At 44.9% G+C, this 72,089-nt stretch overlaps 1 protein-coding gene across 1 annotated transcript; it reads right to left on the bottom strand.

Annotated features, from left to right (window-relative positions):
* Positions 1–56,587: 56,587 nt before the first annotated feature.
* On the bottom strand, positions 56,588–62,975 carry LOC125507949 (extra-large guanine nucleotide-binding protein 1-like). The gene is made up of 8 exons (XM_048672488.1): positions 61,784–62,975; positions 59,760–59,897; positions 59,578–59,682; positions 59,318–59,488; positions 58,921–59,098; positions 58,112–58,362; positions 57,798–57,964; positions 56,588–57,462 (listed from the first exon to the last, which is right to left on the bottom strand). The coding sequence occupies exons 1-8, from the start codon at positions 62,816–62,818 to the stop codon at positions 56,862–56,864; spliced, it is 2,646 nt and encodes an 881-aa protein (XP_048528445.1). The 5' UTR covers positions 62,819–62,975; the 3' UTR covers positions 56,588–56,861.
* Positions 62,976–72,089: the final 9,114 nt, after the last annotated feature.

Genomic DNA, 72,089 nt, shown 5'->3' with positions numbered 1-72,089 from the left:
TTGAGAGCATTTGAGACAAGTTGTCTGATCAAGTGATAGATTCACTCCTTCTCCTTCTTTGCACCAAAGGAATTCGTGATTTGAGCAAGTCTTGAACTTTTCCCCATCGTTCTTGTTACTCTTGGAGGTTGGACACTCCTAGGCGGTAGGAGTCTTCCAGAGAGGAATCGACCTTTGTGATTACACCCGGAAAAGTTTGTGAGGGTTTGGAGACCACCCCAAGGTCTACCACTAGTGGTTGAGAAACGCCTTCGTGGTGTTGTCTCAAAGGGAGAATAGGCTAAGCCTTCGTGGCGTTGGTGTGCCTTCGTGGTAACATCCACCTCTCTAACGGTGACGTAGATTCCCTCCAAGGAAGTGAACATTAGCATACATCCTCGTCTCCCGGAGTTGCGGTTATTCCTAACAGTAACTCTCAACTTGTGGTTACTTGTCTCTTAGCACTTACTTATATCATATTGTGCTTGCTTACTTACATACTTGTGTTACTTGCTTAGCACTTAGTACTACACTTGCAATTGTTAGGCTCACCTTCATATTCCGCATTATTGCCTAAAATTGCTAAGTAATAATTAAAATTTGTAATTGTACCTATTCACCCCCCCCCCTCTAGGTCCATCTCGATCCTTTCAGCATCACGTCCATGACAAGTAGATAGAAACGATTCTGCATCTACTACTATTACTCCACACATCGACTGCTATCCATCATGCATCTAGAGTATTAAGTTCATAAGAACAGAGTAATGCATTAGGCAAGATGACATGATGTAGAGGGATAAACTCAAGCAATATGTTATAAACCCAATCTTTTTATCCTCAATGGCAACAATACAATACGTGCCTTGCTGCCCCTACTATCACTGGGAAAGGACACTGCAAGATTGAACCCAAAGCTAAGCACTTCTCCCATTGCAAGAAAGATCAATCTAGTAGGCCAAACCAAACTGATAATTCGAAGAGACTTGCAAAGATATTAAATCATGCATAAAAGACTTCAGAGAAGAATCAAATATTGTTCATAGATAATCTTGATCATAAGCCCACAATTCATCGGATCTCGACAAATACACCGCAAAAATAATTACATCGAATAGATCTCCAAGAGAATCAAGGAGAACCTTGTATTGAGATCCAAAGAGAGAGAAGAAGCCATCTAGCTAATAACTATGGACCCGAAGGTCTGTGGTAAACTACTCATACATCATCGGAGGGGCTATGGTGTTGATGTAGAAGCCCTCTGTGATCGATTCCCCCTCCAGTGGAGCGCCGGAAAAGGCCCCAAGATGGGATGTCATGGGTATAGAAGGTTGCAGCAGTGGAAATAGGGCTTCGTGGTGCTCCTGGATGTTTTCGAGGTATATGGGTATATATAGAAGGAAGAAGTATGTCGGCGGAGCTGCGAGGGGCCCACGAGGGTGGGGGCGCGCCCTCCTGCCTCATGGCCTCCTCGCTTCTTTCTTGACGTCCACTTCAAGTCTCCTAGATCACGTATGTTCCAAAAATAACTCTCCCGAAGGTTTCATTCCGTTTGGATTCTGTTTGGTATTCCTTTTCTGTGAAACACTGAAATAGAAAAAACAATTTACACTGGGCCTTTGGTTAGTAGGTTAGTCCCAAAAATAATAAAAAAGGTATATTAAATCCCATTAAACATCCAAAACAGATAATATAATAGCATGGAACAATAAAAAATTATAGATACGTTGGAGACGCATCAAGCATCCCCAACCTAAATTCCTGCTCGTCCTAGAGTAGGTAAATGATAAAAACAGAATTTTTGATGTGGAATGCTACATAGCATAATTCTCAATGTAATTTTCTTTATTCTGGCATGAATGTTTAGATCCGAAAGATTCAAGACAAAATTTTAATATTGACATAAAAATAATAATACTTCAAGCATACTAACAAAGCAATCATGTCTTCTCAAAATAACATGGCCAAAGAAAGTTATCCCTACAAAATCATATAGTCTGGCTATGCTCTATCTTCATCACACAAAGTATTTAATCATGCACAACCACGATGACAAGCCAAGCAATTGTTTCATACTTTTGATGTTCTCAAACTTTTTCAATCTTCACGCAATATATGAGCGTGAGCCATGGACATAGCACTATATGTGTAATGGAATGGTGGTTGTGGAGAAGACAAAAAGGAGAAGATAGTCTCACATCAACTAGGCGTATCAACGGGCTAAGAAGATGCCCATCCATAGATATCAATGTGAGTGAGTAGGGATTACCATGCAACGGGTGCACTAGAACTATAAGTGTATGAAAGCTCAACAAAAGAAACTAAGTGGGTGTGCATCCAACTTGCTTGCTCACAAGGACCTAGGGTATTTTGAGGAAGCCCATCATTGGAATATACAAGCCAAGTCCTATAATGTAAAATTCCCACTAGTATATGGAAGTGACAACATAGGAGACTCTCTATCATAAAGATCATGGTGCTACTTTGAAGCACAAGTGTGGTAAGAGGATAGTAACATTGTCCCTTCAGCGGGGATCCCTCATGCTTGCGCAACACGGAGAGCACCATAGGACAGCACCAATAATAAAACATGCAACTCAAACCAATCTTGATCATCAAATAGCCCATAGGACAAAACAGATCTACTCAAACATCATAAGATAGCCATACATCATTGGGAAACAATATATAGCATTGAGCACCATGTTTAAGTAGAGATTACAGCGGGTAAGAGAGATGTTACACTGCTGCATAGAGGGGGGAAGAGTTGGTGATGATGGCGGTGAAGTTGTTGGTGAAGATTGCGGTGATGATGATGGCCCCCGGTGGCACTCCAGTGCCACCGGAAGTGAGGGGGAGAGCCCCCCTCCTTCTTCTTCTTCTTCTTCCTTGACCTTCTCCCTAGCTGGGAGAAGGGTTTCCCCTCTGGTCCTTGGCCTCCATGGCATGGGAGGGGCGAGAGCCCCTCCGAGTTTGGATCTGTCTCTCTGTCTCTCTCTGTTTCTGCGTTCTCAGATTCTACCCCTTCACCGTTTCTTATATTCCCGGAAATCCGTAACTCCGATTGGGATGAAATTTTAACACGGTCTCTATCCGGATATTAGCTTTCTTGCGGCGAAAGAAGGGCATCAACCGCCTCAAGGGGTGGCCACGAGGTTCAGGGGCGTGCCCCCTGCCTCGTGGCCCCCTCGGGCATCGTCTCGCGTCGATTTTTCTTCCCAAAAATCATATATATTTTAAAAAAAATCTCTGTCAATTTTTATCCCGTTTGGACTCCGTTTGATATGGATATTTTGTGAAACAAAAAACATGCAACAAACAGGAACTGGCACTAGGCACTGGATCAATATGTTAGTCCCAAAAATAGTGTAAAAGTTGCCAAAAGTATATGGAAGTTGAAGAATATTGGCATGGAACAATAAAAAAATTATAGATATGACGGAGATGTATCAAATATTGACATAAAAATAGTAATACTTCAAGCATACTAACAAAGCAATTATGCCTTCTCAAAATAACATGGCCAAAGAAAGTTATCCCTACAAAATCATATAGTCTGGCTATGCTCTATCTTCATCACAAAAAGTATTTAATCATGCACAACCCCGATGACAAGCCAAGCAATTGTTTCATAGTTTTGGCGTTCTCAAACTTTTTCAATCTTCACGCAATACATGAGCGTGAGCCATGGACATAGCACTATAGGTGGAATAGAATGGTGGTTGTGGAGAAGACAAAAAGGAGAAGATAGTCTCACATCAACTAGACGTATCCATGGGCTATGGAGATGCCCATCAATAGATATCAATGTGAGTGAGTAGGGATTGCCATGCAATGGATGCACTAGAGCTATAAGTGTATGAAAGCTCAACAAAAGAAACTAAGTGGGTGTGCATCCAACTCGCTTGCTCACGAAGACCTAGGGCATTTTGAGGAAGCCCATCATTGGAATATACAAGCCAAGGTCTATAATGTAAAATTCCCACTAGTATATGAAGGTGACAACATAGGAGACTCTCTATCATGAAGATCATGGTGCTACTTTGAAGCACAAGTGTGGAAAAAGGATAGTAACATTGTCCCTTCTCTCTTTTTCTCTCATTTTTTAGTTGGGACTTTTTTATGGCCTCTTTTCTTTCTCTTTTTTTTCTTTTCTTCCGGAGTCTCATCCCGACTTGTGGGGGAATCATAGTCTCCATCATCCTTTCCTCACTTGGGACAATGCTCTAATAATGATGATCATCACACTTTTATTTACTTACAACTCATAAATTACAACTCGATATTAGAACAAAAATATGACTCTATGTGAATGCCTCCGGCGGTGTATAGGGATATGCAATGAATCAAGAGTGAAATGTATGAAAGAATTATAAAGGTGGCTTTGCCACAAATACGATGTCAACTGCATGATCATGCAAAGTAATATGACAATGATGAATCATGTCATAACAAACGGAACGGTGGTAAGTTGCATGGAAATATATCTCAGAATGGCTATGGAAATGCCATAATAGGTAGGTATGGTGGCCGTGTTGAGGAAGGTATATGGTGGGTGTATGATACCTGCGAAAGTTGCACGGTATTAGAGAGGTTAGCAATGGTGGAAGGGTGAGAGTGTGTATAATCCATGGACTCGGCATTAGTCATAAAGAAATCACATACTTATTGCAAAAATCTATTAGTTATCGAAACAAAGTACTGCGCGCATGCTCCTAGGGGGGTAGATTGGTAGGAAAAGAACATCGCTCGTCCCCGACCGCCACTCATAAGGAAGACAATCAATAAATAAATCATGCTCCGACCTCATCACATAACGGTTCACCATATGTGCATGCTACGGGAATCACAAATTTTAGAACAAGTATTTCTCAAATTCACAACTACTCAACTAGAATGACTCTAATATCACCATCTTCATATCACAAAACAATCATCAAGTATCAAACTTCTCATAGTATTCAATGCACTTTTATGATAGTTTTTATTATACCCATCTTGGATGCCTATCATATTAGGACTAATTTTATAGCCAAAGAAAATTACCATGTTGTTCTAAAAGACTCTCAAAATAATATAAGAGAAGCATGAGATATCAATAATTTCTACAAAATAAAACCACCACCGTGCTCTTAAAGATATAAGTGAAGCACTAGAGCAAAATTATCTAGCTCAAAAGATACAAGTGAAGCACATAGAGTATTCTAATAAATTCTGATTCATGTGTGTCTCCCCAAAAGGTGTGTACAGCAAGGATGATTGTGGTAAACTAAAAAGCAAAGACTCAAATCATACAAGACGCTCCAAGCAAAACACATATCATGTGGTGAATAAAAATATAGCCTCAAGTAAAGTTACCGATGGAAGAAGACGAAAGAGGGGATGCCTTCCGGGGCATCCCCAAGCTTAGGCTTTTGGTTGTCCTTGAATTTTACCTTGGGGTGCCTTGGGCATCCCCAAGCTTAGGCTCTTGCCACTCCTTATTCCAAAATCCATCAATTCTTTACCCAAAACTTGAAAACTTCAAAACACAAAACTCAACAAAAAATCTCATGAGCTCTGTTAGTATAAGAAAACAAACCACCACTTCAAGTTACTGTAATGAACTCATTCTTTATTTACATTGGTGTTAAAACTACTGTATTCTAATTTCTCTATGGTTCATACCCCCCGATACTAGCCATAGATTCATCAAGATAAGCAAACAACACACGAAAAACAGAATCTGTCAAAAACAGAACATTCTGTAGTAATATGTAGGTTTCGAATACTTCTGTAACCCCAAAACTTCTGATATAAATATTTGGACGTGAGGAATTTGTCTATTAATCATCTTCAAAAAGAATCAACCTAATCGCACTCTCCAGTAAAAAAATGGCAGCAAATCTCGTGAGAGCTAAAGTTTCTGTGTTTTACAGCAAGATCGCAAAGACTTCCCCCAAGTCTTCCCAAAGGTTCTACTTGGCACAAACACTAATTAAAAACATAAAACCACATATAAACAGAAGCTAGATGAATTATTTATTACTAAACAGGAACAAGAAACAAGAAACAAAAATAAAATTGGATTGCCTCCCAACAAGCGCTATCGTTTAACGCCCCTAGCTAGGCATAAAAACAAGAATAGATCTGGGTATTGTCATCTTTGGTATGCAATCCATAAGTGGCTCTCATAACAGATTCATAAGGTAATTTCATTTTCTTTCTAGGGAAGTGTTCCATGCCCTTTCTTAATGGAAATTGAAATCTAATATTTCCTTCTTTCATATCAATAATTGCACCAATCGTTCTAAGGAAAGGTCTATCAAGAATAATAGGACATGTAGGATTGCAATCTATATCAAGAACAATGAAATCTATGGGGCACATAATTCCTATTTGCAACAATAAGAACATCATTAATCCTTCCCATAGGTTTCTTAATGGTGGAATCCGCAAGGTGCAAATTTAAAGAACAATCATCAAATTCACGAAAACCTAACACATCACACAAAGTTTTTGGAATCATGGAAACACTAGCACCCAAATCACATAAAGCATAGCATTCATGATTTTTAATTTTAATTTTAATAGTAGGTTCCCAATCATCATAAAGTTTTCTAGGGATAGAAACTTCTAATTCAAGCTTTTCTTCATAGGATTGCATTAAGGCATCAATGATATGTTTGGTAAAAGCTTTATTTTGATTATAAGCATGAGGAGAATTTAGCACGGATTGCAACAAGGAAATACTATCTATCAAAGAGAAATTATCATAATTAACTTCCTTGAAATCCAAAATAGTGGGTTCATTGCTATGTAAAGTTTTGACCTCTTCAATCCCACTTTTACCAATTTTTGCATCAAGATCTAAAAACTCTGAATCATGGGGACGCCTTTTAACTAAAGTTGACTCATGTCCCACTACTAGGCAAAACCTTATACACGGAATCTTAGCAGGAGCGCGGTCTAAAAACAGACGCTACTGCTAATTAGCAGTAGCGAGCTTCAGAAAACCGCGCTACTAATAGCACGGTAGCAGTAGCGGTTTAGGTGAAACAAGCGCTACTGCTATAATTGCCACGGCGTTGCCCCCATGCTAGATATAGTAGTAGCACCCTTACGAGGATGCGCTACTGCTAAAGTACTTAGTAGCAACGTTTTTCTTCAAAACACGCTACTGCTAAGTATTGCACCTAATTAAGTTTAGTCCCATACTGCTAAGCGAACAAGGTGTTTACCACCTTAAATATGTTACTTCTCAAACTATCTCGAGCACTTGGTCTTCATTGAACTATATGTGTAGGATTTGTGGCTGCAATATGAATCTTCACTTGTGCCTATATAGGTACTGTGAGGATTCATGTTGACTATTTAGATTCTACACAAAAAGATCAATGATGACCAATGTATATTTTTGAAGTTTTTACATGCTTAGACTTAGCAGTAGCGAGTTTTCAGGGCAAAGCGCTACTGATATTATAAAACGGAAAGGAATAGCTGTAGCGCATTTCGCTTGACACGCTATAGCTAACTTAGCTATAGCGCATTCCGGCAAAACGCGTTGCTGCTAGTTTGACTTAACCCCCGGCCGCGTGGGCTCAAAAGTTTGCTAAGTCCTTCCCTCCACTTCCCCCTCTCCCCCAACTGCTCCATCGCCGCCGTCGCCCTGCCCCTCTCGACCTCACCACCGCTGCCCTCCGCCACCCTCAACCTCACCGCCGCCGCCGCCCGCCACACACCCTCGACGCCACCCCCGACCCCGACCTCGACGCCGCCCCCGACCCCGACATCGACGCCGACCTCCGCCGCGCGCCCAAGCCCCGACCCCGTCCTCGACGTCGCCTGCCAGGCCCTCGCCGCAGTCACCGTAAGCCTCTGCATCTCCTCTCCCCTACCCTCTTCTCTCTCTCTGCTAGGGCAATTCATATATTTGTTGATGCTGTGTTGATGTTCATATGAACCCTAGGTGTTCATATGAACCCTAGATTTGCTTAGGACAGTGGGCATTTTTTAGCATTTAGGAAAAATGATTAGCAACTTTTTTAGGAAATTAGCTAGGGAAATTTTTTATGAAAATGCCTAAACAGTAATTTCATTCAAAAAAACAAAAAACAGAATTGTTTTTCTTTCAAAAACTTGGTTAAACTAATTGTTGCTATGTAAACAAAAAACAAGATTGTTGTTATATGATATATGTCATTGATGTTCATTTTCATATTCCATTATTGAAGTGGTTCGATTGTGCCCAAGTGGCTTTATTGTTTCCAGGGAATGAAGTCGAGTGGCCTATGTATTGCCGGAATGTTGATTCATTTCCGTTCCAGCAAATTTCAAGTTCTCGATTTTTCCACTTTTTAGTAAAAGTCATGCCGAAATTTTCCGTGAATTTCGGCATGACTTGTGCTACAAACTAGGACATATTGAGTGCCCGGGATTTGCCGCACCGCGAAGGAGTCAACATTCCTGCAAAGCATAGGCCTTTTTATGTCATTATTCATTTTATTAGGTGTAGAATTAATTGACTAGATTTAATCGTAAGAACTAGTTGAATTAATAGAACTAGTTGAACATGTCACATTTGTTGTTATTTTTTTAGCTAAAGCAAAATTTTTCCGCATCGACGTCGAGCATGCCTATCCCGCATCCTCGTCGTCGAGTTGGCGGAGGACACCTGCGTCACCTGATGGGCCATGTCCGGGACTGGGCTCCGCCGGGATGGTACCGGGAGGCGCTACCTACCGGGGGTGCAGGTTGGTGAGTTGCCAGCCTGTCATTGACCCAAACCTTCTTTGGTGGAGGTCGCGTGGGCCAGTGACGGTCCAGAGGCTCGAGGACCCCGCGGAGATGGTGCGTCACCGCGTCAGTGAGGAGGACGCGCACGTCCGTCGCTACTTGTTTGCGTTGGAGCACGGGTTCTCCAATACCTGGCAGGTTCTCCAGGGATCTCACTGGAGCTATGATCATGTGATGGTTCCTTCTCTTTGGGTGTCCACCGCCGGCGCCGATATCCGTCGTGCGCTAGGGTTTTAGTTGTATTAGTGATGTTATATGCATGATACTATTCGGGATGTATTAGTGATAATATTCGACGATGTACAGACGCATGAGATGATTTACTTTTGCTTATTGAATGCATGCTAATTTGAATACTTATTTATTTTACGATTTGGTTTTGCTTATTGAATGCTCATGTCAATATGAGTCCTGTAAGATATTTTGAGTATCCTGGTAGTTGTCTTTGATCGATTTTCAATTAATGTTTCAACTATGAACATAGGAAATGTCTGACAACGAAAAGGATTTCGGTATTTGCAAATACTGCGAAGATGAGCGCGGCTTGTGCGACGGAATCTTCCTAGATGATGATAGGCGCTTCAGCATCAAGCTGGATGTGAACTTCGAAATGGATACAGTAAGTCACAACGACAAGCCTTTTTCGTAATTAAGCATGACATATGCTTCATTTGCTTCAACTTATGATTTACTTATTTTACTATTCTACTAGCGTATTCCCTGCCATGCAAGAGTTTTTATCTTGGATAAGATAGGTTTCAGTCGTACTATGGAGGTAAAGAAAGTTTACTTGAAGACCGAGCACGGTTTTATTTTCCACGCAAAATTGTACAATGCACATGACTACACCTATTTTGGATGCAAAACTTGGCGAGCACTATGCAAGACTTATGCATTTGAGCCTGATATGGTTATCACCTTTGATATTCGTTCGGATGATGATATTGAAGGTAATATCGACATCTGGGTCGATGTGCAGACGCCTCCAATTATACCATTATGTGAGTTTCTCAACCATATTTATGTCTTTGATATTGTTTATTCAAAAATAGTTGACAACTAATTTCTATTGCCAGCTTATTTCCGTTCAAGCAAACATGTCCAGCACTTGGTAGACAGGACCTACTACTGTCCCGGGGCTGAACTAAACTGCAAGGAGCTAAGTCATTATGTTTCATGGCTTGAGGATCTTGATACTGTCAAGACAAATTTTCTTCCTACACTTAGAAATGTTAGTACCGAAAACGTGCGACCAATAGTGTTCGTAATGAACTATGGTCACATCTATTTAGGAAAGATGGTAAGATTTTTACTATTTGTCCTTAGTGCATCTTTTGCATACATTATTTTTTAAGCTAAACTTCATTTCTAAGTATGTTACTATACGATGTTCTTCAACAGGGACCCTCGATGAATGTTGTGCCTCATGGGATCGAGACTAAAGGTACCATGAGTATTGTTAGCTTACGGCCAAGATATCCTAAAATGCACTTTAGTGCATTCAGGATTTCTAATAGCGAGCAATGCTTAATAGTGAAAGACTGGACCAAATTTGTGATGGAGGAGCGCAGAGAAGTACTAGGGGGCAGCAATCAGAAGCGCAACCCACGATTAGGAGACAGGTTCATCTGCATGCTCCAACTTGATGAAGGAGGAGAGCTACACATGTTTTATGTTATTTTACCTGAGAGAGAGTAGCAGGAGTGATTAGCTAGCTAGAAATGAGTTTGAAGATGACGATGTGCTACACTATGACTATGATGATTAAATAGCTAGTGTTGGTGGTAATGACTATGATGATTATTATTAGCTAGTGTTGGTGGAGATTAGATAGCTACCTCATCTAGTGTGGGTGGTGATTAGCTAGCTATAATGAGTTTGATCGGATGATAATGTGCTACACTATGACTATGGTGATTAAATAAATATTGTTGGTGGTAATGACTATGATGATGATTAAATAGCTTGCGCTGGCGGATTAGATTCAAGTGGAGACAACATGTGGTGCACATCGAAAGTACTACTAGTCCAAACTAGATCAAGTTTGGATTAGTAGTATACTTTTGACATGCACCACATATTGCCTCCACTTGAACCTAATCCACCTTCATTTGACACACTGTTATGGACATAATGATATAAACCTCATAATTGGTATTGTACCAAAATTTGTATAACAGCGTATAAATACACTAAAAATGAAAAATGAAAAAAAAATACTAGTAGCGATGGATAGTAAACACACTGCAACTAGCTAGATTAGCAGCAGTGCGGGAGAGAACAAGCACTGCCGCTATGTGCCTTAGCAGTAGTGCGTGTTGCACGTGCTACTGCTAAGTAATAGCTGTAGCGCCTTATTAGTAGCACGGCAGCCCGTGCTACTAGTGGGCATTAAACCCGCGCTACTACTAGGGTTTTCCCTAGTAGTGTCCAGTCCCATCATTATCAAGATTCATATTGCAAAACAAAGATTTAATAGGGGACACATCAATCACTTTTAGATCTTCATCATTATTATCATGAAAACTAGAAGAACACGCTTTCACAAAGCAATCTTTCTTAGCACGCATCCTAGCGGTTCTTTCTTTGCACTCATCAATGGAAATTCTCATGGCTTTGAGAGACTCGTTGATATCAGGCTTAGGTGGAATAGATCTAAGTTTCAGGGAATCAACATCAAGAGAAATTCTATCCACGTTCCTAGCCAACTCATCAATCTTAGGCAATTTTTCTTCGAGCAAAGCATTGAAATTCTTTTGCGAAATCATAAATTCTTTAACACTAGTCTTAAAATCAGAGGGCAACTTATTAAAATTTCCATAAGAGTTATTGTAGGAATTACCATAATTATTAGAGGAATAACTAGGAAACGGCCTAGGATTAAAGTTTCCTCTATACGCGTTGTTGCCAAAATTGTTCCTACCAACAAAATTCACATCCATAGATTCATTATTATTCTCAATCAAAGTGCACAAAGGCATATCATTAGGATCAGAAGAAACACTCTTATTAGCAAACAAATTCATAATTTCATCCATCTTTCCACTCAAAACATTAATTTCTTCTATCGCATGAACCTTTTTACTAGTAGATCTTTCGGTGTGCCATTGAGAATAATTAACCATAATATTATCTAGGAGTTTAGTAGCTTCTCCTAAAGTGATTTCCATAAAAGTGCCTCCCGCGGAAAAATCTAAAAGATTTCTAGAAGCAAAATTCAATCCGGCATAAAAAATTTGTATGATCATCCATAAATTTAATCCATGTGTAAGGCAATTACGTATCATTAATTTCATCCTCTCCCAAGCCTGTGCAACATGCTCATGATCAAGTTGCTTAAAATTCATAATATCATTTCTAAGAGAGATGATATTAGCGGGAGGAAAATACTTAGAGATAAAAGCATCTTTGCCCTTATTCTACGAATCAATACTATTTTTAGGCAAAGACGAAAACCAATTTTTAGCATGATCTCTAAGCGAAAACGGAAATAGCTTCAATTTAACAATATCATTATCGACATCTTTCTTCTTTTGCATATCACATAAATCAACAAAGTTGTTTAGATGGGTAGTGGCATCTTCACTAGGAAGGCCAGAAAACGGATCTTTCATAACAAGGTTCAGCAAAGCAGTATTAATTTCACAAGATTCAGCATCGGTAAGAGGAGCAATCAGAGTACTAAGAAAACCATTATTGTTGGTATTGGAAAAGTTACACAATTTAGTATTATCTTGAGCCATCGTGACAAACAATCCAACACACAAGCAAACAAGAGGCAAGCAAAGAGAGACGAACGGCAAAGAGGCGAGCGGAAAAGATGGCGAATAAAACGGCAAGGGTGAAGTGGGGGAGAGGAAAACGAGAGGAAAATGGCAAATAATGTAATGCGAGGGATAAGAGTTTGTGATGGGTACTTGCTATGTCTTGACTTGTGCGTAGACGGAGCCAGAGATGGCTAGTTGCTAGGAGATCAAATCTTGACTTGACTTGGTGCAACCTCCCCGACAACGGCGCCAGAAATCCTTCTTGCTACCGCTTGAGCATGCGTTGGTTTTCCCTTAAAGAGGAAAGGGTGATGCAGCAAACTAGCGCAAGTATTTCCCCTCAGTTTTTGAAAACCAAGGTATCAATCCAGTAGGAGGTAGCACACAGGTCGCCTAGTACCTGCACAAACAAACAAGAACCTCGCAACCAACATGATAAAGGGGTTGTCAATCCCTTCACGGTCACTTACGAAAGTGAGATCTGGTAGAGTTAGTAAGATAAATATTTTTTGGTAATTTTGTGGTATAGATTGGAAAATAAAGATTGCAAAATAAACAACGATAAAAATAGCAAGTAGGTATGAAAATAATATGGTGGAAGATAGACCCGGGGGCCATATGTTTCACTAGTGGCTTCCCTCGAGATAGTAAATTCTACGGTGGGCGAACAAATTACTGTCGAGCAATTGATAGAAAAGTGCATAGTTATGAGAATATCCAGGCATGATCATGTATATAGGCATCACGTCCACGACAAGTAGACCGAAACGATTCTGCATCTACTACTATTACTCCACACATCGACCGATATCCAGCATGCATCTAGAGTATTAAGTTCATAAGAACAGAGTAACGCATTAGGCAAGATGACATGATGTAGAGGGATAAACTCAAGCAATATGATATAAACCCCATCTTTTTATCCTCAATGGCAATAATACAATATGTGCCTTGATGCTCCTGCTGTCACTAGGAAATGACACCGCAAGATTGAACCCAAAGCTAAACACTTCTCCCATTGCAAGAAAGATCAATCTAGTAGGGCAAACCAAACTGATAATTTCAAGAGACTTGAAAAGATATTAAATCATGCATAAAATATTTCAAAGAAGAATCAAATATTGTTCATATATAATCTTGATCATAAACCCACAATTCATCGGATCTCGGCAAACACACCGCAAAAAGAATTACATCGAACAGATCTCTAAGAGAATCGAGGAGAACTTTGTATTGAGATCCAAAGAGAGAGAGAAGAAGCCATCTAGCTAATAACTATGGACCTGAAGGTCTGTGGTAAACTACTCACACATCATTGGAGAGGCTATGGTGTTGATGTAGAAGCCCTCCGTGATCCATTCCCCCTCCGGTAGAGCACCGGAAAAGGCCCCAAGATGGGATCTCACGGGTATAAAAGGTTGCGGCGGTGGAAATAGGGTTTCATGGTGCTCCTGGATGTTTTCGGGGTATATGGGTATATATAGGAGGAAGAAGTATGTCGGTGGAGCTACGAGGGGCCCACGAGGGTGGGTGGCGCGCCCACCCCCCTAGGGCGTGCCCTCCTGCCTCGTGGCCTCCTCGCTTCTTTCTTGACGTCCACTCCAAGTCTCCTAGATCATGTTTGTTCCAAAAATAACTCTCTTGAAGGTTTCATTCCGTTTGGATTCTATTTGGTATTCCTTTTCTGCGAAACACTAAAATAGGCAAAAAACAGCAATTTGCACTGGGCCTTTGGTTACTAGGTTAGTCCCAAAAATAATATAAAAAGGTATATTAAAGCCCATTAAACATCCAAGACAGATAATATAATAGCATGGAACAATAAAAAATTATAGATACGTTGGAGACGTATCAGTGACCTCAATGGTCATTGGGGCACCACCTGCTTGACGTTGAGGAAGGCCGACATCTGCGCTCCCCCGGATGGCCGAGAACACGGTGGCACGCCATAGCGCTTCGTTCCCTATCGTAAGCTTCTCTGTTGCGGTGTGTGCAAACGGAGATGAGGGGAAGGAGTTCGCCGAAAGCTTGCCATGGATGAAGTCGAGGTAGGCTCTGATTACCATGAAAGAAGAAAGGGTTTAAGCGTGTGCACCTTTGGCAGGGACTCGTGTGTGTTAATATAGAGGAAAGATTACTGGATCGGCAGGTTGTTTCTAGTCTTGACCTCTACTCCAAGCTATACAAGAGATAAGATCAACTAGCCTAACAACCTGCCCGGTATATACAACTATACGCATGCAACACACCCATCGTGACAAGTGTCACGTTACATACAAGCCTATTCTTTAACAGTCCAGGACTAAACCCTATTGAGATGGACGGAGATTAGAGTACATGTATATATATGAATACATACGTCGCTCAACCCCCCCCCCCCGACAGTCAAAATGTCGGCACTGATGCAAAGACTGGACCGAAACTCGTCAAAAACCAACATCGACAACCCCTTCGTCATGATATTCTCAAACTGCTGAGAGGTAGGCATGTGAAGAACTCGAACGTGGCCAAGAGCCACCTACTCGGGAACAAAGTGGATATCTAGCTCAATATGTTTGGTACGACAATGATGAACGTGGTTGGCTTAGAGGTAGACGACAGAGATGTTGTCGCAATACACAACGGTGGCCTTGCCGACAAGACAAGAGAGCTCGTAGAGAAGTTGTTGAAGCCAGGAGCACTCAGCAACGATGTTAGCTATGGCAGGATACTCAGCCTTGGCACTAGACCGAGAGACCGTGGGCCGCCGCTTGGACGACCAGGAGATAAGTGATGGTCCAAGCTTGATGATACGTATCCAACGTATCTATAATATTTGATTGTTCCATGCTATTATATTATCTGTTTTGGATGTTAATGGGCTTATTTATACACTTTTATATTATCTGCTTTGGGTTCAATCTTGCGGTGTCCTTTCCCAGTGACAGCAGGGGCACCAAGGCACGTATTGTATTGTTGCCATCGAGGATAAAAAGGTGGGGTTTATATCATATTGCTTGAGTTTATCCCTCTACATCATGTCATCTTGCTTAATGTGTTACTCTGTTCTTATGAACTTAATACTCTAGATGCATGCTGGATAGCGGTCGATGTGTGGAGTAATAGTAGTAGATGCAGAATCGTTTCGGTCTACTTGTCACGAATGTGATGCCTATATACATGATCATGCCTAGATATTCTCATAATTATTCACTTTTCTATCAACTGCTCGACAGTAATTTGTTCACCCACTGTAATACTTATGCTATCTTGAGAGAAGCCACTAGTGAAACCTATGGCCCCCGGGTCTATCTTTCATTATATTATTCTCCCTCAACAAGCTATTTCTATCGCCATTTATTTTTCAATCTTTATTTCAATATATGTCATAAAAAATACCAAAAATATTTATCTTATTATTATTATCTCTATCAATCTCACTCTCGTAAGTGGCCGTGAAGGGATTGACAACCCCTTTACCACGTTGGTTGCGAGGTTCTTATTTGTTTGTGTAGGTACGAGGGACTTGCGTGTAGTCTCCTACTGGATTGATACCTTGGTTCTCAAAAACTGAGGGAAATACTTATGCTACTTTGCTGCACACCCTTTCCTCTTCAAGGGAAAACCAACGCGGTGCTCAAGAGGTAGCAAGAAGGATTTCTGACGCCGTTGCCGGGGAGATCTACATCAAGTCAAGATATACCAAGTACCCATCATAAACTTGTATCCCTCGCATTACATTATTTGCTATTTTCCTCTCGTTTTCATCTCCCCCACTTCAACTTTATCCTTTTATTCGCCTCTCTTCTGTTCGATCTTTTGTTTGCTCGTGTTACCATGTGCCTTCTATTTTCTTGCATCTTCGCTTGCTAAAAATCTATTGTTATGGATCCTCATCCTCTTGCTAATGTTTCTAAAAGATCCAATTATGATGAACCAATTGTAGTGATTTTTGTGCACTAGATTATCTTTATGAGGTTTTGCTTGAAATTCGGGAATCTAAAAAAGAAACTTATGAAGTGATTCACGATAGCTCCTTGAATGAAAAGCATGATTGCAATGATATTATTATAAATTCTATTAATGTCAATTGTGTTAACCCTAAGCTTGGGGATGCTAGTTTTACTATGTCCACTACTTGTTGCAATGATCATGATTGGGGTGATTCTTCTTACAATCTTGAAAATTTATTTAAGCCCCATGATGAATCTGAGATTGGTAATAATGTTTGACATAATACTGAAGGTGTGTTTAGAAGAGTGTCAACTTTAGATCTCACATATTTGGATAATGTTCAATCTTATGATTTTTTTTATAAAAGTGGGTTTGGAGAGGTCATGACTTTAGTTAATATTAATCCCACTATTTTGGAAGAGTGTCAACTTTGCATGCATGTGGATCATGTTGAAAATATTTTTTTGTGATAGCTATTTTGTTGAATTTTCTTATGATCCCACATGTAATTATTATGAGAGAGGAAAATATGATTGTAGAAATTTTCATGTTACTAAATTACCTCTCATTATGTTGAGATTCCTATTGTTTCTTTCGCTTCCTTGCATATGCTAGTTTTTGCTTGCTATGATAATTTGTTTGCCTATAAGATGCCTATGCATAGGAAGTATGTTAGACTTAGATGTGATTGTCACGTGTTTCATGATGCTCTCTTTGTGCTTCTATTCTTATCTTTCATGTGAGCATCATTGAAATTATCAATGCCTAGCTAGGGGCGTTAAACGATAGCGCTTGTTGGGAGGCAACCCAATTTTATTTTTGTTTGTTGCTTTTTGGTTATGTTTAGTAGTAAATAATTCATATAGCCTCTGTTTACATGTGGTTTTATACTTTTAATTAGTGTTTGTGCCAAGTAGAACCTTTGGGAAGACTTGGGGGAAGTCTTTGCGATCTTGCTGTAAAAAACAGAAACTTTAGCACTCACAAGATTTGCTGCCATTTTTTTACTGGAGAGTGCGACTAGAATGATTCTTTTTGAAGGTGATTAATATAAAAAAACCTCACGTCCAGAAATTTATTTTAGAATTTTTGGGGTTACAGAAGTATTCCAAACCTACAGATTACTACAGACTGTTCTGTTTTTAACAGATTCTATTTTTCGCGTGTTGTTTGCTTATTTTGATGAATCTATGGCTAGTATCGGAGGTTATGAACCATAGAGAAGTTGCAATACAGTAGGTTTAACACCAAAATAAATAAATAATGAGTTCACTACAGTACCTTAAGTGGTGGTTTGTTTTCTTATACTAACGGAGCTCGTGAGATTTTCTATTTAAGTTTTGTGTTGTGAAGTTTTCAAGTTTTGGATAAAGATTTGATGGATTATGGAATAAGGAGTGGCAAGAGCCTAAGATTGGGGATGCCCAAGGCACCCCAAGGTAAAATTAAAGGACAACCAAAAGCCTAATCTTGGGGATGCCCCGGAAGGCATCCCCTCTTTCGTCTTCTTCTATCGGTAACTTTACTTGAGGCTATATTTTTATTCACCACATGATATGTGTTTTGCTTGGAGCGTCTTGTATGATTTGAGTCTTTGCTTTTTATTTTACCACAATCATCCTTTTTGTACACACCATTTGGGAGAGACACGCATGAATTGGAATTTATTAGAATACTCTATGTGCTTCACTTATATCTTTTGAGCTAGATAATTTTCCTCTAGTGCTTCACTTATATCTTTTAGAGCATGGTGGTGGTTTTATTTTATAAAAATTATTGATCTCTCATGCTTCACTTATATTATTTTGAGAGTCCTTTATAACAGCATGGTAATTTGCTTTGGTTAAGAATTAGTCCTAATATGATAGGCATCCAAGATGGGTATAATAAAAACTATCATAAAAGTGCATTGAATACTATGAGAAGTTTGATACTTGATGATTGTTTTGAGATATGAAGATGGTGATATTAGAGTAATGCTAGTTGATTAGTTGTGAATTTGAGAAATACTTGTTCTAAAGTTTGTGATTCCCGTAGCATGCACGTGTGGTGAACCGTTATGTGATGAAGTCGGAGCATGATTTATTTATTCATTGTCTTCCTTATGAGTGGCGGTCGGGGACGAGCGATGGTCTTTTCCTACCAACCTATCCCCCTAGGAGCATGCGCGTAGTACTTTGTTTCGATAACCAATAATTTTTTGCAATAATTATGTGAGTTCTTTATGACTAATGTTGAGTCCATGGATTATATGCACTCTCACCCTTCCACCATTGCTAGCCTCTCTAGTACCGCGCAACTTTCGCCGGCACCTTAAACCCACCATATACCTTCCTCAAAAGAGCCACCATACCTAATATTATGGCATTTCCAAAGCCATTCCGAGATATATTGCCATGCAACTTTCCACCGTTCCGTTATTATGACACGCTTCATCATTGTCATATTTCTTTGCATGGTCATGTAGTTGACATCGTATTTGTGGCAAAGCCACCATTCATAATTCATTCATACATGTCACTCTTGATTCATTGCATATCCCGGTACACTGCTGGAGGCATTCACATAGAGTCATATTTTGTTCTAAGTATTGAGTTGTAATCTTTGAGTTGTAAGTAAATAAAAGTGTGATGATCATCATTATTAGAGCATTGTCCCAAGTGAGGAAAGGATGATGGAGACTATGATTCCCCCACAAGTCGGGATGAGACTCCGGAAGAAAAGAAAAAAAGAGAAAGAAAAGAGGCCATAAAAAAGGCCCAACTAAAAAATGAGAGAGAAAAGAGAGAAGGGACAATGTTACTATCCTTTTTCCACACTTGTGCTTCAAAGTAGCACCATGATATTCATGATAGAGAGTCTCCTATGTTGTCACCTTCATATACTAGTGGGAATTTTACATTATAGACCTTGGCTTGTATATTCCAATGATGGGCTTCCTCAAAATGCCCTAGGTCTTCGTGAGCAAGCGAGTTGGATGCACACCCACTTAGTTTCTTTTGTTGAGCTTTCATACACTTATAGCTCTAGTGCATCCATTGCATGGCAATCCCTACTCACTCACATTGATATCTATTGATGGGCATCTCCATAGCCCATGGATACGTCTAGTTGATGTGAGACTATCTTCTCCTTTTTGTCTTCTCCACAACCACCATTCTATTCCACCTATAGTGCTATGTCCATGGCTCACGCTCATGTATTGCGTGAAGATTGAAAAAGTTTGAGAACGCCAAAACTATGAAACAATTGCTTGGCTTGTCATCGGGGTTGTGCATGATTAAATACTTTTTGTGATGAAGATAGAGCATAGCCAGACTATATGATTTTGTAGGGATAACTTTCTTTGGCCATGTTATTTTGAGAAGGCATAATTGCTTTGTTAGTATGCTTGAAGTATTACTATTTTTATGTCAATATTTGATGCGTCTCCGTCGTATCTATAATTTGTTTATTGTTCCATGCCAATATTCTACAACTTCCATATACTTTTGGCAACTTTTTATACTATTTTTGGGACTAACATATTGATCTAGTGCCTAGTGCCAGTTCCTGTTTGTTGCATGTTTTTTGTTTCGCAGAATATCCATATCAAACGGAGTCCAAACGGGATAAAAATTGACAGAGATTTTTTTAAAATATATATGATTATTGGGAAGAAAAATCCACGCGAGACGATGCCCGAGAGGGCCACGAGGCAGGGGCGCGCCCCTGACCCTCGTGGCCACCCCGTGAGGCGGTTGATGCCCTTCTTTCGCCGCAAGAAAACTAATATCCGGATAGAGACCGTGTTAAAATTTCATCCCAATCAGAGTTGCGGATCTCCAGGAATATAAGAAACGGTGAAGGAGTAGAGTCTGAGAACGCAGAAACAGAAAGAGACAGAGAGACAGATCCAAACTCGGAGGGTCTCTTGCCCCTCCCATGCCATGGAGGCCAAGGACCAGAGGGGAAACCCTTCTCCCATCTAGGGAGAAGGTCAAGGAAGAAGAAGAAGAAGGAGGAGGAGGGGGTCTCTCTCCCCCTCGCTTCCGGTGGCACCGGAGTGCCACCGGGGGCCATCATCATCACCGCAATCTTCACCAACAACTTCACCGCCATCATCACCAACTCTTCCCCCCTCTATGCAGCAGTGTAACATCTCTCTTACCCGCTGTAATCTCTACTTAAACATGGTGCTCAACGCTATATATTGTTTCCCAATGATGTATGGCTATCTTATGATGTTTGAGTAGATCTGTTTTGTCCTATGGGCTATTTGATGATCAAGATTGGTTTGAGTTGCATGTTTTATTATGGGTGCTGTCCTATGGTGCTATCCGTGTCGCGCAAGCATGAGGGATCCCCGCTGTAGGGTGTTGCAATACGTTCATGATTCTCTTATAGTGGGTTGCGTGAGTGACTGAAACACAAACCCGAGTAAGGGGGTTGTTGCGTATGGGATAAAGAGGACTTGATGCTTTAATGCTATGGTTGGGTTTTACCTTAATGATCTTTAGTAGTTGCGGATGCTTGCTAGAGTTCCAATCATAAGTGCATATGATCCAAGTAGAGAAAGTATGTTAGCTTATGCCTCTCCCTCAAATAAAATTGCAATAATGATTACCGGTCTAGTTATCGATTGCCTAGGGACAAATAAATTTCTCGTAACAAAAAGCTATTTACTAAAATTAACTTAGTTGTGTCTTTATCTAAATAGCCCCTACTTTTTATTTACGTAATCTTTATTATCTTGCAAACCTACCCAACAACACCTAGAAAGTACTTCTAGTTTCATACTTGTTCTAGGTAAAGCGAATGTCAAGCGTGCGTAGACTTGTATCGGTGGTCGATAGAACTTGAGGGAATATTTGTTCTGCCTTTAGCTCCTCGTTGGGTTCGACACTCTTACTTATCGAAAACTATTGCGATCCCCTATACTTGTGGGTTATCAAGAATATTAAACTTTTGTCTTGAATCTTTCGAATCTGAACATTCATGCCACAATAAAGAAAATTACATTGAGAAATATGCTAGGTAGCATTCCACATCAAAAATTCTGTTTTTATCATTTACCTACTCGAGGATGAGCAGGAACTAAGCTTGGGGATGCTTGATACGTCTGCAATGTATCTATAATTTTTGATTGTTCCATGCTATTATATTATCTATTTTGGATGTTAATGGGCTTATTTATACACTTTTATATTATTTTTGGGACTAACCTACTAACCCAAGGCCCAGTTGTCGGTGGAAAATGACACCTATGGGGTCACTGGGATCCCTTCTACGGTTGGGAGGCGCGGTGTTGTGCGAAGAGCGGGTCTGGCGGTCAGCACACAAATCGTTTACCCAAGTTCGAGCCGCAGAGATGCATAAAACCCTAGTCATGCTTGTATCTGTATTGAGGTGTTCTTGTGTTCTTGAAGTAGCTATCATGGCTTTCTAGTCCAAAAGATCCGACATCCCCCTCCAGTATGCCTCGGTCCTCCTTTTATAGACGAAAAGGGGTTGCCACAGTGGCACACAGGAGGTGGAAAGGTGTACAGGGGCTGAGTCTATCCCCTGGCATTGTCGGACAAACACATTTAATGTGCTACCGACATGCCCCTCGCTTTATTGGGGACGGCAAAGAAGCTCGTCCCAGCTATCGTCGCCTCGCCTGGCTCCGACGTGCGTCCAAGCTGACGACGCATTGCAACGCCATGTTGGCTGGCTGCTGGGCTGGCGCGATGGTGGAGCCTTCACGAAGATCTTCATGCCACCACATAGGTGCTTGCTGAGCTGGTGTAGAGGCCGCGTGCTACCACGCAGATGCCTGCTCAGCTGGTCGATCTGGCAGCTGTATGGGAGCAGTGGTGGAGTCTTGGCGGACGCGGGCATGGTTGCGGCCCCACGGGCGTCCTCGACAAGGGTCTTGCCAAGGGCCCGACAAGGGTCTCACCGCGACACCGCGGTCGTCCCCGGCAAGGGTCTTGCCGGGGGTCTTGTGGACCTCCTCGGCAAGGATCTCGCCAAGGGTCGTCGTCTTCTGGTTTCCGTTTGATCTTGTGTGTCTATGATCTCTACAAAGATTTGCATGCCACCACGGAGGTGCCTCCCGAGCCTTGGTTCCAATACGGCGTGGGGACCCCTTGGGCTCTAGGGTGGTACGCTCTGTTGGCGTCGGGTAAGTTGCCCTGGCAAGGATCCTGCCGAGGCTCTGGAAGCCACCCCGGCAAGAGTCTTGCCAGGGGAGTCCACCTCGCCCTCTTGCTCTCTTTGCGTCTCTGGTCTTGGCGTTGCTCCGGCGTCCCTCCCATGTCCTGCTTAGTGTTGCCGTTGGCGCGGCTCTGACTGCCCATGCAAAAGTTAAGGGGTGCAAAAGGAGAGCCCCTAGTTTTGTTCACCGACAGGAGCCCCCGGGCCTGGACCACACATAAGCGCGACGCGTTGTTGGGCCAGGCCCAGAATAGTGCGCGGTAGGTGGGTGGATTTTTACTGCAGTAATTTCCCATCCGCTGCGCTTCCCCACAACCCGCGTTGAATGCGCGACGTGGAGGGTCATGCGTGACGTGGGGGTTGTGCATGGGGTGGTTTCCGCACGCATGCGACACATCATGGTAAAGAGGCGGCCCGCGCCTTCCCCGTAAAAAGGAACAACCGCGGGTGAGGGAGTCCTGGATTAGGGGGTCTCCAGACAGCCGGACTATATCCTTTGGCCGGACTGTTAGACTATGAAGATACAAGATTGAAGACTTCGTCTCGTGTCCGGATGGGACTCTACTTGGCGTGGAAGGCAAGCTAGGCAATACGGATATGTACATCTCCTCCTTTGTAACCGACCTTGTGTAACCCTAGCCCCCTCTGGTGTCTATATAAACCGGAGGGTTTTAGTCCGTAGGACAACATACAATCATACCATAGGCTAGCTTCTAGGGTTTAGCCTCTCTAATCTCGTGGTAGATCTACTCTTGTACTACCCATATCATCAATATTAATCAAGCAGGACGTAGGGCATTACCTCCATCAAGAGGGCCCGAACCTGGGTAAAACATCGTGTTCCCTGCCTCCTGTTACCGTCCGCATTAGACGCACAGTTCGGGACCCCCTACCCGAGATCCGCCGGTTTTGACACCGACATTGGTGCTTTCATTGAGCGTTCCTTTGTGTCGTCGCCGTTAGGCTTGATGGCTTCTTCTATCATCGATAGCGATGCAGTCCAGGGTGAGACTTTTCTCCCCGGACAGATCTTTGTGGTCGGCGGCTTCACACTGCGGGCCAACTCGCTTGGCCATCTGGAGCAGATCGAAAGTTACGCCCCTGGCCACCAGGTCAGGTTTGGAAGCTTAAACTACACGGCCGATATCCGCGGAGACTTGATCTTCGATGGATTCGAGCATCTTCCTTGTGCGTCACGCGGTCATGATGAGTACGATTTAGCTCTACCATCAGACAGTGTTCAGGAGATCGCACCGGCGGCTGCTCCGACCCTCAATTCGGAGCCGGTTGCACCGTCCATGGACGGGTGGATGGACCCCATCACGGAAGCCTTATCCTCATCGGCGATCGAGCCGAACATCGACCTTACCCTGCACGAGAGCCATGTTGTCAAACTGCCGGATCCTTCTCCGGCCACGGACTCCGAACCTCCTGCGCCCGTTCCTAGCGAATCCGATTGGGCGCCGATCATGGAGTTTACCTCCGCGGATATTTTTCAGCACTCGCCCTTTGGCGACATACTGAACTCATTAAGGTCTCTCTCCTTGTCAGGAGGATGCTGGCCGAACTATGTCCGGCAGGATTGGGATGCGGATGACGAAGAAATCCGCGGCCCACCCACCACCCACTTAGTAGCCACTGTCAACGACTTAACCGACATGCTCGACTTCGACTCCGAAGACATCGACAGTATGGACGACGATGCAGGAGACGAAGAGGAGCCACTGCCCACAGGGCACTGGACAGCCACCTCATCATACGATATATACATGGTGGACACACCCAAAGAAGGCAATGGCGACGAGATAGCGGAGGATGACCCCTCCAAGAAGCAACCCAAGCGCCGACATCAGCGGCGCCGCTCTAAGTCCCGCCAAAGCAAAAGTGGTGATACCGGCACAGGAGATAATAACACTCCGGATAGTGCCGAAGATGGCAACAATCCCCTCCAACACGATCTAGGACAGGAGGATGGAAAGGCCAGCCCTCCAGAGAGAGCGGCAGATGGAGAGGCGGAGGATGATAATTACATGCCCCCCTCCGAAGACGAGGCAAGCCTCGACGATGCCGAATTCGTCATGCCAAAGGATCCCGTCGAACAAGAGCGCTTCAAGCGCTGGCTTATAGCCACGGCAAATAGCCTTAAGAAAAAGCAGCAGCAGCTTCAAGCTGATCAAGATCTGCTAGCTGACAGATGGACTGAAGTCCTCGCGGCCGAGGAATATAAACTCAAACGCCCCTCCAAGAGTTACCCAAAATGCAGGTTGCTACCTCGACTGGAGGAAGAAGCGTATGACGCGGCTGATCGGCCACCTCGTGGCCGCGATAGAGAGGCATTCCAGCCAAAAACTCAGCCTGCACCCTGACGCCATTCAGATAAAAAGGCATGGGGAAATACGCCAGACTTGTGAGACGTATTGGAGGACAAAGCAAAACATGCAAGATCGATCTATGGATCACGAGGGCGCGCCACTGTGCAAGACGATAAATGTCGCGCCGGATACAGTAAAAGTAAGTCCGGCCGGGCCGACCACAGCGTACACGACTCATTCGAGCTGCATCGTGACATAGCCCAGTACAGAGGCGCCGCACACCCCCTATGCTTCACAGACAAAGTAATGGATCATCAAATCCCAGAGGGTTTCAAACCCATAAATATTGCATCATACGACGGCACAACAGATCATGCGGTATGGATCGAGGATTTCCTCCTCCACATCCACATGGCCCGTGGTGATGACTTACACGCCATCAAATACCTCCCACTAAAGCTCAAAGGACCAGCGCGGTATTGGATTAACAGCTTGCCGGCAGAGTCCATTAGCTGTTGGGAAGATCTGGAGGCCGCATTCCTCGACAACTTTTAGGGCACTTATGTGCGACCACCAGATGCCGATGACTTGAGCCACATAATTCAGCAGCCAGAAGAATCGGCCAGGCAATTCTGGACTCGGTTCCTAACAAAGAAAAATCAAATCATCGACTGTCCGGATGCAGAGGCCCTAGCAGCTTTCAATCACAACATCCGCGACGAGTGGCTAGCCCGGCACCTTGGTCAGGAAAAGCCGAAATCTATGGCAGCCCTCACGACACTCATGACCCGCTTTTGTGCGGGAGAAGACAGCTGGCTGGCTCGCAGTAATAACATATCAAAGAACCATGGTACTTCGAATACCAAGGACGGCAATGGTAGGTCACGTCGAAATAAACATAAGCGCTGCATTAACAGCGATAATACCGAGGATACGGCAGTCACTGCCGGTTTCAAAGGCTCTAAACCCGGTCAGCGGAAAAAGCCATTTAAAAGAAGCACTCTGGGCCCGTCGGGTTTGGACCGCATACTCGATCGCTCGTGTCAAATACACGACACCCCCGACAAGCCAGCCAACCACACCAACAGGGATTGTTGGGTATTCAAGCAGGCCGGCAAGTTAATTGCCGAAAACAAAGATAAGGGGCCACATAGCGATGACGAGGAAGAGCCCCGGTAGCCGAACACCGGAGGATAGAAGAGGTTCCCCCGCCAAGTGCGGACGGTGAACATGATATATGCAACCCACATCCCCAAGAGGGAGCGCGCGCAGGGACGTATATGCGTTGGAGCCAGTTGCCCCAAAGTTCAACCCATGGTCCTCCTGTCCGATCACCTTCGATCACAGGGACCACCCCACTAGTATCTGTCATGGCGAATTCGCCGCACTGGTCCTAGACCCAATCATTGACGGATTTCACCTCACTCGAGTCCTTATGGATGGCGGCAGCAGCCTGAACCTGCTTTACCAGGACACAGTGCGCAAAATGGGTATAGACCCCTCAGGGATCAAACCCACAAAAACGACCTTTAAAGGCATCATTCCATGTGTAGAGGCCCATTGCAAAGGCTCAGTTACACTAGAAGTGGTCTTCGGATCCCCGGATAACTTCCGAAGCGAAGAATTAATCTTCGATATAGTCCCGTTCCGCAGTGGCTATCATGCACTGCTCGGGCGAACCGCATTTGCAAGATTCAATGCGGTACCGCATTATGCATACCTCAAGCTCAAGATGCCAGGACCTCGGGGGGTCATCACAGTTAATGGAAACACAGAGCGCTCTCTCCGCACGGAGGAGCACACTGCGGCCCTCGCAGCAGAAGCGCAAAGCAGCCACTCAAGGCAATCTACCAGTTCGGTGTTTCAAGACTCGGACACCTTCAAGCGCGCTCGGAGTAATCGGCAACTAGACCGCCCGGCACGATCTGAGCTCGTGTAGCAATGCGGCCCCCACCCCGGCCCAAGCCAAACGGCGAAATTCGTGCCATGCGTACATAATTACGCATTAAAAATACCATGGGCACAGGCGGGGAGGGGGGCACAACGACGGCATGCCCCAATACGCGGCTTAAACCGCACTAGGGGCTTCCCGCTTTGTTATTTTTCTCTTTCAGGACTTTAATCTCTGGAAACCCTGTCTGGCAGCATAATTGCCGAACACATGATGCAGCAACCAAGGAGGCAGAAAGCTGCGTCACACCACGGAACTCCCAGGTGGATTACGATAACGAGTGAAATATTTGCTTTAATACTATTCCTCAGCTTGCCCTTGGAAGGGACATAGTCCTACCTTTTGCTTATCGCACTATCTGTATCATTCTGCTTTAACGCACCTTTTTGAATAAACAATGCATAACATTACGACTATTCTTGCATTCTTGTTTTATATATGTGTGTTCATTAATGACACCTTGCAACCGTACACTTTGGTATGGCCAATACATCAGGGGCTTAAGTACCCCACATTATGGTGTGAGAAGTCCGAACACTTTCACAAGTGCGGCACCCTGAACTTATAGCATTATATGCATCAGCTCCGAATCATGTCTTTGGTCAAATGTTGGGTTTACCCGGCTCCTATGTTTTGGTACCTTACGTTCCGCTCTATCGGCTAAGGTAGCACTACGAGAACTACTGCGATTGTGCCCCGGTTCTGCTGGGCTAAGCACCTCAGTAGAGAAAGCTAAAACTGACTGTCATGATAAGGCGAGAGACTGGTCGCTGTTTGGCGAGGTTTCGAGTCCCTAAAGACTTATGCCGCTTAGAGCAAGGAGCCGGTCCTGTCCGGCTTAAAGGAGTGTATCGCGCCTCGAATTCGGCCCTCCGAATACCAGGGGCTTCGCCGAAATTTAAAATTATAGAATTCTATGGCTAAGTGAGAGTGATAAAGCATTATTAGTCCGGTTGCCTTGTTCGCCGTGCTGAGCACCTCCCTCGAAGGACCCAAAAATGGGAACAAGAGTGCTCAGGTTTATCCCGAACACCCCAGCACTCGTGGCATGGGGGCAGAAGCCGAGTACTAGCCATCTCTCAGATTGGATAAACAGCCAAACAGAAGGTAATATTTTAAATTCAAACAAGCGTTGCATAGCGCATATGAAACAAGTTTTCATCATACAGGATCACACGAGCAAGTTTACTCAAATATTACATCCTTTGGACATTCGTCCGCTACAAGATGGGCACCCTTCAGGACACCCTCATAATAAATTTCGGGGGTGCGATGCTCCTTGCCCTGCGGCGGGCCTTCCTTGATCAGCTTCACGGCGTCTAGCTTGGCCCATTGCACCTTCACACAGGCGAAAGCCCGGCGTGCACCTTCGATGCAGACGGACCGCTTAACAACTTCCAGCCGTGGGCAGGCATCCACAAGCCGCCTCACCAGGCCGAAGTAGCTGTTCGGAAGGGCGTCGCCAGGCCACAGCCGGACTATAAAGCCCTTCATGGCCTGTTCGGCCGCCTTGTGTAGCTCGACCAACTGCTTCAGCTGGTCGCTCATAGGCACCGGGTGTTCGGTCCCAGTATACTGAGACCAGAACAGCTTCTCCATTGAGCTTCCCTCCTCGGCCTGGTAAAACTGTGCGGCATCCGACACGCTGCGGGGCAAATCTGGGAATGCTCCTGCAGAGCTCCAGATTCGGGTAAGTAATAGGTAATTTACTTTCACATGCTTGCTTTGCATATAGAATGCCTTACCCGCCGCTATTTTCTTCATCGCGTCAATCTCCTGGAGGGCCTTTTGGGCTTCGGCCTTGGCACTCTTTGCGCTCTTGAGGGCCGCGGCAAGCTCAGACTCTCGCGTCTTCGAGTCAAGCTCCAACGCCTCATGCTTCGTCACGAGAGCCTGGAGCTCTTGCTGCACCTCGCCCACCCGAGCCTCTTGCCTTTCTCGCTCGGTGCGCTCCTTGGCCGCTTTAACTTCAGCCTCGGACAGCGCTTGCTTTAGGGTCGCCACTTCGGTCGCGGCCCCTGGCAAATTCATGATGATCCTGTCATTTTGCAATCGCATTCTTTTTATACATATCCATAGACTAGGTACTACGTACCTTTGTTCTCCTCGAGCTGCCTCTTGGCAAGGCCAAGCTCGTCCTTGGACCCTTTAAGGTCCTGCTTCAGTGCGGCGACCTCCGCAGTCAGTGCGGCAGATGCCAGTAGCGAAGCCTGCATACGCATATTGACATACTTATATTAGACTCCTGCGATATTGTTTGATCCTCTATTCAGCTTTTCTTTGTGAACACCGAACAGAGCATCAGGGGCTACTGTCTATGCGGTAATATTTTTCCTATATTTTAAACACTACCCTCTCATGGGGCCTGGGGGTGGGGATGAGCTGCCCCTCATCTGGGAGCCAGTGCACGATGTCGTCGGGCAGGTATCCGGCTCTCCTCAGCTTCTTGATGTGTCCCTCCATGACGGAGGAGACCATCCACCTGCCTCCTGCTCCAGACATGGTTGGAGAAGGTTGAGGTGGGAAGTGTGGACTTGGGCGCTGGAGCTCGAGTGCGCGAAAATGGATGAGCAAAGGAGGAAGAAGGCGTGGATGAAAAGGTGAATCCTTATCCCTTTATATGTGTTGGGGATATTACTACTGGAGGTAAACCGGCCTTATGTAGCCGGGTTGACTCTTTGAAGATTAGAAGCCCATGAAGATGTAAAGATGATGGCGCTTTATGGAGGGCCCAAAGGCGGGTTACAGCCTGTAAATATAAACTGGCATAGTCATGTAACTTGTATAGTAAGATAGAGAGAGAGAGAGGCCGAACCGGATACGTTTATGATCCGGCTTCGGGACTCTGTAGCCCAGCGGGCATCAACCTATGTGTATAAAGGGACAACCTGGCCGCGGTTTAGGGAGAGACAACAACAACTCGAGAGCCAGACAAAGCGGATTCGCTCCCTGTCCTTTGAAACCCTAGCAATACCAATCACAACTAGACGTAGGATCTTACCTTCATCGAAGGGGCCGAACTAGTATAAACTCCCATGTCCCCTTGTCCGGTTTAACCCCTTTAAGCTAACCCATTGCGATGGCTCCACGACTAAGTCCTTTCATGAGGACATCTGCCGTGACAAACCCACGACAATATGGGCGGACGAAACTATGCGTCCCCACTAGCCTGGTAAAACTCGCTTATCCCCCAAGCGCCGTAATCGATGGCGTGGTTGGGTTACCCATGCCCGTATTGATGAGAATCTCGTAATAAGGGGGACACGATCTCTGCTTTGACAAGACATGTCAAAAAAATGCCTCGCGTTATGTGCGGGGCCAGTTAAAGGAAACGGTTCGAATAATCACCGGGCCATGGCATAATGTCGTGTTGCCAAAACAAGTCAGCAAATTGGATTTGTGGAAATATTATTCTCTCGATGGTGGTATGTGGAACTTATTTTGCAGGGGCGGACACTATCCTTGTATTCAAATTCTTCCGTGGTGTATTCGGAGGAGGAACCCGCCTTGCAATGCTGAAGACAATACTGCGCGCCGGACTCGTCATCATTGAAGCCTGGTTCAGGGGCTACTGAGGGAGTCCTAGATTAGGGGGTCTCCGGACAGCCGGACCATATCCTTTGGCCGGACTGTTAGACTATGAAGATACAAGATTGAAGACTTCGTCTCGTGTCCGGATGGGACTCTACTTGGCGTGGAAGGCAAGCTAGGCAATACGGATATGTACTTAAAATTCTATGCTTGTAGATCATGAAAAGAATGCTTTAGGTGCTGGTTATATTGTTGAATTCATTCATGATGCTACTGAAAATTATTATGAGGGAGGAATATATGCTTGTAGGAATTGCAATAATATCAAGTTTCCTCTCTATGTGCTTAAAATTTTGAAGTTATGCTTGTTTTACCTTCCTATGCAAGTTGATTCTTGTTCCCATAAGTTGTTTCCTCACAAAATCCCTATGTACATCTCCTCCTTTGTAACCGACCTTGTGTAACCCTAACCCCTCCGGTGTCTATATAAACCGGAGGGTTTTAGTCCGTAGGACAACATACAATCATACCATAGGCTAACTTCTAGGGTTTGGCCTCTCTGATCTCGTGGTAGATCTACTCTTGTACTACCCATATCATCAATATTAATCAAGCATGACGTAGGGTTTTACCTCCATCAAGAGGGCCCAAACCTGGGTAAAACATCGTGTTCCCTGCCTCCTATTACCATCCGCCTTAGACGCACAGTTCGGGACCCCCTACCCGAGATCCGCCGGTTTTGACACCGACAGCGGGCGAGCTGCTCATTTACCCCCTGTGTCTTCTCCAATCTTGGAACCGCCGTGCCCTCCTTCCTCCTTACGCCTCTGCTCTCGCCCGCCGCCGCTGCGTTTTCGCTGCCCTTTCTCCTCCACTTCTGGCAGCTGCCATGGCACCCAAGACCAGCAAGAGCAAAGGAGTGGCCAAGGATGCCGGGGGGTCGGAGCCGCCGGAGAGCGAATCGGCAGCGCGGCGGACGCAGCTCGCCTACTTCCCCTCAACGGTCGACGCGGTTCACCTTCGGGACAACTTCAGGCCCCTATGGGGGTGCAAGACGGGGGGAGAGATGACGAGGCACCCGACCACGCGTGTCATCCCCGCCAATTGCGCCAAGGCCGCCCCGAATCAGTACCCATTCTTCGTCGACTACTTTTCATGTGGCCTCTGCCCCCCTTTCTCTAATTTCTTCAACGACACCATGCACACCTACAGCTTCCACCTTTTGGATTTCACTCCAAATGTCGTGGCGTGCATGGCTCTTTTCGCCCATCTTTGTGAGGGCTTCGCCGAAGTTCTTCCTAGCACGGAGCTCTTCCGCCACTACTTGTACTCTCGGATCCAGAAGGGAGGCGCCATCTCTGGCTGTGTCACTTGGATCCCAAGGCCTCTGGAGAAGGGGACGTATCCAGAGGGCGCCCAGAAGGAGAGGTGGGAGGAATGGCGGAGCCGGTGGTGCTGGATTGAGGAGGAGGACCCTCGGGAGTGTTGCCAAGTTCGCCAGACGCCGCCGGTCCGCAAAGACGACTGGTTTGGGTCCATGGGCTAAGGCACATGCTCGAAGCATATCTTCAAGGATTTGATTTACCCACTCGGTCTGACCGTCTGTCTGTGGATGGTAGGCGGTGCTATATTTGAGAGCGGTCCCCAAAGCTTGATGGAGTCGGGACCAGAATGCGGATGTAAACAATGAACCTCAGTCCGAAGTGATTGTTTTTGGCACTCCATGCAAACTACCAATCCGGGATACATATAATTGTGCAAGTTGATCAGTGCAAAAGGTGGTGTGCATGGTCATAAAGTGAGCCACTTTAGTCAGCGTGTCCACTATGACCCATATAGTATCATTGCCTCGGTGAGTCCTGGGTAGACCGGTGATAAAGTCCATGCAGACATCGTCCCATTTCCATTGCAAGACGGGTAGAGGCTGGAGAAGTCCAACGGGTTTTTGGTGTTCCGCCTTTACTTTGTTGTAGATGTCACAACAAGCGAAAAAATATGCGATGTCCCTTTTCATTCCATCCCACCAAAATATCTGTCAAAGGTCTTCGTACATTTTAGTGCCACCTGGGTGTATTGAATATGAGGATTTGTGTGCTTCTGCCAAAATTTTCTTTCTGAAATCTGCTTGCTCAGGTACACATATCCTTCCTTGGAACCTGAGTGTGCCCAGTGTGTCCCTTGAGAAATCCTGAGTCTTGCCTTCGTGCAGACGTTTGAGATATACTTGTAGAATCTTGTCGTCAACCTGTGCTATGCGAATCTCCTCTTCTAGAGTAGGAGTTACTTCCAAAATATTCGCAAGACCAGCATTTATAATTACCAAGTTGAGCTGAGCGATCTCTTGCTAGAGTTCTGGAGGCAAAGACTCCATCATGGCATTTAATTGGCAGGCTTGCAACTGAGGGCATCAACAACCACGTTGGCTTTTCCCGGATGGTAATTTATTTCCAGATCATAGTCTTTCACCAACTCGAGCCATCTTCGCTGTCAAAGGTTTAAGTCTGGCTGGGTGAATATATATTTGAGACTCTGGTGGTCGGTAAATATTTGACATCTCTTTCCAATGAGGTAATGTCTCCAAATCTTTAGAGAGTGCACAACAGCGGCCAGTTCCAAATCATGTGTAGGATAGTTTCCTTCATGAGGTTGTAGCTGGCGAGATGCGTAAGCTACCACCTTGCCGCCTTGCATAAGTACGCACCCAATGCCCTTTTTGGATGTGTCGCAATACACATCAAAGCTGCGGTAAATGTCTAGGAGAGTCGGTATTGGTGCTGATGTCAATATGGTTTTTAGCTCGTTAAAGCTCTGCTCGCAATCCTCAGTCCATTCAAACTTCTTGTCTTTCTTGAGGAGTTCTATCATTGGCTTCGCAATTTTGGAGAATCCTTCGATGAACTGATGGTAATACCTGGCTAATCCAAGAAAACTCCGGACTCCGGATATCGTCGTGGGTGCTGCCCAATCAAGCACATCTTTCACCTTGCTGGGATCCACTGCGATACCTTCTGCTGAAAGAACATGCCCTAGAAATCCGACTTGTTTGAGCCAAAACTCACATTTGTTGAATGTTGCATATAGCTGATGGTCACGGAGTCTCTGTAAGACTACTCGGAGGTGTTCTGTGTGTTCTTCGTCACTTTTAGAGTATATGAGAATATCATCGATGAAAACCACCACAAACTTATCCAAGAATTCCATGAACACCTTATTCATCATATGCATGAAAAAGGCGGAGGCATTTGTGAGCCCGAAGGACATCACCGTATATTCATAGAGACCATAATGGGTAGTTGATACGTATCCAACGTATCTATAATTTTTGATTGCTCCATGCTATAGTATCTACTGTTTTAAACATTATTGGGCTTAATTATACACTTTTATATCATTTTTTGGGACTAACCTATTAACCCAGAGCCCAGTGCCAGTTTCTGTTTTTACCCTGTTTTAGGGTTTCGAAGAAAAGGAAAATCAAACGGAGTCCAATTGACCTGAAACTTCACGGAACTCATTTTTGGAAGGAAACCTACCCGATAGACTTGGACCCTACGTCAGAAGAAGAAGAAGAAGAAGAAGGAGGAGCTCACGAGGGTAGGGGCGCGCCCCCCTGCCTCGTGGCCCCCCCTTCGGTCCACCGACGTACCTCCTGCACCCATATATACCTACGTAACCTAAAACTTCCAGAGAGCACAATAGATCGGGAGTTCCTCCACCAGAAGCCTCCGTAGCCACCGAAAGCCAATCTAGACCCATTCCAGCACCCTGCCGGAGGGGGCAATCCCTCTCTGATGGCCATCTTCATCATCCCGGTGCTCTCCATGGCGAGGAGGGAGTAGTTCTCCCTCGGGGCTGAGGGTATGTACTAGTAGGTATGTGTTTGATCTCTCTCTCTCGTGTTCTTGAGGTGATACGATCTAGATGTATCGCGAGCTTTGCTATTATAGTTGGATCCTATGATGTTTTCTCCCCCCTCTACTCTCTTGTAATGAATTGAGTTTCCCCTTTGAAGTTATCTTATCAGATTGAGTCTTTAAAGATTTGAGAACACTTGATGTATGTCTTGCCGTGGATATATGTGGTGACAATGGGATATCACGTGATTCACTTGATGTATGTTTTGGTGACCAACTTGCGGGTTCCGCCCATGAACCTATGCATAGGGGTTGGCACACGTTTTCGTCGTGATTCTCCGGTAGAACTTTGGGGCACTCTTTGAGGTCCTATGTGTTGGTTGAATAGATGAATCTGAGATTGTGTGATGCATATCGTATAATCATACCCACGGATACTTGAGGTGACATTGGAGTATCTAGGTGACATTAGGGTTTTGGTTGATTTGTGTCTTAAGGTGTTATTCTAGTACGAACTCTAGGGCTGTTTGTGACACTTATAGGAATAGCCCAACGGATTGATTCGAAAGAATAACTTTCAGGTGGTTTCGTACCCTACCATAATCTCTTCGTTCGTTCTCCGCTATTAGTGACTTTGGAGTGACTCTTTGTTGCATGTTGAGGGATAGTTTTATGATCAGTATTGTTGAGGGAACTTGCACTAGCAAAAGTATGAACCCTAGGCCTTGTTTCAACGCATTGCAATACCGTTTACGCTCACTTTTATCATTAGTTACCTTGCTGTTTTTATAATTTCAGATTACAAATACCTTTATCTACTATCCATATACCACTTGTATCACCGTCTCTTTGCCGAACTAGTGCACCTATACAATTTACCATTGTATTGGGTGTGTTGGGGACACAAGAGACTCTTTGTTATTTGGTTGCAGGGTTGCTTGAGAGAGACCATCTTCATCCTACGCCTCCTACGGATTGATAAACCTTAGGTCATCCACTTGAGGGAAATTTGCTACTGTCCTACAAACCTCTGCACTTGGAGGCCCAACAACGTCTACAAGAAGAAGGTTGTGTAGTAGACATCAAGCTCATTTCTGGCGCCGTTGCCGGGGAGGTTAGCGCTTGAAGGTATATCTTTAGATATTGCAATCAAGTCTTTTAGTTTCTTGTTTTATCACTAGTTTAGTTTATAGAAGAAAACTACAAAAAATGGAATTAAGGATGCCTCATATGCTTCATCTTTTTAATGTCTTTCGTGAAAATAAGGATTCCTATAATTGTGCTCAAGTGCTAGAATAAGAATGCATTAGAATGTTTGGCACTAAATATTTGAATGATGAGCATGATTGCAATGTTGTTAGTATGAATTCCTTGAATATCCATGATGCTAATGATATGCAAAGCCACAAGCTCGGGGAAGCTATGTTTGATGAAGATGATATTTTTTGTCCCCCAAGTTTTGATGAGCAAATTTATTATGATGAAATCATGCCTCCTATTTATGATGATTATATTGATGAAAGTGGATTTGGAGAGGCCATGACTTTATTTAGTAATGATTCCACTATTTCAGAAGAGGTTCCAATTGATTATGAGAACAAAGTTGCTATCTATGATGATTATTGTGATGACTTGTATGCTATAAAGAATAATGATATCCATGAAACTTGTCATCATGATTTTAGTTTTGAATTGGATTATGCTTCACATGATAATCATTTTGTTGAGTTTACTCCCAGTATCCCGAATGAGAAGAATTTTGCTTATGTGGAGAGTAATAAAAATTCTATGCTTGTAGATCATGAAAAGAATGCTTTAGGTGCTTGTTATATTGTTGAATTCATTCATGATGCTACTGAAAATTATTATGAGGGAGGAATATATGCTTGTAGGAATTGCAATAATATCAAGTTTCCTCTCTATGTGCTTAAAATTTTGAAGTTATGCTTGTTTTACCTTCCTATGCAAGTTGATTCTTGTTCCCATAAGTTGTTTTCTCACAAAATCCCTATGCATAGGAAGTATGTTAGACTTAAATGTGCTAGTCATATTCTTCATGATGCTCTCTTTATGTTACAATTCTTATCATTTATGTGAGCATCATTGAAATCATCATGCCTAGCTAGGAGCATTAAACGATAGCGTTTGTTGGGAGGCAACCCAATTTTATTTTTGTTCTTTACTTTTTTCTCCCGTTAGTAATAAATAATTCATCTAGCCTCTGTTTATATGTGGTTTTATGATTTTAATTAGTGTTTGTGCCAAGTAGAACCTTTGGGAAGACATGGGGAAAGTCTTGTTGATCATGCTGTAAAAAACAGAAACTTTAGCGCTCACGAGAACTGCTGTCATTTTTATTTGTAGAGTTCTATTTAGTTAATTATTTTTGCAGATAATTAATAGATAAATTCCTCAGGTCCAGCAATTTATTTTATAATTTTATGAGTTCCAGAAGTATAGGTTTGATTCAGATTACTACAGACTGTTCTGTTTTTGACAGATTCTGTTTTCATTGTGTTGTTTACTTATTTTGATGAATCTATGGCTATAAAAGAGTTTACAAACCATAGACAAGTTGGAATACAGTAGGTTTAACACCAATATAAATAAAGAATGAGTTCATTACAGTACCTTGAAGTGGTGATTTATTTTATAGTAACGGAGCTTACGAGTTTTCTGTTAAGTTTTGTGTTGTGAAGTTTTCAAGTTTTGGGTAAGGATTCGATGGACTATGGAATAAGGAGTGGCAATAGACTAAGATTGGGTATGCCCAAGGAACCCCAAGGTAATATTCAAGGATAGCCAAGAGCCTAAGCTTGGGGATGCCCCGGAAGGCATCCCCTCTTTCGTCTTCGTTCATCGGTAACTTTACTTGAAGCTATATTTTTATTCGCCACATGATATGTGTTTTGCTTGGAGCGTCAATTTATTTTGTTAGGATTTTCTTGCTTTTATTTAGAACAATGTTTTGCATCTTTTATTTCAATAAAAGTGGCATTAATAGTCTTTACTATGCCTATGTTACAAGTATATATGTTGCTGTTTGAAAACAGAAAGTTTACCGCTGTTGCAATAATTCCCTAGAAAATTTAGAATGTGATAAAATGTTGAAACCTTTTGCATATTAAGCTCTGATAAATTTACTACAGTGGGAATTTTCTTTCATAATTTTTGGAGCTAGGGAAGTATGGATGTTGCTGCATTCTTTACAGACTGTCCTGTTTAGGCAGATTGTTGTTATGTTTGCATTGTTTGCATATGTTTGCTTCTTTAATGATTCTATTTGAGGATAGGACTATTAAATATGCAGAGGAATTTAGTATGCAATGTTGAATAATAATTTTAGTGATTTTCTACAGTAGAGTATGATAAGGTTTTGGGAATGGTTTATACTAACTTATCTCACGAGTCCTTGTTGAGTTTTGTGTGGATGAAGCTTTTGAGATTTAGGGAGACCTTGATATGAGAGGAATTAAGGAGACACAAAAGCTCAATCTTGGGGATGCCCAAGGCACCCCAATATAATATTTCAAGAAGTATCAAGCATCTAAGCTTGGGGATGCCCCGGTTAGCATCCCACCTTTCTTCTTCAACAATTATCGGTTAGTATCGGTTGATCCTAAGTTTTTGCTTCTTCACATGATGTTTGCTATTCTTAGATGTCATTTTATTTTGCTTTGATTGCTGTTTGAATAGAGTACCAAGATCTGAAATTATTAAATGTTAGAGAGTCTTCACATAGTTGCATAATTATTCGACTACTCATTGTTCTTCACTTAAATCTCTCGGAGTAGTTTGTCATTTGCTCTAGTACTTCACTCATATCTTTTAGAGCATGGTGGTAATTTTAGAGCATGGAATATGCTGGCAAGGTAACACATAGAGAATAATGGAATGAAACAGCTATACTATATACATATTTGGCTGGTGGAAGCTCTATGGTTACAGTTTTGCGTAAAGCCAATTTTTCCCTACTTTAAAGGAATAAAATTTAATTACTATCATGGTGGTTGTTAAATATTAAGAATGGTTGACAGCATTCTCAATCCCAATTAAGCATCATCATTAAACATAACCCAACAAAATTTATTTAGGGTAACATGTTGAGATTCACATGAAAATCCAAGTACTAGATACTCAAGATGTCCATAACCGGGGACACGGCTAACCATGATTAGTTTATTACACTCTGCAGAGGTTTGCGCACTTTTCCCCACAAGACTCGATCGCCTCCGTTTGGTTTCTCGCACTACATGGTGTTTGAGAAGACGGATGACCGAGACATAGTCTTTCAGAAGCGCTAGCACCTTACGATGGGTAGACCGTACCACCTACATCCCCTACATCTGCTAGTCTACCACTGTAAGAGTTCGCATGACTTAGTCAACTATGCTAGAGCCCATAATAGCTTGCGGCTGCACACGGAAGTTTCTAGTATGAATAGTCTCATGATCCCTTTGAGCCTGGGTGGCGGTCCAAAAGAAAACAGGCAAGTCCTGGAGTACCCAAGTGCCTCAATCCACCCAGATGTGTGTTTAAGTTGCCACCTTAGATAAACCATTAATTTAACAATCTCACATCTGTCATGGATATCACTCACCCAATCCACGTCTACTAGCATAGCATGGCATGATAAGCAAACGTAGAAGTAACTCCCAAAGGTTTGATAATAACAGGTAATAGGTACTACCTCATCTACTTCCCATCCCACAATTTAATTAGATCCTAATCATGCAATGTGTGAGGATTGATCTAATGCAATAAAACTGGGTAGTAGGAAAGGTATGATCAAAGTGTTACTTGCCTTGCTGATGATCCGTGAAACCTAACGATTCGAAGTAACAGGCGGCGCACTCCGGGTATTCTATCGCAGACAAACAAACAAGCATACAATAAGTACTCATCTAATGCACAGGTAAAACTCAAGTAAGAGATCTAACCAGAAGGTTCAACTTAAGAACTCCGGTTGGCAAAAAGAATCAAATCGAACGAAACAACGAAAGTCAAACGGCGAAAGAAAACAACTTCGTTCTAGTAATCTGTATCTAGGGCAAATTTTACAGTAGCAAAATCTTGTTTAAGTTGGTTAAACGGATAGAGGGTTTCGAGACGAAATTCTAGGCGCTTGAATCGCCTGATTCCGATAAACGAACGAAAATCGGATCAGGAATCGCGATCAAAAAAATCACGGATTTAATCCGAGAAAAAGAAAAACGACGAACGCCGAATTTTTTTTCTCTTTTTTCGGCACGGAAAACGAGGCGCGACGAACCTCGGGCGGCGGGATCGTCGGCGGCGGCGGCGGCGGCTCCGGCGACGCGCGCGGATCGAGGCGGGGCTGAGGGGCTGGGGCAGCTCGGGGCGGCGCTATTTAAAGGCTGCCCCCGGGCGGTGTCCCGCTCGGGTACGGCCCGAAGTCGGTTCATTTTTTTTAATTATTCCGCTCGGAAGAAAAATAAAAAGAAATACTAAACGGACTCCAAAAATTCCGAAATAAATTTTCACGGGCTTCTAAAATCAAGCCGCACAAGGTGAACATTTATTCGGGCCCTAATTGCAATTTTGAAAAACACACTTTTTTCCTAAATTCAAATAAGACACCGAAAAACTCCGAAATAAAATCTTATTTGATTTTTTTATTAAATCCTCAATATTTATTTATTTTGGGAAAGTCATTTTATTCCCTCTCTCATATTTTTGTAATAGAAATAATTGATGATAAAATAAATCAAATCAAATGATCATATTCTCAAAATTTGAGAGAACTCAAATATGAAAATAACGAAATCCCCAACTCTCTCCGTGGGTCATTGAGTTGCGTAGAATTTCTAGGATCAACCAAAATGCAAAATAAAATATGATATGCATGATGATCTAATGTATAACATTCCAAATTGAAAATTTGGGATGTTACAGTCGTTTTATTTTGAAGAAATAAATGAACTCTCATGCTTCACTTAGATTATTTTGAGAGTCTTAAATAGCATGGTAATTTGCTTAAAATCCTAATATGCTAGGTATTCAAGAATAATAAAGTTCTCTTATGAGTGTGTTGAATACTAAGAGAAGTTTGATACTTGATGATTGTTTTGAGATATGAGGATGGTAATATTAGAGTCATGCTAGTTGGGTAGTTGTGAATTTGAGAAATACTTGTGTTGAAGTTTGTGATTCCCGTAGCATGCACGTATGATGAACTGTTATGTGATGAAGTCGGAGCATGATTTATTTATTGATTGTCTTCCTTATGAGTGGCGGTCGGGGACGAGCGATGGTCTTTTCCTACCAATCTATCCCCTTAGGAGCATGCGCGTAGTACTTTGTTTCGATAACTAATAGATTTTTGCAATAAGTATGTGAGTTCTTTATGACTAATGTTGAGTCCATGGATTATACGCACTCTCACCCTTCCACCATTTCTAGCCTCTCTAGTACCGCGCAACTTTCGCCGGTACCATAAACCCACCATATACCTTCCTCAAAACAGCCACCATACCTACCTATTATGGCATTTCTATAGCCATTCCGAGATATATTGCCATGCAAATTTCCACCATTCCATTATTATGACACGCTTCATCATTGTCATAGTGCTATGCATGATCATGTAGTTGACATCATATTTGTGGCAAAGCCACCGTTCATAATTCTTTCATACATGTCACTCATGCATCATTGCACATCCCGGTACACCGCCGGAGGCATTCATATAGAGTCATATCTTGTTCTAAGTATCGAGTTGTAATTCTTGAGTTGTAAGTAAATAAAAGTGTGATGATCATCATTATTAGAGCATTGTCCCAGTGAGGAAAGGATGATGGAGACTATGATTCCCCCACAAGTCGGGATGAGACTCCGGACGAAAATAAATAAATAAATAAAAGAGGCCAAAGAAGCCCAAATAAAAAAAGAGAAAAGAGGCCATAAAAAAGAGAAGGCCCAAATAAAAAAATAAAAAAATAAAAAAATGAGAGAAAAAGAGAGAAGGGACAATGCTACTATCCTTTTACCACACTTGTGCTTCAAAGTAGCACCATGATCTTCATGATAGAGAGTCTCCTATGTTGTCACTTTCATATAGTAGTGGGAATCTTTCATTATAGAACTTGGCTTGTATATTCCAATGATGGGCTCCCTCAAAATGCCCTAGGTCTTCGTGAGCAAGCGAGTTGGATGCACACCCACTAGTTTCTTTTGTTGAGCTTTCATATACTTATAGCTCTAGTGCATCCGTTGCATGGCAATCCCTACTCACTCACATTGATATCTATTGATGGGCATCTCCATAGCCCGTTGATACGCCTAGTCGATGTGAGACTATCTTCTCCCTTTTTGTCTTCTCCACAACCACCATTCTATTCCACCTATAGTGCTATATCCATGGCTCACGCTCATGTATTGCGTGAAGATTGAAAAAGTTTGAGAACATAAAAAGTATGAAACAATTGCTTGGCTTGTCATTGGGGTTGTGCATGATTTAAATATTTTGTGTGGTGAAGATAGAGCATAGCCAGACTATATGATTTTGTAGGGATAGCTTTCTTTGGCCATGTTATTTTGAGAAGACATAACTGCTTAGTTAGTATGCTTGAAGTATTATTATTTCTATGTCAATATGAACTTTTGTCTTGAACCTTATGGATCTGAATATTCATACCACAATTAAGAAGAATCACATTGAAATTATGCCAAGTAGCACTCCGCATCAAAAATTCTATTTTTATCATTTACCTACTCGAGGACGAGCAGGAATTAAGCTTGGGGATGATTGATACGTCTCCAACGTATCTATAATTTTTGATTGCTCCATGCTATATTATCTACTGTTTTAAACATTATTGGGCTTTATTATACACTTTTATATCATTTTTTGGGACTAACCTATTAACCCAGAGCCCAGTGCCAGTTTCTGTTTTTACCCTGTTTTAGGGTTTCGAAGAAAAGGAAAATCAAATGGAGTCCAATTGACCTAAAACTTCACGGAACTCATTTTTGGAAGGAAACCTACCAGATAGACTTGGACCCTACATCAGAAGATGAAGGAGGAGCTCCCGAGGGTAGGGGGCGCGCCCACCCCCCCTGGGGCGCGCCCCCCTGCCTCGTGGCCCCCCCTTCGGTCCACCGACATACCTCCTGCACCCATATATACCTACGTAACCTAAAACTTCCGGAGAGCACAATAGATCAGCAGTTCCGCCGCCAGAAGCCTCGGTAGCCACCGAAAGCCAATCTAGACCCGTTCCGGCACCCTGCCGGAGGGGGCAATCCCTCTCCGGTGGCCATCTTCATCATCCCGGTGCTCTCCATGACGAGGAGGGAGTAGTTCTCCCTCGAGGCTGAGGGTATGTACCAGTAGCTATGTGTTTGATCTCTCTCTCTCGTGTTCTTGAGGTGATACGATCTTGATGTATCGCGAGCTTTGCTATTATAGTTGGATCCTATGATGTTTTCTCCCCCCTCTACTCTCTTGTAATGAATTGAGTTTCCCCTTTGAAGTTATCTTATCGAATTGAGTCTTTAAAGATTTGAGAACACTTGATGTATGTCTTGTCATGGATATCTGTGGTGACAATGGGATATCACGTGATTCACTTGATGCATGTTTTGGTGACCAACTTGCGGGTTTCGCCCATGAACCTATGCATAGGGGTTGGCACACGTTTTCGCCATGATTCTCCGGTAGAACTTTGGGGCACTCTTTGAGGTCCTATGTGTTGGTTGAATAGATGAATCTGAGATTGTGTGATGCATATCGTATAATCATACCCACGGATACTTGAGGTGACATTGGAGTATCTAGGTGACATTAGGGTTTTGGTTGATTTGTGTCTTAAGGTGTTATTCTAGTACGAACTCTAGGGCTGTTTGTGACACTTATAGGAATAGCCCAACGGATTGATTCGAAAGAATAACTTTCAGGTGGTTTCGTACCCTACCATAATCTCTTCGTTCGTTCTCCGCTATTAGTGACTTTGGAGTGACTCTTTGTTGCATGTTGAGGGATAGTTTTATGATCCAATTATGTTAGTATTGTTGAGGGAACTTGCACTAGCAAAATTATGAACCCTAGGCCTTGTTTCAACGCATTGCCATACCGTTTGCGCTCACTTTTATCATTAGTTACCTTGCTGTTTTTATAATTTCAGATTACAAATACCTTTATCTACTATCCATATACCACTTGTATCACCGTCTCTTCGACGAACTAGTGCACCTATACAATTTACCATTGTATTGGGTGTGTTGGGGACACAAGAGACTCTTTGTTATTTGGTTGCAGGGTTGCTTGAGAGAGACCATCTTCATCCTATGCCTCCTACGGATTGATAAACCTTAGGTCATCCACTTGAGGGAAATTTGCTACTGTCCTACAAACCTCTGCACTTGGAGGCCCAACAACGTCTACAAGAAGAAGGTTGTGTAGTAGACATCAGTAGTGAATGCGGTCTTAGGAATATCTTCCTTCTTGATCTTCATTTGATGATATCCGGTCCTTAAATCAATCTTGGAAAATACTTTTGCACCACTGAGCTGATCGAACAAGTCATCAATCCTTGGTAGTGGGTATTTGTTCTTGATTGTGACATCGTTCAACTGATGGTAGTCAACGCACATTCTGAGACCACCTTCTTTCTTGTCTACAAATATTGCAGGTGATCCCCATGGTGACGAGCTTGGGCGGATATATCCTTTCTGCAGCATCTCATCCAACTGCTTCTTTAATTCCACGAGTTCGGAGGAAGGCATCTGATAATACTTTTTGTACAACGGTGCAGTCCCGGGTACAAGATCAATTGCAAATTCAAGCTCTCTGTCTGGGGGCATTCCGGGTAATTCCTCAGGGAATACATCGGGAAATTCACTGACCACATGAATCAGATCCAATTCTTCGGCTACTGCAGTGAAGACCATCTCCCTTTTGGGTATACCTTTGCGGGCATAACATTTTATGGCTCGCCCTTCCTGATTTGTCAAGGTGACTTCTCGGGTCGCACAGTTTATGCATACTTGATATTGAGTCAACCAGTTCATTCCCAAAATAACATCCAACTTGGCAGACTCGATGACTATCAAAGCGGTTGGAAAGCGGACCCCCTTAATATCAATTTCCAAATTCTGGCAGACCAAATTGCTTTCGAGCATAGATCCCGGGGACTGAACCATCATACTTTTTCACAAAAGTGAGCAAGGAAATTTGTTTCGGGCAACAAAACTCTGAGAAACAAAAGAGTGGGAAGCCCCAGAGTCGAATAAAATTATTGCGGGTATGCTATTAACAGAAAACATACCAATGACAACTTCAGGGTTTTCCTGAGCCTCGTCTGTGGAGAGGTGATGAACTTGCCCTTGGACGATCTTCTGGGTATGATATGGCCCCATGTGATTGACTTGCGGCCGGAACGGGGCATTTGACTTCTTGGGACACTGCCTGGCATAATGTCCGATCTGTCCACAATTAAAGCAGGCGTTGTCTGACGCTCCTCGTGTACTGGACTGGTCACGACATTCTTGGCTTGAGTAGTGGTCTTGTTCACATTCTGCTGCCAATTGGGTTTGTACTCCACTTGAGTCTATTACCAGGTACGGGCCTTCTGTATGGGATGTCCGTCCTTTTTCGGCTCAAATTTACACTTGTGGACATTGTTTGTGGGTCGGTTGTCTTGCATAGGCTTGTACTTTCTTTCTGCGATGAGGGCCTTGTTTACCAGAGACTGAAAATCTGGAAAATCGAGCATGCAGAGAGCACTCCTGAGGTGTTGATTTAATCCTCCAAGGAACCTGTCAATCTTCCTTTCTTCCATGGCCACATCATAAAGGGAATAACGGGCAAGATGGTTAAACTTGTGAAAATATTCACTTACTGACAGACTTCCTTGAGTGAGACCAAGAAATTCGCGTTGCTTGACCTTCATGATACCAGCTGGAATATGATACTTGAGAAATTGGTCCTTAAAATTAGTCCACGTAGTTTCTTCTCCCGCGGGCCACAGAGCTTTAACATTATCCCACCATATAGCAGTGGCTCCTTCAAGATAGTGGGTAGCGAACGGAACCTTGTTAGCTTCTTCAGTGCGAGCAATTTCAAGTTTCTTCTCAATGGTTCGTAACCAATCGCCTGCTTCCAAAGGGTCAACCACTTGACTGAAACTGGGAGGCTTAGTCCTTTGAAAATCTGACAGTTTGGAGTGATGGCCATTTTGATTCCCATTCTGCCCAACCATAGCTTGCACACTTTTTAATAGCTCAATCAGATCACTATTCCTTCTTTCTCAAACATGCGCATAATTTGTTCAGTGGAGGGTGGATTTGGCGGTGGAGGCGGTGGCTGTGGATACGGCTCGGGGGAGTGTCATGCTTGTCTTGCTGAGCGACGAACAGGGACATCCTCCCAAGCCTGCGTGTTGCTGCCTCCCCGCGTCATCCTACTATTTATTTTTTTCCCAATAATAGCAACCGCGATGAGCAACATCCAAATGTGGGAAGAAAAGACAGCGGCAAACCCGAAAGAGCGAAACGAATGAACCAAAAAACACGGCGATCGAATAAAAAGTTCCAACATAATTATACATAGACTCATACATGAAAGATAGACATCATGACTGGTGCGACTACTTGCATACATGCAACGATACACCATGGCTCATACAACTACATCCGTACATCACATGACCACCACGGATACTCACACGCTCTAGGACTCTGCCGGTGCTGCTGGATCCTCTCCTGAGTCAGACCCAGATCCTGAACTGACGACGCCAACCGAGACCTCCGGGTTAAAGGTAACACAACGACACTGCCTCGAGGGCTCTCCCTCAGGGGTAGGCACGAGATGAGAAGGGATCATGGGAGCTGTGGGGGTAGCAAGAAGAGATGCCCACTCAGCAGGAGCACTGTGTGGGTTCACTGTCGAGGTGCCCGAGCTACTCGGGGGAGTAACCGGAGAAATAGGCAAGCTAGAACTAGGCACAATATAAGGAGTAAATCCCATGGAAGGTGGAGTAGGGTAGGATCCAGCGGCGGCTAAAGCAGAACGAGCACGATTCAGCTCTCGAGCCAACTCGTGAATCAGAAGATAACTAGCAATGATATATCAAGAAAGGTGGCTAGTGTGACTATCAGACGGCGGATCAATGGAATGAAAGCGAACACGGCCATCATCATGCAAAGATGGGTAGAAGCGAAAACCTGGGTGGTTCTGCATCCGAGCCTCAGCATATCGTAACTCAACAAGAATCTCGAATGCAGCATACTGGACGGCCTAAGCAACGGTGGATGCATAACCGCTCCGAGAGGAATGAGTGTAAGAACCCGCTGACGAACTGGTGCGCAGGGTAACCACGGCGTGATACTCATACACGGAGTCGGCTAGATGCTCCCGGTGTTGGGGAACGTAGCAGAAATTCGAAATTTTCCTACGTGTCACCAAGATCTATCTATGGAGAGACCAGCAACGAGGGGAAGGAGAGTGCATCTACATACCCTTGTAGATCGCTAAGCGGAAGCGTTCAAGTGAACGGGGTTGATGGAGTCGTACTCGTCGTGATTCAAATCACCAATGACCAAGTGCCGAACGCACGGCACCTCCGCGTTCAACACACGTGCAGCCCGGTGACGTCTCCCACGCCTTGATCCAGCAAGGAGAGAGGAAGAGGTTGAGGAAGACTCCATCCAGCAGCAGCACAATGGCGTGGTGGTGATGGAGGAGCGTGGCAATCCTGCAGGGCTTCGCCAAGCACCACAGAAGAGGAGGGAGAGAGAGATGCAGGGCTGCACCAACGAGAGATCGAATCGCGTGTGTTATGGGCAGCCCTAGGCCTCATATATATAGGGAAGGGGAGGGGCTGTGCCCCCTCTAGGGTTCCCACCCCCTAGGGGGGAGGCAGCCCTAGATGGGGATCAAGGATGGCGGCCAAGAGGGGGAGAGGAGAGGGAGGCGCACCAATATGGGCCTTAAGGCCCATATCCCTTAGGGTTTGCCCCCTTTCCACCTCTTAGGCGCCATGGGCCCTTGTGGGAGGCGCACCAGCCCACTAAGGGGCTGGTCCCTCACCACTCTTAGCCCACGCAAGCCTCCGGGGTTGGTGGCCCCACTTGGTGGAACCCCGGGACCCTCCCGGTGGTCCCGGTACATTACCGATAAACCCCGAAACTCTTCCGGTGACCAAAACAGGACTTCCCATATATAAATCTTTACCTCCGGACCATTCCGGAACTCCTCGTGACGTCCGGGATCTCATCCGGGACTCCGAACAATATTCGGTTACCACATACAAACTTCCTTTATAACCCTAGCGTCATCGAACCTTAAGTGTGTAGACCCTACGGGTTCGGGAGACATGCAGACATGACCGAGACGTTCTCCGGTCAATAACCAACAGCGGGATCTGGATACCCATGTTGGCTCCCACACGTTCCACGATGATCTCATCGGATGAACCACGATGTCAAGGACTTAATCAATCCCGTATACAATTTCCTTTGTCTATCGGTACGATACTTGCCCGAGATTCGATCGTCGGTATCCCGATACCTTGTTCAATCTCGTTACTGGCAAGTCTCTTTACTCGTTCCGTAACACATCATCCCGTGATCAACTCCATGATCACATTGTGCACATTATGATGATGTCCTACCGAGTGGGCCCAGAGATACCTCTCCGTCACACGGAGTGACAAATCCCAGTCTCGATTCGTGCCAACCCAACAGACACTTTCGGAGATACCCGTAGTGTACCTTTATAGCCACCCAGTTACGTTGTGACGTTTGGCACACCCAAAGCACTCCTACGGTATCCGGGAGTTGCACAATCTCATGGTCTAAGGAAATGATACTTGACATTAGAAAAGCTTTAGCATACGAACTACACGATCTAGTGCTATGCTTAGGATTTGGTCTTGTCCATCACATCATTCTCCTAATGATGTGATCCCGTTATCAACGACATCCAATGTCCATGGTCAGGAAACCGTAACCATCTATTGATCAACGAGCTAGTCAACTAGAGGCTTACTAGGGACATGGTGTTGTCTATGTATCCACACATGTATCTGAGTTTCCTATCAATACAATTATAGCATGGATAATAAACGATTATCATGAACAAGGAAATATAATAATCAATTTATTATTGCCTCTAGGGCATATTTCCAACACCCGGTACACCCGATATGTTGGGTCGTCACCGTGAGGGTACAGTCGACGCCACACGCTACGAAGGAGATGTGGAGAAGTGTAGGGCATCAGCCGCAACTGGCATGGATACAGCACCGGAGCCATCTACACTCACAACCATTAACTGGTTAGAAATAACAATAAGTCTAATGCATGCAATGCAGCATCTAGATGCAAGTACTAACGGCACTCAATTAGCAAACTAACTAACGTTTACTTCGCGTGTCAGGGTCTAGCGTATCCTATAGTCAGCGCGGCTCTGATACCAAGCATTGTGGCACCCCGGCTCAGAGCAATCGGTTTACCTTGCATTGCCAACCCAGAGATCATGTCTTCTGGCAACACACAACATCTTGTACAGAAATCACCGCTTTATTGAAACTAGCGGAAGCATAGTGTGACATTACATCAAGTTGCGAGGCCAAGCGGCACACTCGGTGCGGCTGAATAATATGTACATTATTTAGTGAACATAAAAGGGGCCTCGAGCATGACATCTACACGGCAGCGGAACAACGACGTAGCGGGACTCCATAGCACAGGGACACTGATGTGAACATGGTCTAGACACAGCAGCACTCCGATCCAGTTAGACTTTCCTAAAATCTGGTATAACACGCCAGGTCAGTACATTGAATGTACTTGCAAGGTCACAGCAAACCAAACCATAATGACAAACAATATCATGACATTTAATCAAGTTAAATGCAAACAACAACATGCTACTCATGCAGTGAAACCAAACTTGTGCATCGAGTCACTCGGACTCTCTTACCAACAAGTTGCCTCGCAACCGAGCAGTTCTCACGATGAATCACTAACAGAACCATACTTGGTTCAACTGGTTACCTTGTAACCAAGCAATGATCACTCCCGGATCACAAGTGATACCACAACAGTCAGTCTCACTGACATCATCATGATCCAACCAGTGCAATGCAAATAACTTAGTGTACAAGATTTATTTATGAAAGTTGATCCATGGTGTGACTTACTTATGAACTGGGCCCTTATCCGTAGGCGTGGTTCGATAGATTATTACACTCTGCAGAGGTAGCGCACTTTACCAACACCATGGAACCCATGGCCTCGCACTCCCATTTGGGTGGACCAATGGCATTCCGACAGAATTCTCCCATTGCCATGACACTCTTTCGGCCATTCTGACCAACTCCCCACTGGGCTTAGTCCTGGGTGACCGAGCCTACCAAAGGCAAAACAACCACCGTCATGGCAAATAGACAGTCCCAAACGGGGACAAGGTACCATAACAACAATAGGTCCACAAGGTTATGTCTGCTTACCGGGCCAGGGTAACACACGCCCATAACCTTCCCTCGTTGGAGGCACCGACAAAAAGGCATGACAATAGGATGACTAACGGCCTTCCCATACCAAGGCAAATGTGGTTGCACTTGTTAGCCTGATTTAGTGGCACCATGACCCGACCAACTTTATGTTCAAGTTCAATTATCATCAGGTTTAACTTGAGATAAAATGCTCGAGTCACTATATGCCACGCTTATGCAACCATATAGCATGCATCACATATCACTTAGGAACAACAGATCAACCTCATTCAAAGTTCTACTTGCACAAACTCATCTTTCAACATTTCTGGTCCTTACTTACTGGGCATCTAGATTAATCACTTTTTAGTTGGCATTTCTCATACGAATCTCATCATGCATATAAGGAAAATAATACCGATGCTCATATTACCATAGTCATGACAAACTCACTTAGTTCAACTACTCAAGCTATACCTCACTAGTTCAAGCATTCATTTCTGTTAACCAAGCATTTTGATCATGATAAACTAAATAACACAAGCATTATTTATTTTAATACTATATGCAAGGAATAACATATAAATTCAAGTAGAAAATCATGGATATTGCAAAGAAACCATGACAATGTTGTTGTGGCTTGCCTTAGTGCAGAGGAGCTTCACACTCCTCCTGAATGCCTTCAAGACAACCTTCACCTTCTGAAAATAAATCAAATGACAAAAAGAAAATATCAAGAACACTTCTGAAAATTACTAGAAATTCTTGGCAGCAAAGAAAAATCCCATCTTGGGTGTGCTGCTAGGATTTTCCAGTAAGAACAGGATGCAAAAAGAATCAACTCATTTGGACTTGTAGAATAAGAGTTACAGCTAGTCAAAGTTCTGGTCAAATTTGAACTAAATTTGAATTAAAAGAAAAACCAAAGGGGGTGACGTCGAAGGCGTAAACCGCCTGGGCGCCACCACTCATACCGCTTTGGCCGCGGCCTGAGTGTCTGACAGCGGGCCCCAGTGGTCAGGTCGGAGGGGGAGGGGAAGAGAAGCAGAGGCGGGCCGCGCGGCGACGGCGCTTTCTCCGGCGAGGAGTGCCCGGCGACGAGATCTAAGAGGATAGGGTTGTAGAGGAGATTGAGGCGCACCTGCCCGTACCCGTAGCATGGCTAGGGGTGGCCGGACGGGGTCGGAATGGAGCTCTCCAGCGGCGGCGGCAGTCGGAGCTCGTCGGAGATGGTGGTTCCGGTGAAGCAGGGCCAGTCCAGCAGCTCCAACGGCACCAGCACGCACCAGTGGACCACCATGAACACGCCGGAGTGGTCAGTGGAGCTCGAGCCGCTCTGGAGAGGGAGGGGGCAGAGTACGGGGATCGCCGGCGAGCTCGGGGCGGGGACGGCGGCCAGAGGCCTGCCCAGCCGGGCTGCGGCTTCCTATGGTTGTGTGGAGGTGTGCTGAGTGTGTGTGCAGAGAGAAACGAGCTCGGGGGAGCTCTATTTATAGGCGAGGCCGAGGCGGGGATCAAGAGCTCGCCGGAGCTCTCTGGAGTGTCGCCCGGCGACGAATGGCGTGAGTGAGAGGGGGAGAAGACGCCGGAGATTACACGGGGGCTGTAGACGAGCTGCGACAAGCACAGGAGCGCGTTATGCTACGAGCACAGGGGCACGGGCGCACTGTTGCCTTGGCCGCGCCGTGCCCATGCTCGCTGCGGCGAGCTCCGGCGTCGGCGAGTGCCAGGGTGGAGTTATGGAGGTGCAAATGAGGATAGGGGCGCGGTTTGGCAAGGTGCGGTGGCCGGGGCAGCGAGCACGCACGAAACAGAGACGTTGGCGCACCGCAGAGCGCGTCGGCCGCATGTCAACCCCCTTGGACGCTCGTGGTCACAACGTGAACTTTGGCATCAGGCTAAGCTAAGCGCAAACACCATGTCTGGCAGTTAGTCCTTAGTGGTTTTGGTTGTTTTGCACGGTTGGTTGGGTCACAGGTGAACTGTGGGAGTGGCTTTCTTCCTGGCAAGTTTCTGGACAGAAACTTATGAGCTTTACTGAGAAAATTTTAGTGAGAACTAAAGGTTGTGCTTTGGGGTTTAGCAATCTCTTAGGAGGGTAATCAAGCTCAGAAAAATCAGCCCCAAAAGATCAAGCAAAAATATACTTGCTGTGCAAAGTGACCATTCTGTCCAAAATAGAAATGATTTTCTAGAGCAAAAATATTACAAAAAGTTATGCAATTTTTTGCTCAGAAAGGTGCCCTAGGGTTTAAAGAATATTTATGAATTTATTAAGTATTTTTGGAGCAAGAAATCTAGGGGTTGCTTTGGAGCATACTTCTCTAAAGTGATTTTCAGGGAAGAAAATAAATATTTTTCTTTTATGAAGAATATTCCTTGGTCTTTTGTTGGAGTTTTTCAGAAAACGAAAGGTGAGTTAGAGATGGATGGGTCACTGGGGTGAAAATCAAGGGTAGGCCCAAGTATTCAAGTCCATTTGAATTGATTCAAAACTCCAAATCCAAAGCAAATGCAAATGAAAGTCCGAAGAAAGAGAGAAGGCAAATCTAGGCTGTCACAGACATGTAGCTAAACAATTTCCTTTCCCAAATGATAACGCCCACACGTGTGGCGTATCTGCACTTTACCCACACGCTTTGATCTCCGTCTATTATGCTTTGCGCGAATCTTGAAGGAATCTGTTGAAATTTCAGTGCCACGTAGGTATAGCGTGTTTGTGTGGGTGTTAGAGCGCTCGCCCACACGACTCGCGGCGCGTGGTTGCCAGTTGCGCTATGTGGGCGAACCAGTTCCCACCCACACAGTCATCATCCCGTCCACGTGCGTGTGGGTGAACTACTCTTCGCCCACACGACGCTCGCACGATGATAGATGACAACTGCAGTTGCGCATATGTGGCAACTAGGTAAACACACATGGCAACTATAATTCGTTGATAGATGGCAACTACAGTTGTGCGTACGTGGCAACCAGGTAAACACACATGGCAATTATGATTAACCATACATGGCATTGGCAACTATAGTTGGAGCAGACATGACAACTATATAAATGCACATGGCAACTATTGTTTGACCCATGTGGCAAGTAGTTAATTACACACGACAACTATGGTTTGATTACACGCGGTAATTATCATAAATTAGACATGACAACTATAGTTAACAAAAATAGAGAGAATTATATGCTTTTACAACTACATTTACTATCCCGGATAACTAAAGTTGCCATCCCCGGGGTAACTAAAGTGTCATCCCGTGAGTAACTAACGTAGCTGCGCCAGGACATGTGGATATATTTGCTTCATGCCACACACGCGGGATGAAGATGAATAATACTTGTTGGGCGTGTGGCACGAAATAGCTGCGCCCAACATATGTGGGCAATTCTAATATTCGACCACATATAGCCCGTGTGGGCTGCCTCCTGATTATGCCACACAGGACGAGTGGGCGGATTTCGAATATGCCACACGTATGGCAAATATCGACGTTCTTTTTTTTTCTAGTGTGGCAGCTGGACACAAAGACACGCTATAATAATATACGGCGATGCGCTTTAAACAGGGAACAAGTGTGGTGGCGCTCGCTAGCCACGTCCCTTAAATAAAGTGGCAACACTAACAAGAAAAAAAAGGTACGCGATTCAAATATTCTACCTATCACGTTCCCGCGAATCAACATGTAGTTGAGATAGTTAGGTGAACAGTGATATCTTCAACCCAACAAGGTTCAAATTCTGATGCTCGCATTATTTCTAAACTTATTTCAGGATCCCGGCAATGCTAAAAAAAACTATCACGTTTCCGGCGCGGCGCGTGCTTTCTTTACCGCGTGGTGGGGACGTGGAACTATCATCTATGGCACCGAGATCACTCGTGGTGGCCGTAGGGTCCGCGTCACTGCCACGCGCGTGAACGATAGGAAGAGACGACATACCTAGCATTTGCGTTCGTTTGACTGCTCCCTGGTGTGCTGATATTGCGGTTTAACAGGTCGGGTCCTGCTTTAGCGATCTTACTCTGATGTGAATGAACGAGACATCTCGTTTCTTTCAGATCGAGACAGAACGCCATGCGAACGAGGGTTATCTATCAAAAATCAATAAAGCTCTTTGAATCCCAAAAAGAAGGCTGAAAACTACTCTTCCAAGTTAATTAACTTAGGTTAGTTTTGGCGCCGTGATGGCTTTTCAAAAATCATTTTCTCTAAAATAAAAAACTAACACCAGTTGAAACAAATCCTCAACGATGTGCCGTCTCAGCTGCCCCTATCTTGTCTTCATGCCTAGACAAATAACCCGGCCGGTCCGTCGGTTTTGGTCTCCATCTGCCTCCGACTGCGACGCGGGTAGGCGGTTCAGGCCTCAGATCCGCTCCAACAAGGACGACCCGAACCCGCAGCGCAAACGAATCAAACGCGCGCACGGCACGCCCACGGTATACTTTGCCGTGTGGAGCCAGCCAGTCACACCCCCAACGCCTATCCTACCTGGCCACCTTCCCGTCAGCGATGCATGGCGATGGCGCCCTATATAAGCGACAGCCAGCATCCAAGGTGCTCCATCGGCCATCGCATATTCGCATTTGCACAGCCCCGTTCGCTGGCATCCAGATCACCCATTTCGTTCCTGCAATCATACAAGTGTTCGTCCGGCCCACAAGTTGGTTGAGATCAAGCCCTGCGCCATCGCCATGTCTTCGACGACGACGGCGGCATCCGACGTCGCCGGCGTCTGGTTCTTCGGCGAGCTCTCCGCCGCCCTGCGTGGGAAGAAGCGGCAGGCCGTACCCACGGTGAGCCACGCCGAGCACCAGCACCAGATGGGAGGGGCCGCTCATGGCAACAAGGCGGCCGCGGCGGCGGGGCCTTCCGTGGTCGACCGGAAGGAGGCCGGCGGCGGCGGGATGTCGGACGCGACGGTGTACCTGCTGCTCGACCGCTTCGCACCCAGTTAGCCGGTGTTCGCTCGTCTCACCCACCCCTGCTTCCTCGTGTACCTCGACTGTGTATGTAACTACGTTCTTGAGACATTTATGCAGAAACTCTGGTTGGACATGTGATTTCCCCTGTTCTGACTATTACCCGAGCAACCGGGGGATCAGAGCATCTCTAGCCCATACCCGCCAAAAAATAACTTTATTAATTCAAAACTCGAAGAATTCAAGTACGTATCGAATTTAATGGTTTTAAACTTAGTCATTCAAATTCAAACACAACATACGGTTCAAATGAAACAAGAATACAAATAAAAAATGATCAAAGCACAAGAGACAAGTGATATGAAGTAGCCAGCGGGGCTCAACAATATATCTTGGAGTTGGTTATGAGCTTCTCGGTTCTCGATTCTTCCGCGTGCTTGGATTCTACTGGGGGTGATGTTCTAGCTCTACCATGATAGCAGCGTAGAGGAACCGCAAGTTCTTCGCGTCATCCCTCTCATCCTTAACGATTATGTTGTACAAGATAACACACATTGGCATGACCTTTCACAGGATCTGAGGCTTCCAATACTCAAAAGTGCCACGGACAATCGCAAAGTGTTTTTGAAGCATGCCAAAAGCTCTATCACCGTACCAAAGTGTTTTTGACGACTCAAGTTGCTGCCGCGCGTACTCATCCGTCCGCGCGGCTATGTGAGGAAGGGCGGATGCTACAACTCCTCTTTTTTTGTCGTCCGAGGAGAGCACCGCCTCCGTCTTAACTCTTAACCGACAGAGCAGTGGACCATGACAGGCCTGGGACTGTGGGCGGCGGCACCACGATTTGTAGCTCTTCCGAGATCCTCCTATCGGGGAGAACCACCTGTTTGCCATTGTCGCACTTGCCCATCGCGACGATGTGCGGACGAGAGGAGGCAGCGGTGTGCAAAGTAGATGAGGTAGGGTTTGCACATACGGCCGGCCTGCTTAAATAGCCGGGGTAGACGGACCAGCGCCGCTTCAATCCGAACACAATGGCCGGAGTAGGCTTCTCCGTCGTTGCATCTGCATTGAAGTGGCTAGTCATCTGGTCACGTCGACCTAACTGTCATCAATGCGGGGACGAGGATCCTCTGTCGTACGACAGGGTACCATTCGACCACTGACAGGTGGGGCCGGCGGGAACTAGGCCCACATGTCAGTGCCCCAACAACATGCACCGTACGTCAGGGGAGCTATCTCCATCAATGCGGTAGGCTGCCGCCACGTCGCGCCTGCTCTGAAGCGACATGAATGCGCAGTAATGATTTTAGAGCGGAGCACGTGACAAGGGCTTTGGGTGAGACCGTGCAGCTGGACGCCAACATGGCACACATCCAGACACCCGTACAACTTCCACCGGTTTGCTTCCGGTTTATGGGAATTAAGGCGCACGGGCCGGTCCATGGACGCACGGGCCGGTTTGTGGGTCAGACCACACTGTCCAAATATTTAGAGGTGTTTTAATGCAAACATTGGAGTTGCCCTACACTTGGGACAGCAAAAAGGGATGGGGAAGGGGGGCGATGTCAGAGAGTCTGCTAAGGCCTTGTTGGAAGTCTTTAAGCACCGGTACTTATTTATAGCAGACACTTAATAAAGCGTCTTTTCTGTAGAAATAGGCACCCATGCTTCAGAAAAAATCTGATTTATTTTTCTAAGCACCTCCCTAAGCAACCATGCTTGTTTGTACATATATGCAGGAACGATAGTTGCACAACTTCTTTACCCCCAGTTCGACCATTGCCCGGAGGTCATCTTGACCGGTTGTATAGCAGTCAGCACGTACCTCCTGCTCGGGCACTTCATTGCAAGTACTTGACAATGTAGTTGCATTCTTTATTTTCTAGTACCTGTTGAGATGCTTCGAGCACACAAACAATTGTACAAGAAATCGGACATGCTACCATGTAAAGGAGATCGATAATGATACATACAGATGCAAGAATCAATCGGAACCAGGCAGGCATCTTGCCTCTCATTCTACGTGTGAACAACTAAACAAACAAACCATACAATAAATTACAAACAGAAGATGAGCTGGGAAAAAAGAACCAAAATGGGCAAAGCTCTAAAAAAAGGTCATCGCCGGAGAGGGAAATGCACAACTATTTACACCTCTTCTTCGTCTTCTGTCACACAATCAAAGGTCGCCGTCAGTGGGAGTAGGAGCTCGGCTCGTCGCCGCTGTATACCGTCTCGCTGGAGCCAAAAACAGGCTTCTCCTCCTCCCACTTGACGATCTCCCGGCCGTAGCGGATAGCAGAGCAGACAGACTGCTGGTCCAGGGCGTTCACGTAGGACACATAGAGCTTCCGCTCTGTGAGCGAGTGGAACAGCCTCTTGAATTTCACGCCGATGTAGTGCGCGGCCATCTGCGCCAGCGACGCGCCGTTCTGGCTGCCGCGCTTGCTTCTGCTGGTTCCGTCAATCAGATTGCGGCTTACCAACGGGGTGAATTCGGCAAACCAGTCGCATGCTGTTAGCGGGGATTTACCAATCTTCTGCTCTAGAAGATCAAACTTGGTCAGGAGTAGGAGAAAATTCATCTGCTCAAACGTTGGATGAAGGGCGATGCTCTCAAATAGCTGTCTGCTCTCTATCATCTTGTTCACAACGGTGCCATTTGCATCCTCGTAGTACTCGTCATAATCGCTAACCGCAACACAGAAGATGACAAGGCTGACATCATCGAACATCTGCAGCCATTTGCTGTTCTCCCGCAATCCTTTATTGTTTATTCTGATCAGCTGGTACCTGATAATAAAAGAGAAATTTTTATTGTGAGTATTACTATCACAGTTCTTAATAGTAATATAGGAATCCGACATAGAATGTAAATATATGGTGTCTTGAGCTGAACGAGATACTAAATGTACATGTGTGCTTTCCATTGCGACAGACATTTGACAAAATACCATGGAAAGCGGCCTCATGAAATCAGAAGGGAAAGACTAACAGGAACCCATGCATATATGCATTTTTTATTACATAATTAGCTAATGGTGCTGAAATATTGTAAGCTATGGAAAAACTACACGGAACACAAGTAAATACCAGATCATCCCTGCCTTTTGTGACAAAAGATTTACCTTAGCAACGTGTCATGTGGATCAAGCTCATCAGCAACCCGCACATCCAAAGCCAGCTGCGGGAAAGAGATATCTGTAGATGCTAATCCATCCGAGGATGTTATTCCATCAGCATAGAGGATATCAGTATCACAGAGCTCATATTCCGTTCGAGAAATATCAACCACCTGATAATTTCAAATGCACAAAGGCCAAAGAATGAATGATCACAATTGGACAACTAAATCACTACTAAAGAAGTCCAATATAGGAATGGATATGAAAACATCAACCCAAGTAAACGAGCAAATTTTTCAATAGAACAACAATAGTACCCTGTCAAGGAAGTAACTGGCAGCAAACGGAAGGAACGGCAGTTCATTTCTTCGTCTATATGTAGCTTGAATAGCAGGATCTTTCCATAGTTCCTCAACCAGTGGCGCATATTCACGACTAGCTGCAGGGAAAATATCTTCAAGATTACCCAAAGCCATGGCCTTTAGAATCCAATCCGAGAATGCTTTCAAGCGTGGGACAATGGAGTACTCAGTAACTTCTTCATCACAGAACCCCGACTCAGGACGCCCTGCAAAAAACATGTGGCTGTTAGGGTCAGTTCTAGCCAAACAGTTAGCATAGGATGTTGGAATAATCCAAACATAGCTATCGTGTGTTAGGGCTAAAATAGGAAAGTTTATTGAGTCCGGCTAGGATTAACAAGTGTGATCAAGCTTGCTGGAGATTAGTATAGGAAAGTGTATGAGTCCTAGTTAGTTCTCTGGATGTCTGTGTAGTATTACATGAGGGTTTCTGTAATAATCCGTGTAGGTCTAGGTGTTCAGGTTTGGGTCGGCTTGCTACGCGTATGCTGCTCCTATATATATATGCACGGTTGCGTGTGTTTTTTGTAACACCAGAGAGAAAACCAGAAAATCAATAAAGAGGAAAAGAGGGCACGACAAGAGCCCTTGGCTATCAGATTTCTTGTGTGCGCGTGTTCGTGTTTTATTGTAATCGATCCTATGGGCGAATTTCCAACATAGGAGTCTTCCACTTGGTTTCAGTTGCTTTACAAGGTACCATGAATCTAAGACTTATGTGTTTATTATGAAGCAGAACAAATGGTGGATAGAAATGATCATACCAGAGCTAGAAGGATCGTGTTGGCAGAGTTTTCTTCTATCAGCTAAAACTTCCTCTTCAAACCGTTCACGGCCTTCAAGAAGTATACCAATGTAGCGATATATGTTACTTTGTATGATAAGTTTGAGATCTTCACACTCATCCACAGAAAATGGTTTACTCTTGTATGAGAATTTAGCCTGAGATTCAAGAGATTCAGAATTAATTGCTAGTCTACAAGAGTATTGCAAATGACATTTGGCACTGCAGAAGATTTAGTAAGTGCACATGTGGATGTAAATCTTAATACTAATATAACAGTGTGAATACCGGTTGTAATTGGACGGTGACCTTAATGCAGCTAGTCAGCTTATCAGTTCGTGAACATGAACACAATAGACGTCAATAGCCATATGTACCTGTTTGAGTATGGTGCTTGTCCCTGATCCAACTAACAGAAGTTTCTGGGTCGTCCTTTGCTCCAAGTAGTCAGGTCGATTTACCACATTAATAGCCTCTTCGCCACATTGATTAGTCATTTTATTAGGAGTTGGCAATGACAGGACAGGACTAAGCAGCTTCACTATAGGCTGGTGAAAAGTGCAGATAAATTTAACTTTGGTCAGACTCCTCACGGGGAAATACAGGTCACCTAAGAAAAGATGAATTCTAGAACTACCTTATCCCAAATCTTTCCTTTAACAGTTTTTTGGCCTTCCTCTTGGTAACTCCCATCAGCATTCAACCAAAAGTGAGGTTTTCCAGCACACTGAACTCCTGCCAACTGAAACCAAAGATATATGTAAGGAAAAATGCAACTCACAAATCTAAAAATGAGGTAGGAGTAAATTAATTCCGAACCTTAAGTATTTGCAGCTCAGATTTTGTAATCTCACGACCATTTACCAAGATGCCGGTGCTCCCATTGCTTGCCTTTTGAACTAAAGCACCTCCAACATTTAGATTTGCGCTTATTATGCAATGGGGTTTGTGTCCCTCCTGTAACATTATCGAAGACGAGTTTAAAACCAGAGTTGTGGACGATATATATCATCAACATTTATGCGAAGAAGCAAGCAAAAATAATCATGCAATGATTGAAATTCTGAAATGGCATGTGCAGGATAAAAGAATGACATTTCTAACTTGAAATTCCATTTTCCCCAAAAAATAAGTCAGCACAAGCTATGACACCCAGACACTGCAATATTCCTATGTACTATGATGTACTCCCTCCGTTCCAAATTACTCGTCGCAGAAATGGATGTATCTAGAACTAAAATACATCTAGATACATCCATACCTGCGACGAGTAATTCGGAACGGAGGGAGTACTATTTTACATACATACTACTGCTAATATGTGCTAACCTTGGTGTGCAACTGTGTACTATTCTCAACTAGAAAAAGAAATGTAGCAACTTCTCCTGATTTAGGGACAATACCAACCACCATGATTCCTAGGATTTGATAATTCGTTCAAACCATGATAAGATCGTAAGGCATCATGGCTCTACCAACTAACTAAAAAAACATCAATATTCGAAATAGTCAACTAGATATTTGACAATATCAAAGCTCAACAGCACTATCCCTCCAGATCTTTCTACATATTTCCCACCAAGAATAATTAAATATACAGTCTCATGATTTTCATCCAATACAGAACCTACACAGCTCAATCATATCAGGCAACTATCCGGCGAAAACCCACGCAAAGACCCTAAAGGAGTAATCTTTCACTTCCAGTTTGCAGCATTGGCAAGGGCAACAAGCCAACAACCCATGTTCCACCTTTAATAACCATTAAATCTAAGCATTCAACAGAATATTCCAAATTACTCCACATCTCCTATGAGAAGTTCAGAACCATACACAGAAACCTCAAGGTGTCTCTTGCACCTCCAATAATCTACCCTGGCTTGGATCTCCGGTAAGGAAGCCGGCTAGGGGCACCGCCACGTGCTGCCAGCAAGGGCGCAGAGGGGAGCCGACTTGATTTTTTTTCCTTGATTATATTGGGATGAAGTTCTCCAAGATTACTTGGAAGCTGGCTTGTGGGAGGTTTAAAGCCCGGATCTCAGGATTTGAGGTCGAGTTTTACCTTCAATTCAATTTATTTATTTTCGTGGAAATTAATGATGAATTTAGAAGTTGGTGTCTTTCAGAGCTGAAAGCTCAGATTTAAGGCCAAATATAGTATCTGATTTGGGTTTTTTTTCCTAGTTGATTGATTGAAAACTCTAGTTCATCTAGTTGAAGGACAGTGTTCATTAGTTGGAAGCAGGGTCGAAAGTTGGGTAGTGGAGGTTGGACAGATTCATGGTTGAAATCTAGATGGATTTTTTTTTTTTTGAAAAATAAGGGAAACCTCCTGCCTGAAATCTAGATGGATGTCTAATAGAAAGTGAATGTGTTTGGGTAGAAACCCTCCATATTTTTGGTTGAAAGCTGCTTCTATTTTTTATGTGAGTGAGAATAGCAGGCACTGGCCGTTACAACGCTGTTGGAAAACCATTTGTCCATGTCCGCCGGCAAATGTGAAAAACGTAGGCCCTGTTCGGATCCTCTCCGCTCCCCCACTGCAGCTCCGGGAGCGGAGGGAGCGCGAGCACAAAAGCAGGGAGCGGCTTGAAACCAGCTCCTCGAGCGGAGCGGAGTTAAGGGACGGGAGAGCTTCCGAACAGGCAGGTAGTCGCTTAGCTCCAGGAAGGCACTAATGGAAATGTAGACGAATGCACTATCGATTGGCTAACACACAATTATGACATCATACTATAGGGTTATAGAGGCCACTCAAAATAGGTTCCTTACATCACGGACAAGACTGATAGACAAAGCAAACGAACAGATTAATTCTCGTGCCAAAACCTTGACTCACGTACCTTGCCCCAGAAGCCGGATACCTTGTCGTACCAATAGAAGCCAGGTCGGAGCCTGGAAGGAGGGCACGAGCATCCCTGCAGCAAAGCTAGCTCCTCCGGTGACAACTTAGCCCCATTAACGTAAATGTCCTCCGGGCGCAGCTGGTTCGCTGCGCATTCACGCTCGCTTCTCATGACGAGGTCCACCTCCGCCGCACTGATCAGTCGCCGCAGCACGCGTGAGCCTCGCCCCAGGGCATTCCGCCTCGACTCGGCCACGGGCCGCCCGATGCAGGACAAGCACTTGCGGCCCTCCGGCATGGACCCCATCGCCCTGAGCACGCAAGCCGAGCAGTACCGTGCGCCGCAGGCGAGGCACGCCTCCTTGTCCCCACGGCCCCAGAAGCCGCCTCCCTTCCCGCATCTGTAGCAGCCCCGAGACTTGGCTCCCGTTTGGTGGTTCCCCGCCTCGAAATGCGCCGGCGAGAGGGAGCCGCTGGATCGAGCGGCGGCAGGCAGGGCCTCGTCGGCGGTTTCGTCCTCGTCGTCGTCCTCCTCCTCCTCCTCGGATGAATCGAGGATGGAGCAGCTGGTCTCGGCAAAGGAGACGGTGGGCTGGTGGGGAACCGACGGCATCCCGGCCCCCTCCTCCTCCTCCTCCTCCTTGTCGTCGTCATCGGCGTCAGAGGGGGAGGAGGGGAGCTCGGCGGAGTGGTGCGCGGCGGCGTGGTGGTTCTCGATGACGGAGGTCGGGGAGTCGGCGACCGCCTGGGCAGCACCACCCCCCGCGGGGTCCCCGGAGGAGCGAGGAGGCCCCGCCGCGTGCTGCTGCGCGTGGATGGCGGAGCAGAGGGAGGAGGGGGTGAGGGGCCGCACGACGGGGAGCGGCGAGGAGCCGGTGGGCGGCGGCGAGGAGGAGGAGGAGAGGGCGGCGAGCGGGATGTGGGAGAGGTCGAGCGGGATGGCGCGCGGGAGGGAGTAGGGGAGCGGTGGGCCGTCGTACTCCGCCGCGAAGGAGTACTCGGCGTCGCCGGCGACGGCGACGGCGGAGGCCATGCGTGTCGGCGGCGGGGCGGGGCGGAGCACGAGGCTGGCTGGGGCTAGGGTTCGGGGAGGAGCGGCATGGGGGACGGGGGCGGGGAGGTGGGGAACCCTAGACGTGGGGAGAGGGGAAAGGTGGGGCGGAGAGAGTAGCTTTTTTGGAGCATGCGCGAGGGAGGGAGAGAGGATGGAGGAGGGAGGAGTCGTCGTGGGGAAGGAAGACTGCTAGCTGCTTTTGTCGTGCGCCGCGTCCACGGTGGACCAGTAGATCGTCGTCCCCTACCTGCTTCGACTGTGATGGGCTCTCTTTTTTCCTTTCTTGGTGACCTGCAATGAGTTCCATTCTTATTTTAGTTTTGTGGGCAGATTATACTATCTCAAGTTTTGATGCAAATCATAGTAGACTAGAATTTATCTTATTTGTATGGTGGATATAAGCAAAGCATTAGCTTGAAACTTCCTTGCAAATTTTTATTTTTTAAAAACTTGCATTGTGATTTTTTTCGGGCTTAAGCCCCTGCTCTCTAGTGGCATTGTAACAATGAAACCCTTGGTTCGATCGACATCAGAGAACGGGTTGTCGGTTCTCTTCCGCCCTCCGGCCCCGAGTCTACCTATCATGTATCAGAGTCCTAGACAGAAAACATGTCATGTCTCCCCTGTATGATAGCCAACGATTCGACTTGTCAAACGCAGAAGTCAAGTATGATACCATTTGCATAACCTGTGAAGTGTAGATATGATAAGACACCTAGAAGTTTATCATCGTAATTTATTCGGTGCACTAGATAACTTGCCTTCATCAGTTCTCACGTCAACACATTTTCGGTAATAAAATACTTGTTGATGTGTGTCGATATGACTAGTACAATTATTATTGCAATAAAATAGCCATTGTTTATAATGAGATGAACATGGCTTTTTGCGATATCTGAATCGACCACAAAGTAGTTCCACTTCTCCAAAAAAAACTCTTAGTTGATGGACCGGTTGGCGAGGAGCTCCTCGCCCTTCATGAGAATATCATCATTGGATGCATAATCCTTTTTCAAGGGACTTCTCATGAACATGTGGAAGTGGTTGGGCATGTATTTTGGGTATGCTTTAGCGTACATAAAGGGTCTAATCACCCAACCGATAAAATTAATCTTGATTAATATATACGGATGAAAATACTTTTTAGCCAGATTTAGGGTGTCTGTACTAATCTTCACTTTGTGATCCTGACAATGCTAGGAGCAGTAATGGGCATGTACTCAGGTCGTCAATGGGCAATAGGATAAAACTCAAAAAAAGAATAAGAAATATAACAATACAAGCACTCGCGCGAGGGTCATAGCATCCGTTGAATTGGATGTATATAGACACATGATGTTTGTATTTTCTTTCTGAATTGGATGTATATAGACATGTTTTAATATATTTGTTCACTAACTTTGGCTTATGTATGGTTCATATTAAAATATGCAAAACATCTTATATTTGTAAATGGATGGAGTACTATTTACGGCAATTGGACAATTAAGAATCAATAAGTATTCACTTAAGCGACATATTCTAAGTTGAACATCAATGACATGCCTTAGGTTAATAATAAACTAAACAACTGGGATTTTGACCTCGGTGTCTAGTTTTAAGCGCCCAGTTGAAAATGTTCTTAGATCCACTCACCGGGGGATGTTGGTGCGTGAGGAATTGATGTTTGTTTATTGACGGGTGGCTGGAGCCAATGTAGGGCCTTTTTCATAAGCATGTTCACAATGAAAACAGATCCTCTAACATTGATAAGGAATGTTAGAGACGCTAGAGTACCCTAATTTTTCTTCTTTCTATCCGTATGATTAAGACTAAAATGACTTAAATTAACTTGTAAATTGATGATCTATTGTGTACATTTATAGTAATTACATACAAACAAATTGATGATGAAATAAAATTAATTTTGAATTATTTATATCCATAGTAAATATCAACAATAACAACCCGTTAACTACGTATTAACAATCCCTAACTTTCCTTCTTTATTTTATACTAGAGTAGCACTGTAGCACCGTGACTTTTCTTCCGAATGTTAGAGGATTCGGTTCCGTTCACAATGTAGCAACGACAATTTGCTTTAGCCGTGTTGTCTAGGAATATGTAAACTGTATCCATCCAGTAGTAAAAAAGATGTAACGAGCCAAAAAACATTGACATGGTCAATCATGTGTCATGCACACTATGCTGTGTGGATCGTGGCTATGAAACATTAAAGCAAACATCTGAGTTCATGTGAGCCGTGCCCCGTGGATCGTGGCCGTAGCACGTTCAGGCGAGGAGCAGTATTTCAGAAGGAACATGCGCAATAATTACAAAATGACTAGCCATGCAACGCATTCAGCAACGAGCACTGTTCCGCAAGCAAAGCACGTGCGTGTTTTTCCTTTCTTTTCGCTTTCACAGCCCGAACCAGATTTTAAACAAAGGCGGCCCGTGCCGTGCCGCAACGGTCTGGACCCACCTGCAGCCCCCGGCCCATGGACCGCGACCACCCAACAGCGAGAGACGGGACGGACGGGCGACGCGCCACAGCGACTCAAGCGAGTGACCACCGTCCCCGGTCTCTGCCCAGCAATCCGGAGCGAGAGCGCGGGGCGAGGCGAGGCGAATCGACCGGTGGGCCCGCGGCCGGCGAATCTTCCGCGTGGGGCCCGCAAAAGGGGCCGAATGACTGACCAGACCGGTCCTGCCCCGACACGACCGGGCCGCGTCCTCCCTCCCGTACTCCTCCCGTGCCTCCACCGGCGGGCGTGGGACTGGTCGGTGGGTCCGGACACTTCTGGTAGTGGGGCCCACGGGATATTTTATGCCTGCGGGCGCGGGGGAATGATTTGCGGTTGGACCGGCCGTGCGTGTGCGTCACGGACGGGGAGCCAGCCGGTGGGTCGAGCGAGATTTTTTTTGGACAGGTCGAGCGGGAGATGGGCTCTGGAAGAACTCTCGTCGCTGCACTTGCACAAACATGGGCCGATGCTGCTACACTTCTACTTCTAGTGCACAGACATATTTTTATATCTCATGAATATTTTTTCAATAAATTGTGCGTTTTATGTTTTCATAAACACTTTATGTTATTTTTTAAAATGGTACAAATATATTTTTTATATGCTATGGTTTTTTAAATGCCCGAACAATTTTATACGTTTTATGAAGATTTTTTTAAATTTCATGAACATTTTGATTGAATGGTATGGATGTCTCTTAGATGTCATGAACATTTTTTTTATAAATGTGTGAATGTTTTGTTGTAAAAGTCATGAACATTTTGCTGAAATTGTGCAATTTTAAGAACCATTGATGATTTTTTTATACAGGCGGAACACTTTTTACAAACCTGATGATCATTTTTAGTACATGATGACCATTTTCTAAAATACATGAGGAACACACGATATTGTATCTAGATATGTTATGTCAATATACTTAATAAGAAAAATAGTGTATTTAACTACCACATGATAGTACATTAGACGTGGACATTACGTCCACTGAGGATGTATTTTTCCTAATATAGGAAATGAAAGAACAAAAAGTTCCCATGAAAACCACAATCACCCCCAGCCCCCCAACCCCCCCCCCCCACACACTTCTGGTCTTTTTAACTCTTTTTTAGGGGTTGCTCTTTTTAATGCACTAGATAATACCCCGCGCGTTGCAGCGGGAATTGGTTGAAATATATTTCAATGATAATCGACTGTATTGATCCCTAGCATTTGATAACCATCCTCACCAATGTGAAAGTAACATGTTATCGAATTATCTATAAAAGGGAACAATGTTTGGTTAGGAAATTAGAATCAATACAAATAACCACTACAATTAATTTGGAGCCGCATTAGTGACAAAATTGACATATTGAAATTGCAACGTATGGCAGAAAAATGAGGAATGGAGTCGACCAAAGAGGACGATGTGCAGAATTGCAGTCCCTGTGTACTTCTAAAAGAATATTGAAAATTGAATGACCTGGTGACCCGGTGGACTCATCTGTATGGGCGTTCCTTCTGGGCCAAAAAGAGAAAACCTCCACACCATGGTTGAGGCCTTGCCCGGCGGCACACTAATGTGTTCCTTCCATGATGAAAAGGAAAAAAAATGAAAATTAGATGACATGGTGGCCCGGTGGACTCATGCAAAAAACAAATACCTCCACACCATGGCTGAGGCCCTGCCAGCGATGCACCAATGATCAGAGTTCCTTCCAAGATGAAAAGAAAGCCAACTTCAGATTAGGGCATCTCTAACAGTTTGTATGTTAGCTTGTTGATAAAATATGCCATGTCATCAACCAACACCTTAACATACAACAACTCCAATGGAATGTATGTAGTTTGCCCAATAGGATGTGAAATAATAAATAAGGTTCTCTCTCATTCTACATTGGAGCTTGTGCAAAGGGTGTTGGTTCATGTACATACAACCTTTTTCTCTTCCCTCATTTATTATATGACACATCATCAAAAATTCTATGTGGCAAAATCTACCAACAACTATCTTACAACCATTGGAGATGCCCTTAGAAACCCATCAGCCGCTTGATTGTGCTGGAACCAGCCGGCAGAAATCGATCACCCCAATAGCTGCGCAGATACCTAGTCAAGACGGGGACAAACATGGGGAATGGAGGACCAACGGAGGTGAACATACCCCTAGAGAATCCCAGAGAGCCGCCGAGGCAAGCAGTCGTTCCCTGACGCAGAGATCGGCTCCCAGCCGCCATAGCGAGGGTAGAAAACTGGTGTTCTTTTTTCTGGGGGAGAGAGGGGTCGATCGCTTTGTGTTTTTTTTCAATGATGAAGAGATGTGTCCGTGGGTTACGACTGGAAGTGGAAATGAAGAGAAGGCAGGTGTACAGTCGAACGCTGGTGATGAAACATTGCATGTTAAGAGTCACAATACGTGCCATTCGGCATTGTAGAAATGGTAGAAAACAAAACGTTTGGAAACGAATGGGCTGCCATGTAGACATGGCAGGGTCGCTGAGGTGGATAGGTTGATGAGGTGGATTGGCTGCATGCATTGCTTAATGGGACGTTGATGTGGACGCTTAGCATGTTGAGAGAATTGGGACCAACTTCTTAAGAATGTAAGATGTGATGGCACTAGCAAGTCCTGGGAGAAAAGTGAAAGAATACAAAGATGAAAACTCTGACATACTAAAATACGAAGAATACTTGGCCATTAGAATCTGGCAACACCCTATTGGTCCCCACCTTGGTGCTAGGTAACTCCTCCATTAGAAAAAAACGGATTTGCTATTTCTCAGGTGCCTGAAATTTCTTTTCACGCCAGTTACTTTTTTCCTTCTTCCTTCCCTCTTGACCGGACCTCGTCGGAGAAGAATTATCCCCCCCCCATCTATATGAGGGTGTGAAGTCATGACCCTATTATCTATCTTAGGGGTGAGGGGGGGGTGTGTGTGCAGGGGATCGTCAGAGGTTTTCATGAGTGGTGCCGGGCTTAGAGGGAAGGCTGGGGTGTTGCCTAGCAACGGTGGCGGGGGAGGTTGAGGGGAGGGCGGGGTGGTGCGTGGTAGCGCCTGCCGGCCGCGGGTGGTTGAAACCGACGGTTAAGGCGGGGTAGCTTGAGCGTTCGGCGGGAGGAAGAAGATGAACAATACCTCAATCAATTCTGGGCGTTTGGATGAAGATATAGCGGTCCATATAAAAAGTGATTGACGCAACTGTTTTTTTCAAGCACATGACAAATAGAGTCTCCCTAGAAAAAAACATTTCTTCCTCCAAGCAACAACGTTTTCACCTAGCTCGATACTAGCATCCAGATGCACCGTCACCAGAGCCTATAAACATTCAACGGCTCTTTGGACTCTACATAGGCGAATGCTTGGTGGACATACCCTGTGGCAACGTGCGTGCCCTTGTTGCACTCGCTGATCTGAACCATGCCATGCCGCGACCTGTGAGTGTATAGAACATGTTTCCCGCGCGCATACCCGCGCGTCAGCACATGCTCGCTGTGCGCGAAGTGCGGCAGCAGGAGCTGCTGCGGCGGCCGCACGTTCATCTCCACGCGGTACCAGCGCCTCCACCTCTGCTCCCGCCTCGCGCTCTCCAGAACCCACACGTCCGTCCTCTCCAGCGCCGGCGAGTCGTGGATGATCGCCATGCCCAGCCTTCCGTGGACCTCCGCCAGGCGGAAGCGGCTGCCGGGCCTGGTCGGCAGCGGCACCGGCAGCGGCTTGACGGACGCGACGCGCTCGTGCTCGAGGTCGAACGACATGATCCTGTCGGTGCCCTGTGCGATCCAGTACGTCGCGCCGTCGACGCCGACGATGCCGGCCTCGAGGAGGCACCTCGCGCCGGCGCCGCCAACTGCCGGCGTCGCGACGTCGCGCCAGGACGCGTCCCCGAGCGTGAACACCTGCACGGTGTGGAACTCCCAGACTCCCCGGAAGCCGCACGGGACGTGTACGACCTTGTACCGCCCCGTGCTCTGGTGGTGCGCGAAGCCGTATGCCTCGTGCCACTTCAAGCTGGATGAACGCATATGGATGTCGGCCGCGCACGGCAACGGCGGGAGGAGGAGCCTCTCCCCGTTGGCCGGGTTCGCCAGCGCGATGGCGCCGCCGGGCTGGCTGTCGTCGCAGAGGCAGATCAGGCCGTTGCACGTGCCGACCACCTTCATTACCCGGTCCGCCCGGCTAGCCATCACCCGCTTAAGCCCACACTTGTCGTCAAGGACGTACGCTTCCCCTCCGCTGACGAGGAGGGTCCTGGCGCGGCTCCGCAGGTCCGTCGCCGTGCGCTCGTCGACGGCGTCACGCCATTGCCGGCACACGAGGCGGGATCGGCGGCGGGAGTTGGGCGGGAGCCGCAGCAGGATCTCCACGAGGACGTCCGTGGCCGTCGGGAATTCCACGACGCTGCAGCTGGTGCCCTCGTCGTCCATGGATTTCGCAGGTGGCCGATGCCACAGGTATCCACGGCGGTCTGTTTGGGTTGATTAATTTCGTTGTGTTTTTCTTGCTTCTTAACCGGATGTATATGTTGTGCATACGTGGTCCTCAAGTTTTCTGTAATTTCGATAGATCGGTACGTATTTATATCTTGTGCAGTTTTACGTAGTTTTTTTTTTAACATCAGTACAGACACAAGCGTTCATACATACACACATCTCTATGAACGCGCACATATACTCTATCCCTATGAGCACCTCCGAAAGACTGAGCTGTCATGTCATCTTGAAATTTACGAAGTCATCGATGGAAATGTCTCCTCCTACTGAAAATGCATTGCCGGAAATCCAAAAATAATGCGAGCACCAAGACTTAATCCTAGTGGGCTGGAGATACCACTATTTCTCTAACCATCTAACCACATGTTGGTTCACGCAGGTTTACGTTGTCAAGCCACGGTAGCATGCATAGAAACATGCATGGGCGTACAATCCGACATTCAACAGAATCCGTGTCATGGGGTAGCACAAACGAATGGTGTTCATCATGTGTGAATGAGTTTTTGGGTCACCTATTCTTTAGGTGCCTAAAAGGTTTATTGCCTAATCACTATCAACCTCCAGCACATACTCATTGATTGACACCCCATTCGACGGTGCAATGTTCACTTAATCAACACAACTAGACATCAGTTGCATTGATCTTGGATCACACCCCATTAGTGGCGAGAGCCCCTTTAATATGATGTGAAGGAACAATCGCGTTGCTTGAGTAGTACTCTTCAATCCTACTCCAAAACTAATCCACCTAATTTTAGGTAGAGAATACCAACCGAGTCGAGACATTCATCCAAACAAGGCGCAAATTGATGTCCTCTTGGCTATGGTAGTTCACCGACGGACCGACCTTATCTTCTTCATGCTTGCTTGGTGGCTCCACGGGCTCCTCGACCTCCTCCACTTAGGGATCATTCTCCCTCTCAGGATCATGCGCCATATGCATCGCTATGTCATCGAGGTCGAGTACATGCAATTCATCCAACTGAGACATTGTCACACACCAATTTGCAGCTCGTGCATGTGGCCCAAGAATCACATTGGCGCACTTGACGTACATGATATTCATAACACAAACATTTACTAAAAGAAGGTTTACCAAGCAATTGTGGCTTGTTTATTAAAGCAACACCATAATTGGCACTATAGCAGAGTTTAACGACAGCAGAAGACAAACTAAGTGGGCGCACGGACTTGGAGGGACAGCACTCCACAAGGAACTGACTAGAAAACTCTCCTAGCAAATGAACACTCTGACTTCACGCTAGTGGAAGACGACACCTTAGTTGGATCTGGTCAAAAAAACGAGATAGTGAGTACTTTGAAAGTAGTTGCAAGAACCAAATGGCATATTGAAGGAAATATGCCCTAGAGGCAATAATAATGTTATTATTTTATTTCCTTATATCATGATAAATGTTTACTATTCATGCTAGAATTGTATTATCCAGAAACATAATACTTGTGTGAATACATAGACAAACCAAACGTCACTAGTATGCCTCTACTTGACTAGCTCATTAATCAAAGATGGTTATGTTTCCTAACCATAGACATGTGTTGTCATTTGATTAACGGGATCACATTATAAGGAGAATGATGTGATTGACATGACCCATTCCATTAGCTTAGCACCCGATCGTTTAGTATGTTGCTATTGCTTTCTTCATGACTTATACATGTTCCTATGACTATGAGATTATGCAACTCCCGTTTGCCGGAGGAACACTTTGTGTGCTACCAAACGTCACAACGTAACTGGGTGATTATAAAGGAGCTCTACACGTGTCTCCAAAGGTACATGTTGGGTTGGCGTATTTCGAGATTAGGATTTGTCACTCCGATTGTCAAAGAGGTATCTCTGGGCCCTCTCGGTAATGCACATCACATAAGCCTTGCAAGCATTTCAACTAATGAGTTAGTTGCGAGATGATGTATTACGAAACGAGTAAAGAGACTTGCCGGTAACGAGATTGAACTAGGTATTGAGATATCGACGATCGAATCTCGGGCAAGTAAAATACCGATGACAAAGGGAACAACGTATGTTGTTATGCGGTCTGACCGATAAAGATCTTCGTAGAATATGTAGGAGCCAATATGGGCATCCAGGTCCCGCTATTGGTTATTGACCGGAGACGTGTCTCGGTCATGTCTACATTGTTCTCGAACCCGTAGGGTCCGCACGCTTAAGGTTTCGATGACAGTTATATTATGAGTTTATGAGTTTTGATGTAGCGAAGGAGTTCGGAGTCCCGGATGAGATCGGGGACAT

Source organism: Triticum urartu, chromosome 5, assembly GCF_003073215.2.
Source record: "Triticum urartu cultivar G1812 chromosome 5, Tu2.1, whole genome shotgun sequence".
In the NCBI taxonomy this organism is placed as follows: domain Eukaryota; kingdom Viridiplantae; phylum Streptophyta; class Magnoliopsida; order Poales; family Poaceae; genus Triticum; species Triticum urartu.
This window is presented reverse-complemented; position numbering and strand designations above follow the sequence as displayed.

Excerpts from the sequence above, each read along its gene's own strand:
- LOC125507949 (XM_048672488.1), bottom strand. The coding sequence starts at position 62,818 with ATGGCCTCCGCCGTCGCCGTCGCCGGCGACGCCGAGTACTCCTTCGCG. Across the intron at positions 59,489-59,577 it reads AAGGAAAGATTTGGGATAAG|CCTATAGTGAAGCTGCTTAG; the intron begins GTAGTTCTAGAA and ends ACTTTTCACCAG. Across the intron at positions 57,463-57,797 it reads CCACATGACACGTTGCTAAG|GTACCAGCTGATCAGAATAA; the intron begins GTAAATCTTTTG and ends TTTTATTATCAG.